We start from the raw sequence: 72,089 nt of genomic DNA on the forward strand, positions 1-72,089 counted from the left end.
TGCGTGCACTGTTCACGCACTATTCATGCTTTTGTAGACGACCGTTGCGCTAGTTAGTCGTTGCTCCGCTAGTGCACCGGACAGTCCGGTGTCACACCGGACAGTCCGGTGAATTATAGCGGAGTGCGCTCTGAGAAACCCAAAGGTGAAGAGTTCAGAGTGTACGGTCCCTGGTGCACCGGACACTGTCTGGTGGCACACCGGACAGTCCGGTGCGCCAGACCAGGGTCCTCTTTGGTTTCTTTTGCTCCTTTCTTTTGAACCCTAACTTTGATCTTTTATTGGTTTGTGTTGAACCTTTATGCACCTGTAGAATATATAATCTAGAGCAAACTAGTTAGTCCAATATTTGTGTTGGGCATTCAACCACCAAAATCATTTATAGGAAAAGGTTTGATCCTATTTCCCTTTCAAAAGCGATGACCCAACCAACATTGCGACACATCTAGGGTTCACTCACAGCTAAGAGCCGACGAGGACGTAGGTGAGGAATCCTTGCAAAAAAGAAATCAATCGTCGAAATCGGAACACCGAGAAAGAAACATGCGAGATAGAAACACTGAGAAAGGGGACTAACCTCCCATTAGGGCACGCTCGTCACCGGCAGCAAAGCAGTTGAGGAGAATGACGACAAAGAGGTGATAGCTGTGTGATCTCATCCGCGGGGGCAAAGAAGATCAGGTGGGAGACGAGAGAGGTGGTCCGCGCGAGCTCGTTCGCCGAGTTGTGGCTGCGATAGTGAAAACCCTAGCATCATGTGTTGTGCACAAGAGTGAGAAATGAACCGGAGTCGAACCAGGCCGGCCAGGGAAGCGAAACCCTCCCAGCCAGGCCACAGAATCGTTTGTGACTCGCCTCAACTAGACTCCCAGGCTGGGCTAGGCAACTAAACACACCCATAGTATACGAAATGGATTGGGCCAAGCAACAAAACACACCCTATATGTCTCCGTGTGATGAAGAAACAACAACCCCACTGGTGCAACGCCATGCCTGCCTACGATGCGTCAAATCATGAGGAAATCTAAGGCTGGAGCAGTGGCGGCCGGCTGGGCTCCAGTCCTGTCTTGTCCCGACCACCACACACAGACACACCCTTGCCTTTGCCTGTAGTAGGGGTGCCCTGCCTTTCCATCGCATGCGAGGGAGAAGCAGATCGCCATGACAGCGACGCTTGGTCTCCCCTCCCCATCCGCTATCGCAGCCTTTGCCGGACACGCACGCATGGAAAGATCCATGCGCACGGCGGCGCTTTAGAATCATGCCGGCGCATCATCTCTGTCGTCGTCCTGCGACTGCGAGTCGATAATCACCACGATTAGACTCGTCAAAACCACCCACCCATCGTTTTCCATGTCATATGATAATAGTTGAACAAGAACAGTGAGAGCACGTTGCTATAAAAAATGTAGAAACCTCACTTTCCAAATAGCAGAATAGAACTGTATAATTTATTTATTAATTCAAAATCTCTACTAACTATTAAGCCAACAGTGTAGACTGCCCCCGCCTGGCTCCCCCTCCACGTAACAGTCTCTTGCTCCGCGTCCGCAACCCACGCTCCCTCTGCCCTCCGTGATGCTCGTGCCACGTCCGCGTCTACCGCGCACGCTCCCCCCTACCCCACATCCCCTCCTCCGTTCTTATCCTCATACCCCCACCTCCCTTCACTACCGCCCCTCGTCTGAGCTCCACCCCCACCGCCGCAGTGCCAATGTCGTAGTGGTGGGGCCGAGAAGCGTAGGGTGGCAGTGGCGGCACGTCGGTGGTGGTGAAGATGGAGAGCCCGGACTGGGCCGTCCGGGAGCCAGAGGCGGCAAGGGGGAAGGCCGGTCGCGGCAAGAACACTCGCTAGATCACGTGGGTGCTTCTACTCAAGGCGCACTGCACCACGGGAAAGCTCACGGGCGCCGCCTCTGCCACGCTGTCCCCGTCTACACTGAGTCCCCCCTCGCGTGATTTAACCCCTCGCCTCGCTCGCTGCCTCTGGTTCCCTACAACGCGCACACCAAATTCGTTCCTCGGTCGCTCTCCCTAGCCATGTCCTTCTCCCCCCACAGATCTCCACGGGACGTGAGGTTCATCAATTCGCCTTCTCTGGGGCTGCCGGATCTCCGCGGCGGCTAGGGATGGGCAACTGCTGCGTAACAACGAACGGAGCCACCGACGCCGGCGGCAAGAAGCCTAAGGAGCCGAAGTAGAAGAAGGGCAAGAAGCTGAACACCTTCTCGATCGAGTACAATGTCTCGGTGACGGTGAGCGCACCGAGGCTGGTGGTGCTGTGGGAGCCCACGGGGTGGGACATCGCGGAGCGGTACGAGCTTGGAGCAGAGCTCGGGCGCGGCGAGTTCGGGGTCACCTATCTCTGCACGGACCGCACCTCAGGGGAGGCGCTAGCCTGCAAGTCCATCTCCAAGAAGAAGCTCTGCACCCTCATCGACGTCGAGGACATGCGCTAGGAGGTGGAGATCATGGGGGTCATGGGTCGATCCATCACCGGCGCGCAAAACACAGAGACAAAATCTGCATCGCCCTCGCTCCCTAACCACATCAAGCCCGACTGCGAGGACGTCAACGAGGCCCGTGTGATGGCGACCTCCGTGGCTCCAATACACATCGGATGACAGGGCGGGCATTGAGGGGCTCCTGCTCGATGGGATGGACTACAAGGCCATTCTAGGGCAATGTTGCGAGATGACTGTCCGAGACATGCTGTTGCCGGTCGGCGGGGTCGCCGGATCGCTTCTCCTTGATGAGAAATTGTTTTTGCTTGTCTGGGACGACAAACACGCCACCATGATGTCATGGTGGGAGGAGGAGGAGCAGGATAGGGAGAAGCAAGACCCACAGGCGCTGGCTTTGACGAGAGCTAGGCATAACCATGGATGTCACATCGCTTGTGCAGGTATCTGACCATAATTTGCTCGATTTGGTTGTGCAACGAGATCATGCTTTGTGACCATGATCGTATTTTTTTCTTTTTTGTGCCTGTTTGATTTCTGGTCTCCTTTTGTTTTGTTTCTTAAATTAATAATCGTAGTGATCGCGAAGTAAGCAGGAAACTATATAAAAAGGATACATGTGTTGCAGGAATTGCATTGATCTGCTTAATCTTAGCAGAATATAAGAGGAATTCGTTCTTGATGATTTGATTTAGAGGTTGAAGAGTGGTGGAGGACCTTGGAAGCAACTCATGAGCCATGCATGAGCCATGGTTATTCTGGTTGGCTAGACTGATTGATGGTGATGAATTTCAATGAAAATTCTAGATCTTGTTAGCATCTCCGAACCTTGCTGCCTCCTGATGCGAAGAAATCACCCCAGGGAATAGATTTAGTTGAGAACCGGTCCTGTCGCCTTTATTATTCTGTTTTAGCTACACTTCAACAGCTCTGAAAACTGCTGCAAAAACTGGTGAATGCACATATTTTTTAGGTTGTTTTTACCTTTCTTATTCTTCATTTCTTTCTAATGTGCGGATAATTAAGTTTGTTGAGCTTCATGCTCATTTAAATGGTGGTGCCGAGTGTTTCTTAAATGTTAAAGAAAGTCCAATCGGTAATGGTTCTTGCAAAGAATTGCATGTTCCCAATTAGCGTATGTATTGTTATTAAATATGTGCAATTTTTTAGTGACTAGCAACTCATAAATGCTTATTAATTATAATCAAGATATTTCTCTTTGGACTTCTGTGGAAATCTCGAGGAACTTTTAGTCTAATAAACTACTGCTTTAGGTCATGCTTTCTCTTTTGCTATGGGAAAAACTGTTTGTGTATGTTGTTCACTTGCTACTTTGCTTACATATTGTGGAGGAGCTCCATTCCTGCCTTTGTTGTTTATAGTCCACTTGCTTATGTATTTTTTTGGATATCAAAGTTCATTTCTCTGTCTAACTGATTTTAAAGAAGTCGTGGTGGGTGTTACCTGGTCTTGTGGGTCTTGTGATGTTTTCTATCATTTTCTATTTATATGGACATTATTGCACTTAGACTCAAGTAGACAACTGTTGACAGGATCCTTGATATCAGGTATGCAGTGTAATTTAACAATAGACAAGTTGTACTGAACACTAATATGTGTTAGATATATAATGACTCATATTGCTATTGTGATTTTATAATCCTGTGCTCTAGCTTTTTCTTGGTGAATTATTGAATTAGCATGTGCATGGAGTCTTGTGCCAGGTAACTTGTCATGCTTTTCGCTATTGTCCATGCATACTCCATTTACAGGGCTCTTAGTGCCTACCTGTTTTTAGTACCTACTTGTGCTTACGGGTACCTAACTGGGGCAGGAATGAGCACTGAATCTGGGATTCTTGATTACACGCGGCATGTGTGTTGTTATATCTTTGAATGTCATGAAACCATATTTTCAGGCTCGCCTCCCATAACTCTTAATATTCTAACAAGCAGAATTCTTATTTTATGGCAGTCCTAATGGTCCATATAGTACATGCTTTAAACCACTTTCCCGACATGTGTGCCCAGCATTGCGCCTCAAATGATGTCTCTTGCTGTTGTTGATACACATTTCTTTAGTTATGGTGCTATTTTAAAAGGGGACACTGACATCTTTTACAATTTTTTCAAATTTGTATCCTAAAGATAATAAGGTTATGATTCTTTGTTTATATGCATACAATATCTTTGTGTGAGAAGTACTCATAAAAAGAGGTTACTTGCGTTACAATTAGCTATATTACATAAGAAGTTAAGTCTGTTCTCTTCACCTTTGTTCATTTGTATAACAATCTAGAGTATTGACTCCAAGCTAAAAAAATATTTTTTTTATTTTTGAGCTAACATTTTACCTACAAATTTGAACCATCGTTCTATATCCTCTAACAACTTATGATTATTGTTTCTGCAGTTGGCTCAAGCTATCGATAGATTGGAAGTTGGACAATCAGGTTTTGGAAGTTGAACAACCAGATTCTGACAAAAGTTTTGGAATGCAACAACAATCTGATGGTGATATTGACATTGATGAGAAGTTCTAGGAGCAAGATTTTGAAATTCCTAGCTGCCATCAATGTGGACTGCTAAAGCCTGATGTGAGATTCTCTTCATCCTGATGCTTCTAGGATTAATTTGTTCATGTATATAAGTATCCTCAGTTTCGTTGTAGGAGTTGCGGGATTGGTTCGACATGACATGCGTCTGTCTTGGCAAAGCATTCTCACGTCTGGCGCTGGAGGACCTATGGTGCGGACTAGGGGTGGGCGTTCGGGTTACCTTAAAATTTCGGGTCGGGTAATTCGGGTAATTTAAGTTTTGGTTTTTCATAATTGATACCCGTACAACGGGTTTTACAATACCCAAAAATTCGGGTACCTGGAATTTCGGGTTCAGGTATTCCTGAACTATCCTAACTATTGTGTCAGCTTGATAAACACATGCACCCTATTAAATTAGTATAAAAATATTGTTTGAATAACGATATACATGGACAAAATAAACACTAGCAATCTACAATCACAAGTCATGCACACTTACATATAATTATAGATACACAAATTAATAATTAACAATGACATGAGTATATGTCACATGAAAGTTCGGTTATTTCGGTTATTTCGGGTACCCGATTATGATACCCGAATTAACCGAAATAATTTTGGGTACCCGAATTACCTAAAATAATTTTGGGTTTTGCATGTTGCTACCCGAAATTTCGGAACGAAATCCAAAATTCAGGTTTCGGGGTATTTCAAATTTGGGTTCGGGTATTCCGGGTTTAGGTTTCGGGTATTCCGGGTTCGAGTGTCATGTCGCTCCTGGTGGGACGCCGCACGCTCACGCTTAAGGCTCTTCGAGATGCTTAACCTTGAGCCTAGGTTTGCTACATCCACACCCGACACCAAGGCATCAGCATGGTGGACGCCCTCCTTCCAATGACTCAGGTTTGCTGAGTCCACACCAGACATTGAGGTGACAGCGTGGTGGACACCTTCTTCTAGCGCCGCGTCGATGCCATGCTACGCTCTGTCGCCACGTTCGATGTGGGGGACTTGTGTGAGACCCATGTCCGCTACTGCTCCCACGACGTGCTAACCCTCACCGCTAGGAGGTGTGTTGGATCTTTTATTTATCAGAGTTGATGCCTGGAGGGTGTGGCGCCCCAGCCTCACACGCTCACATGTGTAGCACCATTAGGGCTTTTGTTTCAGCATGTAAATGTTTATTGGTAATTCTACTGCAATTGAAGATCTACATGACTTTTATCACAATGTGTTCTATGTCCTTATGTGATTCTCGATAGGAACGCTACTTCACTTATAATTACATGAGTGTGTAACGTCGCAACGCACGGGCACGACCTTATTAATTATTAAGGCTGCAATAGTAGTCTGTCATTCCCTGTTCTGCCCATTCCGTGTTCTGCCACCATTCCCTGTTCTGCCTTTCCGATTCTCTCCTCCCCGCGCATAGTCCATTCCTATGTTCTGCCACAATTCTATATCTATCATTCTCATTTCCCCTCCCCGCAAAGCTTATTCCTATTCCCCCGTACAGCCGACGTCTAGCTAAAATTAAAAAAATACACATGGCCCCAAGGAGATTCAAACTCACGACCTCTCAAGCAAATGCCAGCAGTAGTTACCGCTACACCACATACGTGTTTATGTCTACATCTATAACAGGAAACACATCTACTACATCTCTCCCCAAGCTCACTTGCTACCCTTGCACAATGCGTAGTAGTAGATAAGTATCATCAAAATTCTTGAATTATATTTTTGGATGGAGGGAGTAGTATTTAAAGAAGATCCTTATATGCAATTTCTTTTGTTTGAATAATGTTTTCAACTTAAATTCCTTTTTTGCATGTGTGACATTTATTCTCCGTAATATTTTTCCCATGGATCTGACTTGCGAGTCATTTTTATAAACACAATGCCAAACATGAATCCATGTTTCTTACTTGAAAACCCCGAACAAACACCATTAGCAGGAGGCACTCGCGTTGGGGCCGCTCATCGACGACGAGAAGAAACTTGGCGACTACCAGTTCGACCTCTAGAAACAGTCCTACGTGGCCGTATGTGTCGTTGTGTACGACAAGCTCCGGCGCAGCCGCTGCTTGGACGCGGTGCAGAGCAGTTGCTTCGCGCTATCCATCGTCAAGCAGGGGGACCTCATGGTCGTCGCCAACGTCGGTGACTCTTGGGTTGTTCTGGGCACCGCATTCGACGACGACGTCATCACGTCGTCCATCTCATAGTCCACCTGAAGCCCAACCTGCCACGTAAGTCGCTACTGACCGGCCATGAATTCTTGTGCGTTGGGATGATGGCCGTTGCTGACATTGTGTGAGTGTCGTTGAACATGATGTATGTAGAGGAGTAGCGCATCTGGTGGTGCAACGACCAGGGGTACTACCTTGCTGATGAGCCCAGGGTGCACTTCATTTTAGAGCCCAACCAAGAGTCATTAGTACTCGGTATGTCGCGCGCGTTCGACGACTACTATATCGAGGACCATGGCGTGTCACACCCGGTTTTAGAAGGCAAACCGAATGTGAACCATGTACGTGCCAGGATCAACGATTCACGTACACAGCAGTTACATAACTGGACATCATCACACAGTGCTCAAATATTAATATAAAAGGGGAATAATAGTCGATTACATCATATGTCTGAGACATCCACATAGTCTTTATATTAATCAAAGTGCGGAAAAGAAATGTAGATACACGCGGCCTTCATAGGCAGCCGACTGGGGGTTGCCGCTAACCCACGCCTAGAACTCGTCGTAATCTTGGAACTCCTGCAAGTCTCCTTCCACAGCTTCATCTTCTCCTGAGCAGTGGTTGCAATGCGGACAACCTGGGGGGTTTGGTGTGTAGAGCAAGGGTGAGTACACATCAACATACTCAGCAAGTGTCCTGTTTGGCTATAGTGGACTAGCTTTATGTGGGGATAAGTCAAGCAGTTGCTTTTAGTTGGTCAGATTATTGTTACTAGTAGAGAAAAGCCAAGTTTTAGAATTAACCCACGTTATTAACTCAAACGTACCCTTTCCAAACGGAAAGAATACCACTTACCATCACCAGAGTCAATACCAAAACCATCATTCTCATCACCACATGTAATCCGAACATCTCTGATCAAGTACCACTAATCACTGGAGCTCCCTTGGCCACTCATAACCATGAGCACGGCTGATATATCAGTTTCATAACACTCTGCAGAGGTTGCGCACTTTACCCACAAGCCATGATTCCCTCTTGCCTCGGGCCGATCAAACCCTTAAACACTACCAAGGTGAATAGGCAGGGTCTCACTATGTAGCCTTTACAAAGATTCCCTGAGGTTGTAGCCGCCCGTTAGGTTTCCTAAATATACCGCACTCCTCTCCAAGGGGCAAACCAACCTTGGCAGAGCGAGCCGCATACACCGAGCCCCATTGACGGCACGACGGCGAAGCGAACTACACCTCAGTTCCTCTAATTATTCAGCTAAGGGCGTCCCATTCCACCCTCATGGTTGCACTGTTTTCCCGGGCGGTCATCCAACGAACCAGTCCTTACGGAGAGGCACTCGACAAACAGCTCGAGTCCCCTTAAATGTCACAGTACCATCGTCATAATCAAAAGGGAAAACAGCGTATCATTGATAAATCTCATCATGTTCATTGATTAGAGTGGAGCAATAGCATAAAGCTAAACAATAATAATCCAACCCAAAAAGGTAAACAAGGACATGGATAACAAAATCTAGTCAATCCTTAGGGATAACTGTATAAATGCGGGAAGTGAATTATAGAATGTATAGGACAAAGATGGGTCAAGGGACACTTGCCTCCACCAACCAGCTGCTGCTCAGGGGCTTCTCCTGTGAGTTCCTCGGGCTCTTCAACCAGATCGTTCTCTATACGAGCGCAAACATACATACATCCACACATTTAATACAAAGGAACAGTACACCACACAATAGAATGTAATAAATAAACAGATGTTCCATGCGGGGCTCACAATTACGGTTAAGAGAGAAAGAGGAAATGACAGTCGAGTCTACGGTCGAGAAGCGATCGCGTTACACAATTATAAATTAAACTACTCGTTTAAACAGAAGGGTATTAATTTGGACACTGCGTTTAGCACAAAGTAAGGTCATGTTCTACGTTTAGTCATTATAAATAAATAAAGATGAATGAAAGGGAGTGGTCGCACGGTGAGAAGCGTGACACAGCATTTAAATGAAATTAAGAAATAAGCGACTCGCCGCGCGATAGAGCACGCAACGAGATTCTTGCATTAATTATAGATAAACGTTAAGCGTTGCGCGATAAAACGCACGACGGCTTACGTCAACAGAACTGCATTTAAGACGAATCGTCACGCGACGAAACGCGCGACGTAGCACTTTAATAAATATAAATTAAAAGAATCGTCGCGCGACGAAGCGCGCGACGCAACACATTAATAAAGACGAATTTAGAATGAACCGTCGCGCGGCGAAGCGCGCGACGCAGCACATCGACTAAACTAAAATTAAAATAGATTAAAACGAGGGTTAAATGCAGCGCGACTACGGTCGCACGCGTGAGAACACGCTGCGCGTGCCGAGGGCACGCGAACCGTGCAGGCGTGCGTGGTGCGAGGTCGCCGAGGCACGGGCTCGGGCAGGGGCGCGTGAGGGCACAGCTGGGGGCACGGCCGGGGACGCGCGGCCGAGGGCGCGCGGCCGAGGCACGGTGGGGCATGGCCAGGGCGAAGGGCGCAGGGCACGGGGGCGGGGCGCAGCCGAGAGAGCGGCGCGGGGGCGAGGCTCGTAGGGGAGCTGGGGAGGGCGTGCAGGGAGGCCGCGGCAGGGGCGGGCTCGCCGGGGCAAGGGAGGGGAGGGGCTCGCTGGGGGAGCGGGCTCGGCAAGGGCGGGGCTCACCGGGGGAGCAGGGGAGGGGTCGCGGCGGGGCGAGGGCTCGCCGGGGCGGGGCTCGCAAGGGCCGGGGAGGGCGCGCGGGGAGGGGCGCGCGGGCAGGGGCTCACCAGGGAGGGGCCACGCGGGCAGGGGCGAGGCCGAGGGGCGGCGCGGGCGCGGGGGCGCGGCCGAGGGGCGGCACGGGCGTGGGCAGGGAGGCCGCGCGGGGAAGAAGAAGGGGAGGGGAGAGAGAGAGAAGGGGAGGGGAGGGGAAACTCACCTTGGGGATCCAAACTCCGGCGATCACCGTCTCCAAACCCTAGGGCTCCACAGGGAGAGAGAGAGGTGGAAGAGAGAGAGGGAGGTTACTGCGCGGGAGAAAATCAAATGAGAGAAAGGGATCAGGGGGAGGGGGCGCGCGCACATGGGAGGGCAGGGGGCGCCAGGGGCGCGTGGGCCAGACTAGGCCGGGCTGGGCCACACCGCGGATCAAAACTCACGACACGCACGACTACCAATCGGAATCCGATTGCGAACCAAAATCCAAAACGGAACGAGACGAACACGCAACTAACCACGACATCAGACAAATAAATATGCTTCAGCATGATGCAACACCCATGATACTTAGGTTTTGTTTACACATCACACGGACACCCATCACTATATTGCTTTGAAACTGGGAAGAAGGAGCGAAACGGGAAAAGAAAGAGAGATTAACGCCTGAATTTGGTGAGTAAAAAGAAGAAAAAATTCTACCCCCAAATTCAAGGCGTTACAAACCTATCCCCCTTAAAAGAATCTCGCCCTCGAGATTCAAGGTTGGCCAGCAAAGAGTTCAGGGTACTTAGCCATCAGATCATCTTCACGCTCCCAGGTTGCTTCCTCCTCAGAGTGGTGACTCCATCTGACTTTGTACATTCTGATAGTCTTCCTCCGGGTGACTCTGTCTGCAGTCTCAAGAATCTGCGCTAGCTTCTCTATGTAGGTCAAGTCCTCTTGGACCTCCAGACCTTCCACTGGCAACTGCTCTTCTGGCGCACGCAGACACTTCTTCAACTGAGACACATGAAAGACATCATGCACGGCAGACAAATTTTCTGGCAAACTGAGCTGATAGGCCACTTCTCCACGCCTTGCGAGAATCTGATACGGGCCAACATAGCGGGGTGCTAGCTTGCCTTTGACTCCAAATCTTCTGACTCCTTTGATCGGTGGCACTTTCAGATAGACAAAATCTCCAACTTCGAAACTCAGCTCTCTTCTTCTTGTGTCTGCATAGCTTCGCTGCCTTGATTGCGCTATCTTCAGATTCTCCCGAACCATCTTGATGTTCTCTTCGACTTCGAGCAGAATGTCTGGCCCGAACACTTGCTTTCTCCAGGCTGATCCCATTGCAGTGGAGTACTACAACTCCTCCCATAGAGCACCTGAAATGGTGACATCTTCAAGCTAGCCTGGTAACTGTTGTTATAGGAGAACTCTGCATAAGGCAACCTCTTATCCCATCTGGACTGATCTTGCAACGCACAAGCTCTCAACATGTCTTCAAGGATTTGATTGGTTCTTTCAGTTTGACCGATGGCCTGAACCGCCTGAGTCTGCATGAGGAACATCTGCTCGATGGTCATCGGGGGCGGGGGTGGCAGCTGTTGCTGCTGGGGTGGCTCATCCTGCGGTGCTGCATGCTCCTGCTGAGCACGCCTTCCTCCTCTGCGCCTGTTTTCTGACATCTGCCGAATGCAATCACACATCAGAACTGACCTTGCAAATCTTGCAGCATTAGAAAAGAGTATAGAATCCTCCACAACACTGAACAGATGAACATCTTCACTGATCTCCAACACAGACCAACACAGCTTCTCAGATAAAGAGGAAAGTGGAATGAAAGGCTTCCCAACTAAATAACTAACTTCATTAACATATAACAGGTAAACCAAAATGCGGGGGATACCCACACTCTGGTGACAGTCATTACAAAGATCTAAATCCAACATAGTTCATCATGACAAACATAAATGCACAGGATAAGCAAACTACCCTGTCTAACTAAGACTAACTAAAAGCGAGACTAACGCTAAGACTATAGCTTCTATGTAAATATTTTCGTATTAATTACAAGATCCGACTCTGACAGTCTATGGTTCTAAATTTATCTTGGTCCTGCAGTCGGGGTTCCCGTAAGACTGGTGTCCACGCCGAGGTGAGCGGTACCGGTGCTAAGTCCCGACGGGAGTGGGGGAGCCATCCTCCAGGTGACGATGCTCCACGCACTCAGCCCGCAGCTGGGCGATCTCAGCACGAGCCCTACTCAGCTCGTCTAATGCATGGTCCAGCTCCGTGTTTAGCACGGCGGCTAGGTTGATTGTGCTGCTCAACCTAGGATTGTCCTCACCAACAGGTGAGACAATCACGCCTCCTGTGCTGCCAGATGGACGACGGGGGTAATACTTCAGGTTGAGACCATCGGCTACCTCGCCGAGCACTGAGCAGTAGTGCGAAAGCGCACGTCATGCGACATCTTGCATGGCCGCCTCAGCCGAGTCCCGCTCAGAGATGGAATAGTGCTCTGAGCAGATCTCAGCACCCCGGAGACTGTTCTCTGGACGGCGCACCAAGCAGGTCGCCTCCTAGCAGTCCGGGTAGACCCCGCGATGGTGCTGGAAGACCACACAGCGATACTCGATGGACCAAGTATGACGGTCGAGTGCCAGGCATAGCAGGGTGTCGAGCGCGTCGTGGAAGTGACACCCGCGAGCAGTGTCACGAGTGATGGGTCGAGCAACCCATCCTTCCAACTCCTGGTCGGCGGAAAGGTCAGTGTCGTGGCTCGAGCTGCTGTTGCCACCTCCATCGTCTGGGTCTCCTCCAGCAGCTACTCCAGCGGCTGGGGCGCTCAGTGGTGGTGCAAGGGGCGCCTCCAGCGAAAGCACAGGGGAGCAGCTCCTCACATACTCTATCTCCTGCTAGAGCGAGAAAGAAGAGCCCTGCTACTCCTGCTCCTGTCGTCGATGCTCCTGCTCCTCGTGCAGACGGTGGTGCAGCCTCTCCAAGTGGCTGGACTGACCGGTCACCGGACGACGAAGCAGACGCTCCGCGAGACGAGAGGGTAAGAAGGGGATGACAGACTTCCGTGCAGTGTGTCTAAGACGAGCCATCTACAAAAGACACCGTAAGCACAAGAGTGAGAACAGAACTAATATGACCAGCAAGTAAACCATGAATAAATGAGGAATTAGAATAAACAAAAAGATTTTTAGCAAGGTATAATATATAGTAGAACATAGGTTTGGTCGATATGACCAACTTTTGAAGGGATACCAAAGTCAAGGTGAGAATAGGGGTCTATAATCCTTAAAACGACCATTCTACTCTAGGTTAGCGGTCCTACAGTCAGCACGGCTTTGATACCACCTATGTCACACTCGGTTTTAGAAGGCAAACCGAATGCGAACCATGTATGTGCCAGAATCAGCGATTCACGTACACAGCAGTTACATAACTGAACATCATCACACAGTGCTCAAATATTAATATAAAAGGGGAATAATAGTCGATTACATCATATGTCTGAGACATCCACATAGTCTTTACATTAATCAAAGTGTGGAAAAGAAACGTAGATACACGCGGCCTTCACAGGCAGCCGACTGGGGGTTGCCGCTAACCCACGCCTAGAACTCGTCGTAATCTTGGAACTCCTGCAAGTCTCCTTCCACGGCTTCATCTTCTCCTGAGCAGTGGTTGCAATGCGGACAACCTGGGGGGTTTGGTGTGTAGAACAAGGGTGAGTACTATCACACCTGGTTTTGAAGGTAAACCAGATGCGAACCATGTACGTGCCAGGATCAGTAATTCACGTACATAGCGATTACATAAATGACTCATCATAGCACAATGCTTCGAATTACAATAAAGAGTAAGTAATAATATTACAGACTAGAGCCATTTACATAATATAAATCAAAGTACACAAAATCGAAACGTAGCCAACATAAACGACCCACCACAGGCAGCTGACTGGGGGAGGTCGCTAGCCTAATCCTCGAACTCGTCGAAGTCCTGAAACTCCTAGAGATCCACTTCGATGCCTTCTCCTTCACCTGAGCATAGATTGCACCAAAGGCAACCTGGTGTTTTGTGAAAGCAAGGGTGAGTACACATCAACGTACTCAACAAATGTCCCGTTTGGCTGTAGTGGACTAGCTTTATGTGGGGTGAAGTCAAGCAGTTGCTTTTAGTTGGTCAGGTTATTATTACTAGTAGAGAGTCGGGTATTAACATTAACCCAAGTTGTTAACCCAAAAGTACCCTTTCCAAACGGAAAGAATACCACTTACCATTACCATAGTCATAACCAAAACCCTCCTCCTCATCATCATCTGTAAACCAACCATCTCTGATCAATTATCTCTAATCAAAGTGCCTCTAATCAAAGTGCCTCTAATCAATGTGCCTCTAATCAATGTGCCTCTAATCAATGGAGCTCCCTTGGCCGCTCATAACCGTGAGCATTAACCCAGGTTATTAACCCAAAGTACCCTTTCCAAACGGAAAGAATACCACTTACCATTACCATAAGCATAATCATAACCATCCTCCTCATCATCATCTGTAAACAAACCATCCCTGATCAAGTATCTCTAATCAATGGAGCTCCCTTGGCCGCTCATAACCGCGAGCATGGCTGATATATCAGATTCATAACACTTTGCAGAGGTTGCGCACTTTACCCACAAGCCGTGATTCCCTCTTGCCTCAGGCCGATCAAACCCTTAAACACTACCAAGGTGAATAGACAGGGTCTCACTACGTAGCCTTTACAAAGATTCCCTGGGGCTGTAGCCGCTCGTTAGGTTTCCTAAATGCACTGCACTCCTCCACAAGGGGCGAACCAACCTTGGCAGAGCGAGCCGCATACACCGAGCCCCATTAACGGCACGACGGCGAAGCGAATTACACCCCAGTTCCTCTAATTATTCAGCTAAGGGCATCCCATTCCACCCTCATGGTTGCACTGTTTTCCCAGGCGGTCATCCAACGAACAGGTCCTTACGGAGAGTCACTCGAGAAACAGCTCGAGTCCCCTAAAGTATCACCAGTCCGACATCATGATCATAATGACAACATTGTATCATAAGTGTTCACATCATGTTCATTGATTAGAGTAAAGCAATAGCATGAATCTAACCATAGAAGCCCAAAAGGTAATCAAGGACCAGGTACATAGAAAGCTAGTCAATCCTTAGGTTGTTCATAGTATGCGGGACAGCGAATTATAAAGTAAATGGGACATAATGGGTCAGAGGACACTTGCCTTCACCAAACAGATGCTCAGGGTCTTCGATCTCGTAGAACTCGAAGAGCTTGATCTCGGAACCAGTGGTTCACCAAATCTTGATCGTCGATTCCTCGAAGCTCAGGGACAGATCGCAATCTATTCGCAACGCGTAGCGAATACAAACAGGAACAAACAAACAAACATATGTATGCATAAGAACATTACACCATACAAGATAAAATGTAATAAAACATGCAATACGAAAAGGAACGCGTTACTACGGTCATGCGAGGAAAAAGAAACGCGACAGTCGAAGCTATGGTCGAGATGTTATCGCGTTTACGCTAAACAAGTATTGACTATAACATTTAGTTCGACATGATTATATTAATCTACCTTTATTAAATGTAGATTAAAACTACTACTTTGTGCCGACTGAAATACTATTTTAATAGTTAATGATTACCCAAACAGCTAATTAACTGACCTGAGACATAACCGCTTAATCTCGCGCGTAGGCAACGCGCGATACGCGCGAATGGCGCGCGGCAAGACACACGACACACGTGAATGGCGCACGACAATGCATGCGAGCAACACGCGAACACAGCGCGACGATAAGCTAGAATCGCTAACCGATCCCGCATCCCTATTAATAGAGTGTTAATTACAACATTTACATCGACATAATCACATTCACGGGTATTTATACGAGGACAGGTTAGAGCTATACCTAAATTAGAATGTTATTTTATTAATCGTTGGACAAACAAATAATCAATTAAATAGCTAAATCATGTGATGCGACCGAATACTATTATTAACGTGTACTTGACATGATTACTAAGTTACCACAAGTAGAGCAGGATCAAAATGTATTTGCGATGCACACACATTGAATACGTACTAGTTCATAGTTCAAAACGATAGTTTCTCATGCGGCCACAACCACCTCACTCACGAACTGGACGATTGCTTCTTCTTCTCGTTCTCTACTGCGCACATGAGGACCAACACGACGGAAGGAGTTCGGTGAGGGTGGCCTTTCGGTCAATCACGACGGCTGGGTGCCGGCCAGGGCCCGCTGGGAGCACACCGCAGGCTGGCCATGCAGGCTGCTGCGCAGGGCAAGCTGTGGGTTGCTGCGCTAGGGCCACGAGCCGCGCCACGGGCCGAGCCGGGGCTAGCTACCGCGCATGCCACACAGGCTGGCCGATGAGCCGCCACGCTGGCTACGCGGGCTGGCCGCGGGCCACCACGCCGTCAACTGCGCTGGACCGCCACGCGCTGGCTAGCCGCGCGCTGCCGCGATGCCGCACCGCCGGGGGCGCGCCTCCGCGCCGCTGAGCCAAGACCGTGCCGGAGCCGCGCTCGCGCCGAGGCAGCGCCCGCACCCGCGCCGGGGCCACACCTGCGCCGAGGCAGCGCACCCGCGCCGGGGCCACGCGCCCGCGCCAGGGCCGCGCCCGCGCCGAGGCAGCGCACCCGCCCCGGAGCCACGCGCCCGCACCAGGGCCGCGCCCGCGCCGGGGCCACGCCCACGTCGGGGCCGTGTGCCCGCGCCAGGGCCGCGCCCGCGCTGTAACACCCTGAATTTGGGGGTATATAATTTCTTTCCTAATATCCATCAAATTCAGGTGTTACCCTCCTCTTTACATGCTTTTCTTCTCTTTTTCTAAATAATGGAGAGTTATTTTCTTACACACACACACACACACACATATATATATATATATATGAGATTTTGGCGTAGTAAAATAAAATCTTGGAGAAGCTTTGATTGTTGCATTCAAGTCGTTGCATAGTGTTTTTGAGTGTAAAGGTTTTTCAAACTATATCGAACTATCTTGATCTTGTTTCTGGAGACTTTCGGGAACCTTCGAAACGTTTCTTCGAGTATTAAAACATTTCTTTGAGTTTTGCTAATATTAATTTAATACCTAAAATTTAGTATTTGCGAAAACAACAAAATCTTAGAAACTCGATAATATATATATATATATGTTCCTCTCGCCGAGCCCGTTCTAGATCTCGTGTCCTTTTCGCGGGATCATTAAAATATCTTTCCTCGCAAACGACATGCTACTCGCGTCGGCTATCCCCGTCTATCCCTGTCTACCCCTCCGACGTCTATCTCATCGCCTTGGACCCGCGGGTCAGCTCTGACCGTCTTCCTCTAATTTTATCCAACCCTATCTACCACTCGTTTGACTCAGTCTCCATCTTACACTGTCTCGCGCAATTTGTCGTGCTCGCAACCGCCTCTCTCTCGGTCGCGACACAATTGAGGATGAATTTGGCAACCTCCTCCCGCGTTCTCTTTTATATAACCACCCTGACGTCACATAGCCTCTCGTCTCCCTCCTCAAATCCAAATTGCGCAGAAGCTGATGTCCCTGCACATGGCGGTTCTAGGTGAGCCCTCTCATTCTCTCTCTCCCAGCCTTTCTTCTTCCTGTTGTAGTGTGCTCTGTAGCGTTGCAAGCGGTCCCCGGCGACGCTGGCGGTCGAGTCCCTCCCAGCGCGTGCAACAGGTTGAACTGGTGCCCATCCCGATCTCCGGTGTGCGCTCGTCGCGCACCTCCCCCTACGTGCGCAGCATAGGCCCAGGCTGAATTGGCCTCCTCGCGAGCGCACCCTGGCCGCAGCGGCGCTGCTGCAGCTCTATCCTGGAACGTCCTGCTCCGTCCCTCTCCTTCCAGCACCCATGGCCGGCCTTGCCCCCAGCCGACCCCAGGCCCCTGCAGGCACGACCAGGCTCGGTAGCTCCTGGTCGCGACTCCCTGCCCCCGCGCCAGTAGCTCCTGCGCGCGGCAGCCGGCCCAGCCCCTGCTCCGTTGCCCATCGCGGCGGCCTGAAGGCCTGCCAGCGTGGTGCGCGCGGCGGTCTGCCCCGGCCAGGCCAGCCGAGCCCCTGCCCAGGTGTGGAGACTGCCATGGCCGATCCCCTCTTCTCTCTTCTCTCCCATGGATGATTCCCTCTCCTTCCTTCTCCCCATGTCGTTCTCTGTTTTTCCCAAGGTGGAAGAAGGCAGAAGAAACCGTTCCCCTGGGTGTGCGTGCGTGGTGAGAGGTTGGAGAAAGGGAGCAGCCACACTAGACCCCACTCCCTTTCATCCTATGTGGTTGTGTCCCATGTGGCCCTTCGTGTGGCTTCGGTTCGACCAACCAAATCGTGCCACATCACCTATAATCCGCAAAATGTTATTTATTCAGTATATGTTGCGTTATAAATACGTTTTGGACCATTCTAGTTACGCTAATTCCTTAACAACGTCGTCTGCGTATTAAAATATTATTTTGTCATATCGCTTATTCTAATTAGTTATTTAATCTATTGTCTATTTGATGATTATTAAAGTAGTGTTGCAATTAAAATTAATCTATACTATTACTTTGCGATTTTAAAATACATGTTAATATTATTATATCAATTCAAATGTTTCTGAATAAGTACTTACTTAGTATAGACGCGATATCTGCAATGCTCGCGTGTCGCGTGTGTCCACACGACGTTCGTGCGTGCTGTTCACGTGCCGTCGTTCGCGCGAGTCGCGATTCACGTGATTTAATAAAATTGTTTATTAGCTATGAATTGCTAGCTATTCCATATATAATGCGCCATAAACCCGTTTCTATTCGTTTCAGTCGCTTTAACTTCGTAACCTCGTCGCCAACTTGTTAGTAACATTATTTCGTCGCGAGGCGTGTTCTAATTAATTAGTTGATTATTTATTTATCCGAGTTATTAAAGTAGTAGTTTACTTAAACTAATTTATAGTTTTAGACACGCTTTGTTTATATCTGTTAATAGGATATATCTACACAAATGTTTTTGAATTAATGCTTATTTAGTATAAAACACGACATCTGATAGCGATTCTCGGGTGTTGCCGCGTGCTGAATCACGTGCCTTCCGTGCGTCGCGTTATTTTACGTGTAGTTCGTGCGATGTTGCGTGTGCTTTTTCACACGCGTCGTCTGGGCGCTAAGTCGCATTTGTCGCGCGTCGTCACGCATCATTCGCGTGTGTCGCGCACAATACCGTGTGTCGTTCGCGTGTATCGCACGCCGTCCGCGCATATTAGTTAATCGTTTCATTATAATCGTTTACTTATAATCACTCTTGTTAGTTAATTAATTATTAGTTTAATCGTCCACCATTAAAACAGTAATTTAGTCAAAACTGAATTGTAGTTGTTAATTTACATTTGATAAATGTCAATCAATACAATTATGCCGAACTAACATTCTAACAATACTTGTTTAGTGTAATCGCGTTATTTGTTAGCGATCATCGCGCGTCGTCGCACTGTCTGCGCGCTATTCGCGCGTGATGTGCTGCTGGTGGCGTGCTGATTCGCGCGTCATTTGCGTCGTTCGCGCGCGCTGTTTCGTGTGTTGTCAGCGTGTTATGTCGCGTGTGTCTGCGCATCATTTGCACGCTGTCGTGTTAGGTTCACCGTCGTCACATTGTCTGTCTTGTGAGTTCCTCGGGCTCTTCAACCAGATCGTTCTCTATACGAGCGCAAACATATATACATCCACACATTTAATACAAAGGAACAGTACACCATACAATAGAATGCAATAAATAAATAGATGTTCCACGCGGGGCTCGCAATTACGGTTAAGAGAGAAAGAGGAAATGACAGTCGAGTCTATGGTCGAGAAGCGATCGCGTTACACAATTATAAATTAAACTACTCGTTTAAACAAAAGAGTATTAATTTGGACACTGTGTTTAGCATAAAGTAAGGTCATGTTCTACGTTTAGTCGTTATAAATAAATAAAGATGAATGAAAGGGAGTGGTCGCACGGCGAGACGCGCGACACAACATTTAAATGAAATTAAGAAATAAGCGACTCGTCGCGCGATAGAGCGCGCAACGAGATTCTTGCATTAAGTATAGATAAACGTTAAGCGTTGCGCGATGAAACGCACGACGACTTATGTCAACAGAACCGCATTTAAGACGAATCATCGCACGACGAAGCGCGCGACGCAGCACTTCAATAAATATAAATTAAAAGAATCGTCGCGCGACGAAGCGCGTGACGCAGCACATTAATAAAGACGAATTTAGAATGAACCGTCGAGCGGCAAAGCACGCGACGCAGCACATCGACTAAACTAAAATTAAAATAGATTAAAACGAGGGTTAAACGCAGCGCGACTACGGTCGCACGCGCGAAAGCACGCTGCGCATGCCGAGGGCACGCGAACCGTGCAGGCGCGTGTGGCGCAGGGCCGTCGGGGCACGGGCTCGGGCAGGGGCGCGCGAGGGCGCAACCAGGGGCACGGCCGGGGACGCGTGGCCGAGGGCGCGACCGAGGACGCACGACCGAGGCATGGCCAGGGCGCAGTGCGCGGGGCACGGGAGCGGGGCGCGGCCGAGAGAGCGGCGCGGGGGCAGGGCTCGCCGGGGAACAGGGGAGGGCGCGCGGGGAGGCCACGACGGGGGGGGGGGGCTCGCCGGGGCAGGGGAGGGGCTCGCCTGGGCGGGGCTCGCCAGGGGAGCGGGCTCGCCGGGGGCGGGGCTCGCCGGGGGAGCAGGGGAGGGCATGGGCAGGGGAGGGCCGCCGGGGAGGGGCCGCGGCGGGGCTCGCCGGGCCAGGGAGGGCGCGCGAGGAGGGGCGCGGGGGCAGGGGCTCGCCGGGGAGGGGCCGAGCCGCCGGGGAGGGGCGAGGCCGAGGGGCGGCGCGGGCGTGGCCGCGGAACGGCGCGGGGGCGCGGCCGAGGGGCAGCGCGGGCAGGGAGGCCGCGCGGGGAAGAAGAAGGGGAGGGGGAGAGAGAGAGAGAAGGGGAGGGGAGGGGAAACTCACCTCGGGGATCCAAACTCCGGCAATCACCGTCTCCAAACCCTAGGGCTCCACGGGGAGAGAGAGAGAGAGGTGGAAGAGGGAGAGGGAGATTACTGTGCGGGAGAAAATCAAATGAGAGAAAGGGATCAGGGGAGGGGGCGCGCACACATGGGAGGGCAGGGGGCGCCAGGGGCGCGTGGGCCGGACTGGGCCACACCGCGGATCAAAACTCACGACACGCACGACCACCAATCGGAATCCGATCGCGAACCGAAATCCGAAACGGAACGAGACGAACACGCGACTAACCACGACATTAGACAAAGAAATATGCTTCAGCATGATGCAACACCCATGATACTTAGGTTTTGTTTACACATCACACGGACACCCGTCACTATATTGCTTTGAAATTGGGAAGAAGGAGCGAAACGTAAAAAGAAAGAGAGAGTAACACCTGAATTTGGTGAGTAAAAAGAAGAAAAAATTCTACCCCAAATTCAGGGCGTTACATGGCGTCATCTTTGCGCCGGAGGTGACGCAGAGGAAGACCGATAATAATGACTAGTTCGTCATTCTCGCCACCGTTGGGGTAGTTTTTTGTCGGCTTGCCTTTAATTCTCTTCGCAAACACACACTTGCCTTTTGTTTAAGCAAAAGCGTATGGTGGTACGTGTCTGATGACTAACGATGTACGATGGAATTTCTTATGCAATGTGTGGAACGTGCTCTACAATGATGAGACCATGCAAATCGTGACATATATCGAAGTCTGCATGATACTGATGGTTGCAATGTAGTGGTGAAACAGATGATTAAAATAACAAAATTTATGTATTGCCATAATTACAAATTAATTATAAAACATTTTCTCATAATGGTATAACACATATTTTATATATAAGTTATCGTACTATACCGGTATTATATATTCCCGTTACAACGCACGTGCACTCAGCCAGTATTAATGAAGAGATGCGTCAAATAGAAAAAATAAAATAAAATAGGATTAAAAATAACTGGTTGTCAGAATAAATAGAATAAAAATATATTTTTACTTTAAAATAATTAATGATATGGTATGGTATGGCATGGTAGATCGATCGGAGCGGAGCAGAGCAAAGCAAGAAAGAAAAGAAATGCACCACGTCCTGTGCATCTCAATGAACGTGTCAGCAACATCAAAGTATTGTTTTACTGTCAAAAAAATAAAATAAAATCACATATGCTTAGTGCGAAAACAACAACAATAACAATAATAATATCAGTAATAACTAGGTGCGTGCCCGTGCGTTGCAACGGGAGTACGCTGGATGAGCACGATACATATCTGATCGGATCTTATATTTCCTTGTGGGTCTGGAGAAAGTTTGCTCGGAAGCCCATCTAGTTAGGTGTCCGTGCGTTGCAATGCAATACAAAATATTGGACAAAATGTCTGGTTATCTATGTGTTCAATAGTATATCCGAAAGAGAAGCATAAAAAAGCACATAAGTGAGAGAGTGAAATAGAGACAGATGCAAGTGCACCGTACAAAAAAGCATACATGTGTACAATGGCCATGATACAAATAATAGCTTGCAAGTTTATAAAAAAATAGAATACAACAGAATTGGACATTAGCATACACCGTTTTAATAGTTGCACATATAAATACAATCTTCCAGCGAATTTAAGTTGAGTTGCTAGTGTTGTGTGTGTGTGTGTGTGTGTGTGTGTGTATATATATATATATATAAGGAGCTAACGGACGACTATATAGCACACACAAGCTGTCAGCTAGCGCCTCCAGCCCATCCATCGGACCAGATGCAGGTGGACCAACCGCTCCCCGCTGCGGCCGCACACGGCCCCGCGGACGCCAAGGTGAGCGGGTTTCCCCCTTTTCCGCCGCTGGCGTGTGGCTCCGGCGTCCCGGAGCGGTCGCGCAGGCCTACTGGATCTCTCCGCTCCGGCCCCATCGTCGTGCTTGGTGGTTCACTGGTTCCCTCGTTTGACAGTCCGTAGATCTACAGTGTGCGAGGCGAGGCTAGGTCTAGCTACGTGCCCCTGCTGCGCGATTTTCTCGTGGGAGAAGGAGCGTTGCTTACCGGGGAGGAGACGCACTGCCTTCCTGGTCCGTGCGTGCGCACTATACAAACTTGTCGCCGCCCCATGCTTTCTCCATACCGGGTTGTGCGCGTGGAGCGGAATCGCGGCGGGGGTGGCGGGCGTGCGCGTGATCCGCGGGCGTGGAGCGGAATCGCGGTCGGGGGTGGCAGGCGTGCGCGTGATCCGCGGACGGGAGGGAAATAGGGGCGGGGGCAGTCTACACTCTACTCTTAATAGTTAGTAGAGAAGTAGTATAAATTTTGCAGGTTACATGGTAGATGTATTAAGATCGAACACAATAATCAGTTCAAATAAAGCACAAATTATTGTAAAAGTTTGCAACATATTTGAACAACTATTCAATTTAAACAATATTATCTAATGAAGCGGGAGAACAGTGAAGAAAAGAAGGGATTAGATGAAGAATGAGCCAAAAGCGAATAAACTAACTGCAAAAAATTGCAAAAAAGTAACTGGTGCCGCCATCCGTGGGGATCGAACGAACCCACGGCCAAGTGGTTAAAAGCCACACGCTCTACCACTGACTAGGACGGCGTTACGTGTTTGATAAAAAATTATCTTCTTTTTATTTCTTTAAACGCCACAATTAACTGCGCATCAAAACTACTGGTTTTCCATTGAGAAATTTAAAACAGCTATCAAGCTCCAATTGTAAACATAGAACGCTCAACGAAGCAGTTTACATAGGCAAGGAAACTCAAAACCAGTAAATGACAAAGAACTTGTTCATATCTACAGACAAACAAACATAGAGAATGGTCTTGTAAATCTGGATACTACATTTTTGCCCCCGAGTGTAACAGAAAACTGAGGTGTCTAGGTGTTACACTTCCACTTGGATGTTGGCAGCAGTTCAGGTAGTGGCACCAATGGCAGCCATCGTTCCCGTTCTTCCCTTTGAAAAGCATCACCAGTGAAATCACAAACCTGTGGCCCAAGAGTTAGTTTGATCAGGTCTCAAAGAATCAATAGAATCGTTGGTTGTTGAAGACTCCCCTGAAAGTACGATCTCTATGTCACCCTGATGTGGAAGCTGGTTTGCCAGGACGCCAGAAACTCTTTGTAGCCACAAGAAATTGTTGTTTCACGACGACAGTTTCATAGTGTCTGGACTTCAGGATTGGGCGTATCTTCTTTATCATCTCTAACGTGTCTTTCAACACAAATCATCTTCCAGGTCTCAGTATTCTATCGATTTCAACCACCACGTCGATGAGGTCACACCTGAATAAAAGACACAAATATCACCTCAAGTTTCTGACAGAATGGGCGCACAAACTTATAAAGGTGTGAGAATGCACCTGTTTGTAAGATTTCCAATGAGATTTCTCATGTGGAGAAGATCATAGGTACGAGGGTAGGTGTTGAAAGATTCGCACCAGTCATGAGAGCTCCAATCAAACCTCTGTTGAAAATAAGTGGCAAGGTATCTGGTTGACCAATTGGCACAGCATTCATAACCCATAAAGGTTGATCAATGAGTGCTGCGGCAAACCTGGTTCAACAAAAGAAGCTTGATTAGCATTCCCATCATGAAATGAAGTCTCCAATTAGTTTAATACCAAGTGATTGTTAACCAGATTGGCATAAACAAAAATCAGTGAGGTCTTTGGTACAAGTGTAACAGTGAGTTTCTGGGGTCTCTGCCTTACTGACTTTGCGGTAAGCCATAAAGTAATAGGATAAAAAAATGGAGTAACCACTTAGGGCATTGCTGAAACAACTATAATTATATTCAAGGCTTCAGGGTATGATTCAGTATAAGTTATCCTAATTTCACTAAGAAAACAATCAGATTGAAAGGCAGCACCCTGCTTTATCAACATATGCTCGGCAGAGCTGCCAACCATTAAAAAAAGGAGACTGGAGTACAAAAAATCCATGTTAAATCATCCGTTTATAACCCCTTGTGCTCCAGATGTATCAGAAACAATTGAAAGATATGGCGAGGTGCTCTACAAGCATTAATATTCATGTCATACAAATTGACTTTAACTATATAAGAGAAGAAGCATTAGAAATTTGCCTTAACTTACCCTCCAAACCCAGCATTCATGTCCATTACATTGCGAATGCTTGACCAATTAAATGGGAAGTCACTGAAATATACTTCTGAAATGAGTTGTTTCCAATACTTTGTATCAGCTTCAAACTTCTCTTTGTTAGAAGCAGAATCATCAGGTACACTTGCATAGCTAACATCAAGTCTTTCAGGCCATGGATCAGGCCAATTATATCTTTCATCTGAAGTGGTAATGTCAGTTGTGAAAAGACAACTATCAAGAGGAGCATACCTGCAAAAGAAAAAAACAAGGGCAATGGTATACATGACATTAGATAGAAAGATTGAATAGCACACATCATGTTAACACTATTTATCAGTGAACCAGTAAAGTTATAATCAGAAATACGCATTTGGAGGTGACAAGACAAGTTTAATAAGTTGTGACCTACCAAGGAAAGCGTGATCCATCTCTCTCAGAGCATAGAGGGGGCTCATTGGTCTTTCTTTCAGCATAGCAAGAATTCGATACTAGCTTTTGATATATAACAACTCCAATTCCATTGACATCTTGAGACTTTACCACTGTTCTCCAGCTGATTGATTTAGTCAGAGTAACCATTGCTGCACAAGCAGAAACAGACATTTCAATTAGCATGGAAAAATATTCACCAAATGACAAAATTTAGATGAAATCTCTAGGATGTTGAATATTCTCGATAGAATATATGGCAACCCACGAACCATTCCAGTCATCTTGGTCTCTTTGCTCTTGACGGTAGACAGGGGTTGCAGATGATGAGGACATCACTATGAGTACGACTACACCAACAGCACCTCAACATCAAGCGCCACTTCCTTCATTAGCTGGGCCAATCACTCGGGCCCGTGTCAGAGATCTTAACTTCGTCATTGTACTAAAGAATGAGGGCCCAGAAGAATAGACGACCAGCCCAACTATGGCCCATAGTGGACGACCTAGGGTTGGCCGCCCCTAGGGGCTGCGCCCCCTCTATATTTAAACAGGAGCTGCGCCTCCTTTGTTCTTCGAGTTTTGTTTTACATTAGCTTTAGCTACTCTCGAACACGTGCAAATCTGCGCTGTCTTCGTGTATTCAGAACTCCACTCTCGAGTAATAGATTAGATTGCTCGCATCTTTTTCTTGTTCGTTCTTCGATTGCGCACAGGAAACGATCTTCGTGATCAGGCCGATCTCGCACCAGCAAGGTCGGTAACCACAGGGAGTTGGTTCAGCAATTGCATTGGCGCCTCAGGCTTGCTCGTCGTAGTCGGATCGCAAGGGTCATCTTCCGCCAAATCGGAATTATCTCTACTCGCCGAAAGATCGGGCACCTCAGCTATATCAATTGGTATCAGATTTCCAGGTTGATCGGTGAGTTTATCGAGTGTTTTTTTTCTCCTACAGTCCACAAAACCACATAAAAATTCAAGTTAGACCTTATACCAGCACCCTTTTGAGCCTCGCACCTTCTTTCATTAATCTGCATTGTTGAATTTGTGTGCTTTCGCGTCATTTGTTGCTGGTCGCATTGTGTTTTTTCTCACCATCCTTCTTCTTCCTTGTTTTTCTCCTTCGGTTACATCAAACCCTAGCACGTCGCAACCATCTTCCTTGTTTTTCTCATTCAGTTACATCAAACCCTAGCATGCCGCAACCATCTTCCTTGTTTCTCTCCTTCGGTTACATCAAACCGAGTCAACGCCACAAACCGAGTCAACGCCGCTTCCTTGTTTTTCTCCTTCGGTTACGTCAAAAAACAGAAACAAAAAAAAGAAGAAGAAGAAAAAGAAAGAGAAAGGATAGAACCAGAGAACAAACAAAAAAATAGGGAAAGGAAACAAAGCGGTTGTCTCATCTCGGTCGTTTTAACCATAACTTGAGGTACCTTCCTTAAACCGGGCATAACTTTTCGCTCGGTTGTCCAAAAAATCTGAAATTTTTACAGGAGCTTGTTGACACCATCCTGAGGACGACCAAACTCACCTTCGGTCTGTTTGGGTTTCGATAAAATTGTCAAAAAAATTCAGGAAAATAAAGAAAAAAATTCGTCAAAGTTCTCGCACACTTTTCAGAGAACTTCCTGATTTTCTGTAGACCACATCTGAACTCTGTTTTAGGTGAAACTTCGTGTAGCTCCTATTTTGTTGCTTCTTGTGCTGAGAAAAATATCAAAAAAAATCGTACAAAAAAGAAAAACAAAATCACATGTGATTCCTACTAGTGCCTTTTTGGCATCGCTAGTACAATATTTACGGTACTGCCATTCTGCTAGTTCCATCCGTCCTTTGCACCTGTGGCCAGCAATATAATTTCGTATTTTGCACTATAATTCAACTTTGCATTATTGTTTGATCGTGCTAATCCTTGACTTGAGTGCAGCCTACCCAGAACTCCACATATTTCTACGACGAGCAGGTTTCTGTTTCTCCACGCAATCGCTCATCTAATCTTTCACCGGTTCCACCTGTTGATTGCAGTTCACCACTGTGGCTTGGTAAGAACGTATAAGAACTTGATAACAGCATTCCATTGAGCGAGCAAGTTGTCACCACCATTCCCCTGTTGTCGTCGGTTTTTTTCTCCTTTTGGTGTTTTGGTGTTTGCGCTAACTATGGCAGGAGCACACAACATGGTGGATGCCCAGTTGCAGGAAGTAAGGGGACAAGTTGATGGACTTGATGCTGACATTAGGACGATGCATGAAAGGCTTGATTCAACGGTCACTTCGACGACCGAGCGTTTCAACCAACTTGACCTTGCTCAAACGGCGACTCGCACCACACTCGACACCATCCTGGCACGCCTTGATGCGTTGACCACAAAGATGGAGCAGGAATACAGCGGTGACACTGAGCAGGACGATGGAGATCGCCGTGGTTGTGCACGCCGTGTGGTTCGTCATCCCCCTAATGACTTATTTTCTAAGATTAAATTTAAAATTCCATCTTTTAATGATAAATATGATCCTGCTGCATATCTTGATTGGGAATTGGAGGTAGAACAGAAATTTTCATGCATGATATTCCTGCTAATAGCCAAGTGAAGGTTGCCATTAGTGAATTTACTGTTTTTGCTTTAATTTGGTGGCGTGAGTATAAACAAAAACTTCCCATTAACAGTGTCACTACTTGGACCCAATTAAAAACTGTCATGCGCCATAGATTTGTTCCTTCCTATTATGCTGTGATTTGCTTAAAAAATGCAACGTTTTCAACAAGGTTCACAATCTGTTGAGGAATATTACCAGGAGTTACAAAAGGGTATGCTTCGTTGTGGTTTGGTTGAGTCGGATGACGCTGCTATGGCGTGTTTTTGTGGTGTTTGAACAGGGAAATTCAGGATATACTTGATTATAAGGATTATTTTGATATAACCACATTGTTTGAATATGCTTGCAAAGCTAAACGTGAAGTGCAGGGACGACGATCAAAGACATATACTAACTCTTTTGCAGGCCGGGGTCCGACACACAGCTCAACTCCTTCCAGCCCTGCACCTTCTACGCCTAGCACTACACTGCGCACAGGGACGACCAAGCCAGCGGCGCCCCCTGCCAAAGGCGCCGCTTCTTCCACAGGACGTACACGGGATATTCAGTGCCATCGTTGCAGAGGGTTTGGGCACATGATTCGGGACTGTCCAAACAAGCATACCTTGCTTATACGTGACAATGGTGAGTACTCTTCAGCCAGTGATTCTGAGGAAACTAGTCATGCTATGATTGCCACTAACCATGCAGAAAATGAGGAAGTCCACGTTGATCCCATCGACGCCGATAGGTATGAGAGTCTTGTTGTGCAGCGTGTTCTCAGCACACGAGTTGCCCAGGCCAAAACAAATCAGCGACACACTCTATTCCATACCAAGGGCGTTGTGCACGAACGGTCGATTCGCATCATCATCGATAGTGGCAGCTGCAACAATTTGGCAAGTACAACGTTGGTAGAGAAATTATCCTTGCCCACTCGCACACACCCACATCCGTATCACATTCAATGGCTTAATGATGGTGGTAAAATAAAGGTAACACGTTCGGTACGTGTCCCCTTTTCGCTAGGTTCTTATTCTGATTACGTTGATTGCGATGTCATTCCTATGGAAGCATGCTCTTTGTTATTGGGTTGACCTTGGCAATATGATACTGATAGTTTACATCATGGTCGTTCAAATCATTATTCTTTCATGTTTAAAGGCCAGAAAATAATTATACATCCAATGACCCCTGACCAAATTTTGAAAGATGACCTTACTAGGGCTGCTAAAACTGCACAACAAGTCAAATCGACATCAGCCGCACCTATTAAATCTGAAATCAAGTTGCACTCTCCTGTTTTACTTGCTACACGTGCTGATTTTGATGATCTCCATGAAGCTCATATGCCCTGTTATGCACTTGTATGCTCGCGCATGCTTGTTCCGCTTGATGATGCACCGTCTTTGGATATACCCCCTGCTGTTGTTAACCTTTTGCAGGAGTATGCTGATGTTTTTCCTACGGACTTACCACCGGGTCTTCCTCCCCTCCGTGGCATTGAGCATCAGATCGATCTCATCCCCAGCGCTTCTCTTCCGAACCGTGCCCTGTACCGTACAAATCCAGATGAGACGAAGGAGATCCAGCGCCAGGTGCAGACGCTGCTTGATAAAGGTTACATTTGTGAGTCTCTTAGCCCTTGCTCGGTTCCTGTTTTACTCGTTCCAAAGAAAGATGGGTCATGGCGTATGTGCGTAGATTATCGTGCTATTAATAACATCACAGTTCGTTATCGATATCCTATTCCACGCCTTGATGATATGTTAGATGAGTTTAGTGGTGCCGTTATTTTCTCTAAGGTTGATTTGCGTAGCGGTTACCATCAGATTAGAATGAAACTCGGTGATGAATAGAAAACGGCTTTTAAAACGAAATTTGGTTTATATGAATGGTTGGTTATGCCATTTGGATTGACTAATGCTCCCAGCACCTTTATGCGTTTAATGAACGAAGTTCTACGGGCCTTCATAGGTTTGTTTGTTGTTGTTTATTTCGATGATATCCTTATTTACAGCAAGTCTATAGAGGAGCATTTAGAACATTTGCGTGCTGTTTTTGATACTTTGTGTGCTGCTCACTTGTTTGGTAACATGGAAAAGTGCACATTTTGCACGCAACGTGTCTCGTTTCTTGGTTATGTGGTTACTCCGCAGGGCATTGAGGTGGATAGCAGCAAGATTGCTGCCATTCGGGAGTGGCCTACACCGACGACGGTCACACAAATTCGGAGTTTTCTTGGACTTGCCGGCTTCTACCGCAGATTTGTTCGTGATTTTAGCTCCATTGCAGCGCCTCTACATGAGCTTACAAAGAAAGATGTGCCGTTTGCTTGGAGTGATTCGCAGGAGGTAGCGTTCAGCACTTTGAAAGATAAGTTAACCCAAGCTCCCCTCTTACAATTGCCTGATTTTAATAAAGTTTTTGAGCTTGAATGCGATGCTAGCGGTATTGGGCTAGGTGCTGTTTTGTTACAAGAAGGAAAACCAGTTGCTTATTTTAGTGAAAAATTAAGCGGTGCTAGTCTGAAATATTCTACTTATGATAAGGAGCTTTACGCTTTAGTGCGCACTTTGCATACATGGCAACACTATCTTTGGCATCGTGAGTTCATAATTCATTCTGATCATGAGGCTTTAAAACATATTCGTACCCAAACAAATCTGAACCGTCGTCATGCTAAATGGGTCGAATTCATTGAGTCCTTTCCTTACATTATTAGACACAAGAACGGGAAGGACAATGTTATTGCTGATGCTTTGTCTCGTCGCTATACCATGCTGTCACAGTTAGATTTTAAAATCTTTGGTTTGCACACTGTGAAGGATCAATATGTTGACGATGCTGATTTTAAAGATGCTTTCGGCCATTGTATTAATGGGATACCATGGGGCAAATTTCACATACAGGATGGGTTCCTGTTTCGCGCTAACAAGTTGTGTGTTCCAGCTAGCTCGGTTCGTCTTTTGTTGTTATAGGAAGCGCATGGAGGCGGTCTCATGGGGCATTTTGGCGTCTACAAGACGCATGAGGTGTTGGCTGCCCACTTCTTTTGGCCTCGGATGCGCGCTGATGTTGAGCGCCTTGTTGCACGCTGCACTACTTGTCAGAAAGCTAAGTCACGGTTGAACAATCATGGTTTGTATATGCCTTTGCCTGTCCCTTCTTCTCCTTGGCTTGATATTTCTATGGACTTTGTTTTGGTCTTGCCTAGAACTAAGAAGAGGAGGGATAGTATTTTTGTGGTTGTTGATAGATTCTCTAAAATGGCTCACTTTATACCTTGTCATAAAACTGATGATGCTAGCATTGTTGCTGAATTGTTCTTTAGAGAAATTATTCGTTTACATGGTATTCCAAAAACAATTGTCTCTAATCGCGATGCTAAGTTTTTAAGCCATTTTTGGAGATCTCTTTGGAATAAATTAGGAACTAAATTGTTGTTTAGCACTACTTGTCACCCTCAGACTGATGGACAAACTGAGGTAGTAAATAGAACTTTATCTACCATGCTTAGGGTTGTTTTAGACAAGAATTTGAGACGTTGGGAGGATTGCTTGCCTCAAGTTGAATTTGCTTACAATCATGCCATGCATTCTTCTACAAAGATGTGCCCTTTCGAGATTGTTTATGGTTACATCCCTAGGGCACCTATTGATTTGATTTCACTTAATGCTGCGAACGCCCCACATGTAGATGCTGCTGCACATGTTGAACAAATGATTACCATACATGAACAAACGAAACAGAACATTGCTGCTACTAATGCAAAAAATCAGGTTGCTGGTAGTAAAGGAAGAAAACTTGTTACTTTTGAGCCAGGTGATATGGTTTGGTTGCACTTGAGAAAGGATCGGTTTCCTACTTTGCGCCGTTCTAAATTAATGCCTCGTGCTGCTGGTCCTTTTAAGGTGCTAACAAAGATTAATGATAATGCTTATATCCTTGACCTGCCTGCGGAATTTGGTGTTTTCACTAGTTTTAATGTTGCAGATTTAAAACCATATATGGCCGAGGATGAGGAGTTGCCATCGAGGACGACTTCACTTCAAGAAGGGGAGGATGATGAGGACATCACTATGAGTACGACTACACCAGCAGCACCTCAATATCAAGCGTCACTTCCTTCATTAGCTGGGCCAATCACTCGGGCCCGTGCCAGAGATCTTAACTTCGTCATTGTACTAAAGAATGAGGGCACAGAAGAATAGACGACCAGCCCAACTGTGGCCCATAGTGGACGACCTAGGGTTGGCCGCCCCTAGGGGCTGCGCCCCCTCTCTATTTAAACAGGAGCTGCGCCTCCTTTGTTCTTCGAGTTTTGTTTTACATTAGCTTTAGCTACTCTCGAACACGTGCAAATCTACGCTGTCTTCGTGTATTCAGAACTCCACCCTCGAGTAATAGATTAGATTGCTTGCATCTTTTTCTTGTTCGTTCTTCGATTGCGCACATGAAACGATCTTCGTGATCAGGCCGATCTTGCATCAGCAAGGTCGGTAACCACAGGGAGTTGGTTCAGCGATTGCATTGGCGCCTCGGGCTTGCTCGTCGTAGTCGGATCGCAAGGGTCATCTTCCGCCAAATCGGAATTATCTCTACTCGCCGAAAGATCGGGCACCTCAGCTATATCAGCAGACCAAATGAAATATCCTCCAGGCCTCAGTACTCTATTAAGCTCCAACAATGGTTTTCCACCTGCCATTCAAAGTGGAAGATTAATTAAACAAAAAATCAAGGAAAATAAGGATGCATTATTTTGGCTTTTATGAATATTGTGAAGAAATAGAATACTTGCCATTTGCATACCAATGGACCCTGCACCTTGCACAGTGTACAACATCGAACACATTATCAGGAAACAGAAGCTTTTGTGTTCCAATTACTGCTATAAATGCTGGAATTCCACGCTCTAGGGCAAACTGTATCTGAGCCTCATGCTCGTCTTTTGGGGCAAATGACATAGTAATGGCATTCCTGTCAAGCAGGTATCCACCAAAGCTGGCAACACCACATCCAACATCCAAGACAGTTCTTGTGCGCCTTCCCCATTGTATGGTTGGCATAATCTAAAGATGAAATTATCAACATTAGGTCACAAGGAAATAACAAAACAGCAAGTTGTTACAAAACTTATCTACTCGAGTATAGAATGACTAAACCCCAGCATACGAGATTATATTTAGCAACTCAAGCAAGGCCTTTATGTTCAAACCTGACCAGCAAAGACTCAAATGACATTGAACAAACTGAGCAGCGAGCAAGGCTGTGAAATTTATCAAAGGAAACACACAATAGAAACATCTCAATTCACACGATGCGTGCAACTCACTTGTCTATCAAAGTACTTAACAAAATTCCTCTGCAGAGTTAAGCTGTCCCAACAAACTGAATGTTTACCTGTTCAACAAACTGAATGTATCTTCCCACGCCATCTTTGAATTGAGTTCCACCTCCAGGAAAAACAAGATAATCACCAAATCTTGTAACCCAGTTCTGATCTTTCTTATACTCCACCAGCTTTGGGTGAGGGACGTTGTTGTACCAAATCCTGGCGCGAATCGCGGCGCCCGTGGATCACGCGTTTGCGGTTGGCGGCGGGATGGAGGCGGGATGGCGCGAATCGCGTGCGGTGTATAGGTGTGCGGGCGGGGTTTTCGGCGACCTTTGCGGCGGGGGTGGGCGGAGGGCGAGCGTAGGCGTGCGGCGCAACGCGGCCGCGACGAAGACGGAGGTCGGGTGGGGCCGCGACGAAAACGGTTGCCGGGGGGATGGAGGCGGGATGGCGCGAATTGCGGGCGTTCGGGGCGTGCGGGTGTGGTTGTCGGCGAGCTTTGCGGAGGGGGCGGGGCGAGGCGAGGTTATCCGGGGCGAGGCGAGGTTATCCGGGGTGGGGGCGGTCTACAGACGGGTCTTAATGTAGTACAGATTTTCATAATTATAAGCCGCCTGCGCTGCGCCGCCGGTTGCCCCCTCACTTCGCGTGCTCCATTCCCATCTCCCCCCTCCCTGCGCGCAGCCGCACACCACCAACACCTTTCACCAGACGCCGCCGCCGCCACCCCCCATCCCTGTCCCGTCCCGCGCGCGGCCGCCACATCCGTCCGGGCATCCTCGTCTCCCCAGCCCCGCTGCCGCAGGTGAGCTACGCCTCCTCCTCGCTTTCTCCTCCTTTTCCTTCCTTCCTGTGCTGGCGCCTCCTCCTCTCTTTATCGCTGGATTCGGCGCTGAAAATTCGATGGAGGGAAACGCCTTGGCTCTAGGGATGCCCGCGGATGCTACTTGTGCGTGCATGCGTTGCAACTCTGGCACCGATTCCGTTCCTTCCTTGCGGCGGCGGCGGAAAAACAGGAGCTTCTCCATCCTTCCCTTCGTTCGTGCTCTTCTTCTTGTTATTCCGTTTATCGGTCTGGCGCAGAAAGAAACAAGAGATGAGGTCTAGTCTGCTACCGGAGTCCCCGTACGTACCCAGTGCTCCGCGGCTTCGGCAGGGGTGCTGCTGGCTGCAGACGCTGATCTGTATCCACCGGTCACCGCCGTTCGTGTTTCTCCATGTAAACGGTGGAGGATTTTGTGTCTGTTGGCTGCTGCTTCCAATGCGCTCCACGAGAGACGAGACCCTCTCTGCCAGTTCCCTCGTGTTTCAAAACAGAGCTCGAGTTCAAATTGCTTATTTAGTTTCTTTTTTCTCTTCTTACTTATTGACAACTTGTTCACAGGGTTCATCAGCAGAAGCTGCTTGCACCGCCGCCGCCGCCCTCTTCCTGTTCTACTGGTACGCTCGCTCACTTGCATCGGTTTCTTCTCTTCCCACGCTTCTATTCAGAGCATAACAGTTGCTAATCCCCTTGTTGCGCTAGCTTAATCTTAGATTTTGCTTCGGGTTCGGCTAAATTTCGTCGGATGGATATCGATGCCAGCGCCAGCGTCATGTGCCAGCTGCTGAGCCCCGAGGGAGACCCTCTAGGCTCTGCGCTCTATCTGCCCCAGAACGTCGGGCCCCCGCAGCTCCAGGAGATTGTCAATCAGCTCCTCCACAATGTATTACTGTGCTCTAATTGTTTTCTTTCCCATCTATCCAATTCTTTCATCTTATCTTGCTTCCCTCAACCTTACCTTTCCATCCTCCTATTGTTAACTCACTCGTGCATTCTATTCATTCAGGAGGAGAAGTTGCCCTATGCATTCTACGTTGGAGACGAGGAGCTCTCTGTCCACCTGGGTGCTTACATGCGGCAGAAGAACGGTGAGATGAGATCACTCAGCAGTTCATCTACTGCGCTGCGCATTTCCCTTTCGTCTCCTGATTTTTGATGAAAGGTGAACCGTGTCGTCTGTGCTGCCATCTAATTCCTATTTCCATCTCTTTCTTTTTTTTTCCTTCTTAAACTCTAGCCAATGTTGAGGTTACTCTGCGCATAGTATGCCAACCACAAGCACTTTTCCGGATCAGGCCGGTCAACCGATGCTCTGCCACGATTGCTGGTATGTCTAGCGACCTGTTGTTCTGTTAATTATCCCTCCTAGCTATTATTTTGGCGCCCAATTATTCATTTGCTTGTCACATCCAGTTAATTCAATAATATCTTGTTCTACTCTTACATTTCTTTTGGGCGTTTTTGGTTGCCGACCACAACATGCCACAGCTCGGCCTTGCCCTAACCTTTGGCATGTTTAGCCACCACTTAGTGGAAACTTTGGCATCTTTTGTGTGTTTTTAGCTGCCACTCCTTCCCAAAAGTTTGGTGCAGAATTTAAGCGCCGCAACTTGCAATAGGTTGGGCGAGCTGCATTTTAATTTTGGCCGGTTGCTGCATGCAACCAAACAATATGTTTCTCCTTGAATGGTCTATTCACAATCTTCTCTTTCTGCAGGCCACACGGAAGCTGTAATTGCTGTTTCTTTTAGCCCTGATGGAAAGAGTTTGGCGAGCGGTTCAGGTGACACCACTGTTCGCTTTTGGGACCTGAGTACACAGACTCCACTGTTCACATGCAAAGGTGAATGCTCAGTACCCTATCCTTGTTTACCAGTGATTTTACTGCAATGCTGTTCATTCCTTAAATTCTGGTCCTTGAGTAGGTTGCATATACCCATATTGGCCAATTTAATCTTAGTTGCACGCCAAACCACTAAGATGAATGATGTACCAAAGACACCAGTGTATCAATAGTACCAAAAGATAGTTAGGGAAGCAGGGAGTGAGTCCTGAAACAGTAGAGTATGTCTACGAAGTCATGACATCACAACCTAATATACACAGATTTTTAGATGTTTGGGCCATAGTGTGCGTAATACGCCTTGTCCTCCTAATCTCCTATCGATCATAGATTGTTGTATGCAGATGATACACAAGGTTATGAGCTCCAACCCAGTGAGAAATAGTCCGTCTTAGTTGAGGAGGGATGAGGCAAGCTAGACTAGTTCTAACTGTTGCTCTCTTTGCTCAGTTGAATTGAACTCCTTTGGGTTCGGTTTGTTGGATCTTGGAATGATACTTTGTGGTGTGTCTAACCTGAATTAAACGCTGATCTACCATCTCTTTTATACTCCAAAGAAGTTGCAAGTTTACATTTATATGTTATTTGCGGGCCCTGCTTGTCATTGGGCCAACCGTCTCTGTCCCATGCTTCGTAATCATGTAGCATGTGTCAGTGTAATCATACCCCTTGAAATGACCAACCGAGGACCGATCCAGAGTGTGGGCGTTGTATTAATGGTGCTCAGTACGGTTTGTCATACCCTTTATTACAGGAAAATACACTTGTACTGTAAAGCCATGGCTATAGGGTTTTTCCCCATCTCTTAGAGAAAGCAAGATCGTCTAACCCGATATGGTCATAAATGCATGAGTACACTTTCTCAGAAATGCCAGGTATGCTTGCCTCTTAGTGTGTTATCAGGGCGGAGGCGTGTCTGTAATGTCACGTATCACATTTAAAGTGATACAAGCGCTTGGTGACGATCATTCCTTTCCAAGGTGACTGTCATACCTACGCCTGTGAACACCGAGGTCTGAACCAACTAGTCTATGGTGCTTAGCGACCAATATAGCCTCTTCTATTTTTTACATTTCATGGTACACTTCGTGTGGCATGCATGACTACATGGCCGATACTCGCTCTGTGTGTCGGTCTCGAGTGCTCTGCGGCCTAAGTCTTGTGCTAGTTCACTAAGTCAGGCCCGCAATGTTGCCTCCAACACATTTAATAGGTTGTGCCTGAGACTTGTCCATTAATCTATTGCTAAGGATAACCTCTAGGGCCTTATCTCGGAGCCGTACCGCCTCTGGTGGACCTGCGACATCCTTTTGCTTCGAGATAAGATTAGTCTTAGGGTGTGTATGGTTTGGTTTTGGCTTTTGCCCCCCAAAAGCCAAACCAAAGGGCTGAATCTGGAAAGTAGCTTTTTCTAAAAGCCGATTTTCTTGGTAGTGCAAAACTGAAAGCACCTTTGGACCTGCTTTTAGCGGCTTTCAGGTGGAACTGTGAAAATATATATGGAAGAATTTTTAGCGGCTTTCAGTGGTTTCCACCAACGTTTTTTTAGCTTTTTAGCAGTTCACAGCCACAACAGTTTTTTCACAGCCACAGTCCAACCAAACAGACCCTTAGCTACTCCGAGCTTTCAAATCCCTCGGGGGGCCCCTAGGCCCTAGATGATATAGGTCCTAATCGGCGTCAAAGTATAAGGTCGGAAACTTAAGTGTCCAGAGCAGCTAAATGTAGCATGTGCTCAGGGGCCAGTCTGTCCTGAGAACCCATCGTACTGCCACGAGGCCTTACACCGACTAGTGCCCCTAGGCGCGAGGAGCCTCAGGAGCTTATACCGCCAAGTGCCTCGGGGCATGAGGGGCCCCGAGGGCTTACGTTTGTGTGTCTCGGGATGTGTTGTTCTGAGGATTTTCGAGTGGTATAATTTGACATTGTGCCATGCCCCTATCTAGACGGACCAAGGGAGGTCCCCATATCACAGTAGGTCCTAATATCAGTCTCCTGTGTCGGGATCTTTGTGGGCTTCCTCAGGTGCTGATGATGACCTTGGAACTAGCATCTATATATAATTAGCAAATTAAATGGACAAAGAGAGGATGACTACAATATATTGGTTCGATGATCCTTCTATGCACTTTTGCTGGACAAACATATGAATTGAAACCGTTGAATCTTTGAATGATGCCATATTACAGTTTCTTTTAATGGCATAGTGGTTTTTCCGATCTATAATATTGTGCAGGTTCAAACCTATCCCTCGCAATGAACATTGAACACACTATTAGGGATGAAAGTAGGTATCCGGATTATTAGGACAAATTTAATACTTTAAAATAGATATGTATGAAATTTGATGCTAATATTTTCTTATGTTATCAAGCACATTATTATAAATAAGAATAAAATAATGCTTAAAATGTTTTATACATTATTTGCTCCCTACAACAAAAAATGTAAAAAAATATCTGTAACCGAATTGTATCCGAATTTTATATCTAACATTTGAGAAGATATATGATAAATTCGAAATTTGCCTTTTATGAATCTTTACAAGCTCATTGCTCGAAATAAGAATATGAATTTGAATAGCGCATTGTATATCATATTTATTCACAATCAAAGAAAAAGACCAAAAAAATGATATCCGAGTAAGTATCTGTTTTCATCCCTACACACTATGTGAGCCATTTTTAGGCCTATCTGACTTTATGGCATTTGAACCCATTAGGAAGGCTATCATATTTGTGCAATCTTTGTTGCACTTCTGTGCATTGCACTTCTCATATGCTGTTTCTAACCTTTCATTTTCCAGGACACAAAAATTGGGTTCTCTGTATTGCATGGTCACCTGATGGAAAACATCTTGTTAGTGGTAGCAAGTCGGGAGAACTTATATTATGGGACCCAAAAACTGGGAACCAATTGGGCACTCCACTTATGGTACAATCATGCATTGTTCAATTTTTGAGTTCTAGGCCCGCTGAACAACGAATTTAGAAATACGGTAGCTTTTCTTTTCTGTATTGTTAGGCTAGACTGCCCTGTGCTGTGACCCACAATTTGAAATAGATGATAACCAAAGAGAACTATCACAAACTTCTATTCTTTGCATCTTTCAGATGTTTCTTTTTACAATGTCCACCACTCATTTAGTGTGCCTTGTGTTACAAAATAGGGACACAGGAAATGGATTACTGCTGTATCATGGGAGCCAGTTCATTTGCAGTCTCCGTGCCGCCGCTTTGTAAGTGCAAGCAAGGACGGTGATGCTCGCATTTGGGACATCACCACAAGGAAATGTGTTATTTCCCTTACAGGTCACACTAGTTCAGTGACCTGTGTCAAGTGGGGTGGAGATGGTTTGATTTATACTGGGTAAGACATGAATGATCGGCTCTTTCCTTTTCGGAAAAATATTATAGCTTTGGCCTCTTGTATTCTGCACTTTTCATTTACTACCATGGGAAATATAAGTGCTCTTGAACATTGATGTTTACTAACAAATCCAGTGATGCTATCATGGTTCAAGCTGTATGTAGACTAGTCTTATACAGAGTATGATAAAAAATAGACCTGCTTATCTATTAAATGTAAAAACTTTGCTTCTTATCTTTTCACTAGTAGGATCAAGTTGTGTCTTCATCATAGATTCATCGCAAATTCTTCCGTGTTCCCCTTTTTGTATGAATATAAGATGAAGGCTGCCCGAGTGCGAATTCTTGATGTTTTTCTTTTGAGGATTGTGGAAAAAGAATATGATTCTGAGTCAACAAAATCAAGGTCCCTCCTGGTCTCAGATAATTCTTAGATTTACTATTGTAACTATTACCTAATGGAGTAACAAGTTGAAATTGTCTGTCTACCAGAAAATAAAAGGTTCATTCATTTACATATGTTTTCTCCTTTTTGAAGTTCCTGTGCTCCTTGATACTTTATCCAACTCAGATATCTACAGACATATGATAAATAATTTTTAGCTGACCATAAGAACTTCAATTATCATTGCAAATGATGTGCAATAAGAAAGCTCACTCTTATGGATTTTTTCACTTCCAAGTTATATTTTCCCAAATATCAGTCTAAACACAATTCTTCTTTCGCTGTAGTTCCCAAGATTGTTTAATCAAAGTATGGGAAACTTCTCAGGGAAAGTTGGTCAAAACATTGAAGGTATGCATCAATCCACAATATCTGCATACTTATGCTCTGATGCTCATGTGCCTGGATACTCAAATATTGTCCTGTTTAATTTAGAGTTTATAACTGTTGTTATGGTCGCTAGATCGGTGAGAGATTGGAGAGGGGTATCGATGGGTAGGAACGTCGGTCGGGAGCCTCTGCCCATGGCCGAGCAAGAGGAGGGTTTCTCCCTTCTAATTCTTGCCTACTTTATTTCTCATCCATTGATTACATAAATAGGCCGGCTGGTCGCCCTTGTCTAGCTAGAGATCCTTATCTCCTTAAAACTCTCCTAAAAACTCTCAACAAACTAACTGATAACCTTATTAGATAATCTCAACTAATCTCCTAAATAATTTCAACTAATCTTCTAATCTTATCTCTAACTATCCTTATCCAATCCCCCTTGGAGGGCCCGTGGTTGTTGCTGCCGCAGCCCCTCCGTGGGCCTCTTTAAGCCCTGACACTACACCCCTCCTAGACAACCAACTCGTCCTCGAGCTGCAGCATGATGGGTGCTCAAAGACCGAGTCTACTTGACCCAAAACCAGACACCTAGAAGACAAGCCTTTTACATCTCGACTTATCTTATTATTCCGAATCTGAATTTTTTTTGACCCCATAAGATAAAGCGGACACCCTCTGCGCCTTGGAGTTGCACGGGTGCAGCCACCTGGATCCCATGGACGCCATCTGGACGAAAGGGGAGCACATAGACGGGCACCTGGAATAGGTCGCAACAATAACCAACGGAGGCACCCTCGTGGCGGCCAGTAGCGGAATATGGTGGCGCTAAACAGTGCGCCCTTGCCGATGACGAGAGGAGTGCCTTCCCTACCGCCGCTGTCGTAGAGTTGAAGTTCGTCGCCCGCGGGACACGTACTGTGCTCGCACTTGGAGATTGTGGCCCGGTGCCTCTGCTGATGGCCAACCGACAGGGCGAGGTTGCGCCCTCGTGTGCCGAGGTCAACCGTCACCAAGGCTGCCTCGAGCATCTGTCGACGCATCTCTCGCACTCTCCGTCGTGCAAGGAAGCCACGAGCAGCAACCTGTATGCCCACAACCGACGACGTCTGGAGCCGTGCGGACAACGCCAGCTGCTGCTGCTCATGTTGCACAGATGCCTTGATTTGCAGCAGCCCCTGCTCAACCATTCGGAGCGAGGCTTGCATCTTTGCGGGATCAACCTTTATGTTGGTCCACAAGTCCCCCATTGATGGAGCTGGTGATTGTTGAGCCGTGACTGTCCCTAGTGGCGTCGCCCATGGGGATGGAGACACCATCAACGAAGATGATGTGACAATTTGGCGTTGTCCTTGGAGATGGGCACGCCGGCGTCCAGGATGTGGTGACAAAATTGGCAGGTGATGCGTCCCATGGAGATGGGGACACCGGTTGCCAGGATGGTGTGACAAAGGTGGCATGCGGCACAACCCATGGAGATGGGGACGCCGGTTGCCAGGACAGCGTGACGAAGGTGACATGCGGCGCAGTCCATGGAGATGGGGATGCCGGTTGCCAGGACGATGCCACGAAATTGGCAGCAGAAGCCATTGGATCGGATCGAAACCCAAGCTAGCTGATACCAGATGTTATGGTCGCTAGATCGGTGAGGGATTGGACAGGGTTATCGATGGGCAGGAACGTCGGCCGGGGGCCTCTGCCTACGGCCGAGTAAGAGGAGGTTTTCTCCCTTCTAATTCTTGCTTGCTTTATTTCTCATCCATTGATTACATAAATAGGCCGACTGACCGTCCCTATCTAGCTAGAGATCGTTATCTCCTTAAAACTCTCCTAAAAACTCTCAACAAATTACTAACTGATAACCTTCCTAGATAATCTCAACTAATAATCTCAATTAATTTTCTAATCTTATCTCTAACTATTCTTATCTAATCCCCCTTGGAGGGCCCATGGCTGTTGCTGTCGCAGCCCCTCCGTGGGCCTCCTTAGGCCTTGACCTGACAACTGTAGTTTACTTAATCGTATTCTGAAGTTTTAATCTTACTATAGAATCATTGGTGTTTTCATTTCATTTTGAAAAGGTAATTGTTCTTACATATTCAGGGTCATGGGCACTGGGTGAATTCGCTTGCTTTGAGCACGGAATATGTTCTCCGTACTGGAGCATATGACCACACTGGCAAGACATTTTCGACTGCAGAGGAAATGAAAGAGGTATATTGATGGCACTTTGTTTTGTTGTCTATCCTAATAGCAAATTAGTTTTGGCTCAAGATTACATATAATATATGTTGGCCTTTTTTTTTATATAAATGTTATGTTTTGGAATGTTTTTCCTCCTCACCTGAGAACCTTTTGTATTTAGGCTGCTCTTGCGAGATACAAGAAGATGAGGGGTAATGCTCCGGAGAGACTAGTTTCTGGTTCTGATGATTTTACAATGTTTCTTTGGGAACCAACAATTAGTAAACAACCTAAAGCTCGCATGACTGGTCATCAGAAGGTATTGCCTCCAGACAAAAATGTTTCTTTTCTTAGGCTGTGTAACTAATTAATTGTTTGGTTATATGCAACTGTAGGTGATGATTTGTTTGTTTCTTTTTGCAGCTTGTAAACCATGTTTACTTTTCCCCTGATGGACAATGGTTGGCAAGTGCATCCTTTGATAAATCTGTCAAGTTGTGGAATGGTATCACAGGTAAATTTGTTGCAGCATTCAGAGGGCACGTTGCAGATGTCTACCAGATCAGGTGAGTTTTGTTGTTGTTGTTGTTGTTGTTGTTGAAGGAAAAGGATGATGACAGCACATTATTTCTCTGTAGCTGGTCTGCCGACAGTAGGCTTCTACTAAGTGGAAGCAAGGATTCCACTCTAAAGGTTGTCCACTTGACTTAAGCTGTACTGTTGTGTTGTTCATTGGACAGCACTTACTCTGTCATATATATATGTATATAAAAGAAAAACTTTGTACTTTTGCCGATTCACCAAATGAATGCATTTCAGATCTGGGATATTCGAACACACAAGTTGAAAATGGACTTGCCGGGCCACGCGGATGAGGTGTACACCGTGGATTGGAGCCCTGACGGTGAAAAGGTGGCGTCTGGTGGCAAGGATCGGGTCCTCAAGCTATGGATGAACTGATTGATTATTATATATCTATGCTTGGGCGAATTATATATTGTAGTGATGATAATTTTGAAGGTATACTGAGATCAATTAATTGTACAAGATCCATGCTTGGCTCAAAACTGGAAGAAGCTAGCTGGAAATCATGAGTTCAGTTGGTGGTGCTCTTCTTCTTCTTCTTGTTCTTCTTCTTGAGGTCCGTGGCATAGTAGTTGCATGTGATGAAGACGCCTCCCTTGAAGCACTCTGCTCGTGCGCATCCCACCTTGGTGCTCCTCTTGCCGACCATGAGCGCGAAGTGGCCGCACTCCTTGTACGCCCTGCCGCCTGTGCACTGCTCCGTGTCCCTGTCGTAGATGGACTCCTCCTTGCCCCACCAGAAGACGGCCTCCTTGGCGGTGGCGTTCCAGTCGTCGTGGCTCCTGAACAGGCTCTCGCCGTACTTGTGGCCGCTGTGGACGAGCTCGCAGTCCTTGCGCATGCGGTTGGACCAGCGCCGCGCCTGCCGCGCCAGCTTCCTGTCCCACTTCATGGGCGGCACGCCGTAGCGCGCGCGGAGCTCGTTGTGGGCGTCCACGAACTCCCGGGCGATGCCCTTGTACCACCCCGTGCCGTTGGTCGGTGACACGATGCCCTTCTCCTTGGCGTACTTGAGCAGCTCCTGCTGGGCAGCCTTCTCCGCCGCGACCGCCTTCTCCATCTCCTGCTCCTTCTCCTTCTCCTTCTCGCCGGCCTCTTCCGACGACGACGACGAAGTAGATTCTCCGCTGCTACTGTCGGTCTCAGTCTCACTCTCAGACGGAGACGACTGGTGCAGCAGAGACGACGACGAGGAGGCCAGGGCGCCCGAGGAGGGGACGTTGGAGAGGACGACGGCGACGACGAGGAGCAGCAGTACTGCTATGCTGCTGCTGGGCGCCATGCTGGCTAGCTATGGTTCAAGATCGAGCTAGGCACGCCGACGCCGGCCCTCCTCTCTTGCCAACGTCGTCAGTGTTGGGAAGGAGGGTAAGGGCTGCCGGCAGGGGCCTTTTATGCATGCATGCCAACAGCTAGCTAGCGGTCCTCCATTCTTGGCTCTGCTCCAACGCACGCATGCATGGCCTTTTTTCGCGCGGTTTCGCTGGTTCGTTGGACGGTTCGTCTTCATCGATTGTCCTGTTGCTTCAATCATCGTAGCTAGGTGTCTATATATAGCTGCTACCTTGCTTCTCTAGCTTTATATATATATATATATATATATATATATATATATATATATATATATAGGAGCCCTGTGCTTCCAATAACTAAAGGAAGCCCAGGCCAGACAGTGCAATCCGGTCGAACCGGATCAGGTACAGACGTCTATAAAAGAAAATCCATAGTGCTAGGGATCAGTTTTTCACGCCCCATCTCGATTCATTAGCGACGACGGTTGCCCGATAGTGCGCGCGGCGGTGGCTGCGGCTCCCCAACCTCGACATGCGGTGGCGGCGGTTCCCAGGCCGGCGGTGGCGGCCCCCGATCCAGAGGGCGAGCGGCGGCAGCGCCCTTGTGCGGTGGCGGCGGTTCCCAGGCCGGCGGTCCTCGATCCAGAGGGCGAGCGACGGTGGCGGCGGTTCCCAGGCCGGTGGCCGCAACTCCATTACCTCGACGCGCGGCGGCGGAGGTTCCTCGATCCGCAGCGGGGCCCTTGTGCGGGCAAGCGGCGGCATCCCCGAAGCTCCGAGGAGGCGGCACTTCCAAGGCCGGCGAGCAAGTGACGCCCGTCGACGTGCGAGTAGCGACGGCGACGCATGAGGCGCGATGTTCGAGCGAGCGACGTCACGGAAGGCGCGAGATGCGCGCAGCGATGATCACGCATGACATCCTCCGATCCGGCACAGTTTTCTTTTCGATTATTGCGTTTTATGCCTACCACATGTACTATTTACGCTAAAAACTGTATGATTTTATGCTTGAACACGGAGTTCGTATATCAGTTTACTGTATGCACATTGGAAAGACAATTCCTTAATTTATGTTGTTCGTAATTTGCGCGCATGCAATGGAAACTCCCACGATTTTGCCATAATTTTTGGATATGTATAAAAATAGAAACTGAATGCATGCGGCTGCCATGTTTTTAGGATCTGTCATAAAAATAGGATCGTAATAACAACCTATTAGAGCTATCAACCTCTCATTGACTCGGTATTTACGCTTATAATTAAGGGATTTTATGCTCAAAACTTAAGGTTTTTACGCTTCACCCGGATATGCGTCCACCAGTAAACAACATGCCCGTTTTTTTACGCAGTGTAAGGAATTGCATAAATACCTACACCGTGTCGTATACATTATAAACTAGTTCTAATGCGTTTAGCTGCATGACTGTTGGAGGGATCATATATTTATGAAGGAAATAAAACATTAAATGCGATTTTTTGTTTTTATGCATGCAATTCATTTCCTTTTATTGCATATTCTTTCCATCATAAATTCATGTGCATGCAGCTGGTAACAGATTTTTACGCAGTATACCCAATTGCATAATTATCTACACAGTGTAGCATATTTAGTATCACTATATGTCATAAAATAATAATTACGAGTCTAGCTGCATTGCTGTTGCAGCGATCCTAAATTTATGGAGGAAATAAAGCATTTAAAATAGAAACCGTCACACATATCTTTCCTAAATTTACGTGCATACAAGGGAACGTGTTTGACTCATGCATGCATTTTGCCATAATTTTTGGATCTGTATAACCGCATGCATGTGGCTTCCATGTTTTTTGGATCTGCCATAAAAATAGGATCGTAATAACAACCTACTAGAGCTATCAACCTCTCACATTGGCTCGGTATATACGCTTATAATTGAGGGATTTTATGCTCAAAACTTAAGGTTATTACGCTCCAACCCAGAGGTGCGTCCACCAGTGAACAACATGCCAGATTTTTTACGCAGTGTAACGAATTGCATAAATACCTACACCATGTAGTATAATTTGTATCAGTATATATCATAAACTAGATTTAATGTGTTTAGCTGCATGGCTGTTGGAGAGATCTTATATTTATGAAGGAAATAAAACATTAAATACGATTTTTTATTTCTATGCGTGTAATTCATTTCCTTTCATTGTACATTATTTTCATCATAAATTCGTGTGCATGCAGGTGGTAACAGATTTTTACGCAGTATATCGAATTGCATAATTATTTACACAGTGTAGCATATTTAGTCTCAGTATATGTCATAAAATGGTTCTTACGCGTCAAACTGCATGGCTGTTGCAGCGATCCTAAATTTATGGAGGAAATAAAGGATTTAAAAATAGAAACTGCCGCACATATCTTTCCTAAATTTATGCGCATGCATTGGATCGTGTTTGACTTATGCATGCATTCCTTTTTTTGCTAACAGACGTGGGGCAGGTGGCGCACCCGACAGCCTGGTTGGGCGCGCTGGTTGAACCAGTTTGCAGGGGTGGTCGGCCTGGGCTTCCTTTAACTATTGGAAGTCTAGGACTCCCGTTATACCTGCCCTATATATATATATACTGTATTTATATATTACATATGGATGCATTCAATATAGAGAATGCACCCAGGCCGAACCTACGCGTCAGGAGCACCTGGTTCGAGCCAACCGCCCCACTCAGGCCGAACCGACGCGCAGGCCCTGACAACTTCAGTCTGCACCAAGCCCAGCAGTTGCGATCATTGTTTTGTTTAACAGATTTTTGGACATAGTTATATAGAAGTTGCAATCACACCATACCAGCAGTTGCAATTACACCAGACAGCGGTTGCAATCATTGTTTGTTTAACATATTTTTGGACATAGTTATATAGAAGTTGCAATCACACCAGACCAGCAGTTGCAATTACACCAGACAACAGTTGCAATCATTGTTTGTTTAACAGATTTTTTGGACATAGTTATATAGAAGTTGCAATCACACCAGACCAACAGTTGCATTACACCAGACCAGCAGTTGCAATCATATTTTTTTAACAAAATTTCCCAGAGTTATTCAGTACTTGCAATCACATCAGAGCAACTCAGCAGTTGCATCCACACCACACCAGCAGTTGCAATTACAACACACCAGCAGTTGCAATTATTTTGTTTACATTTTTTAACAGATATTTGGATAGAATTATACAGCAGTTGCAATCACACCTAATGCGGGGTTGCAATCACACCACACCAGCATTTGGAATGATTTTTGTTTAACAGGTTTTTTATAATCAGACCAAAAAATGCTAGAGGATCGCCCCCTCCAGCCACGACAATCTCCAAGGATTTAGGGGAGGAGCATCGAGGCGATTCAAGGTGCGACAGCGACGGTGGGGCCATGGATCTATGTTAGAGGATCGGAGGAAGGAGGAGTCGGCGGGTCAGGGAGGCGCGGCGGCGGGGGACAGGGAGGCGCGCTGACAGAGAGGTGCGCGGCGGCGCGGGGACAGGGAGGCGCGAGGCGGCGGCGGGGGACAGGGAGTCTTGGGTCTGTGCATGCACAAACTAAAATGCATCCATGTGTATTTTAGTGCCATATATATATATATATATATATATATATATATATATAAAAGAGCGCTGGGCTTTCAATAACTAGAGGAAGCCTATGTCGGACGGTGCAATCCGGTCGAGCCGGACCAGGTCCGGACGTCTATAAAACAAGACCCGAAGTGCTAGGGTTCAGTTTTTCACGCTCCACCCCGATTCATTAGCGACGGCGCGTGCGACGACGGCGGTTGCCCGAAAGCGTGCATGGCGGTGGACTCCCAGCCGGTGGCCGCGGCTCCCTGACCTCGACGCGCGGTGGCGGCGGTTCTCAGGTCTACGACGGCGGCTCCCCGATCCAGAGGGCGGGCGACAGCGGGACCCTTGTGTGGGCAAGCGACGGCATCCCCGTGGCCCCGAGGCGGCGACACTTCCAAGGCCAATGAGCAAGCGGCGCCCCTCGACGTGCGAGTAGCGACGATGACGCATGAGGCGCGAGGTTCGAGCGAGCGGCGTCACGGAAGGCGCGAGGTGCGCGTAACGATGATCGCGCATGACATCCTCCAATCCGGCGTAGTTTGGGCGGCCCGAGTGACGACCTACATTTGTGTTTGTGTCATCGACGACGTCCTCCGGCCACTACCTCATTCGATTCATGTTTTCTTTTCGATTATCGTGTTTTATGCATACCACATGTATTATTTACGTTAAAAATTGTACGATTTTATACTTGAACACGGAGTTCGTATATCAGTTTGCTGCATGTATATTTTTTGCATGCACATTGGAAAGGCAATTCCTTGATTTATGTTGTTCGTAATTATCATAAAAAATCAAATCAAATCACTTATGTTCGTAAATGCCAGATTTTTACGTCTGTCATAAAACCGTCTCCAATTTTTGCTGGCGTTCTTAGTTGAACCGATATATTATGCTACACGGTGTAAGTATTTATACGACGTTGTATAAGAATTTATGCTCTATGTGACTCATGTCATCCAATTTTTTTCGCGCATGAACTGGAAAGGAAAATATAACCCAAAATTTGTGCGCATGCAATGGAAAATCCCACTTTTCGCCATAATTTTTGGATCTGTATAAAAATAGAAACCGCATGCATGCGGCTCCCATGTTTTTCGAATCTGCCATAAAAATAGGATCGTAATAACAACCTACTAGAGCTATCAACCTCTCACGTTGGCTTGGTATTTACGCTTATAATTGGGGGATTTTATGCTCAAAACTTAAGGTTTTTACGCTCCAACCTGGAGATGCGTCCACCAGTGAACAACATGCCAGATTTTTTACACAGTGTACCAAATTGCATAAATAACTACACCCTGTAGTATAATTAGTATCATTATATATCATAAACTAGTTGTAATATGTTTAGCTGCATGACTGTTGGAGGGGTTCTATATTTATGAAGGAAATAAAATATTAAATACGATTTCTATGCATGCAATTCATTTCTTTTCATTGCACATTCTTTCTATTATAAATTTGTGCGCATGCAGCTGGTAACAAATTTTTACGCAGTATATCGAATTGCATAATTATCTACACAGTGTGGCATATTTAGTATCAGTATATATCATAAAATGATCCTTACGCATCTAGCTGCATGGCTGTTGCAGCGATCCTAAATTTTTGGAGGAAAAAAATTTAAAAATAGAAACCGCAACACATATCTTTCCTAAATTTACGCGCATGCAAGGGAACGTGTTTGACTTATGCATGCATTCCTCTTTTGCGCGCATAGACGTGGGGCGGGTGGCGCACCCGACAGCCTGGTTGAGTCGGCATGCTGGGTTGAACCAGGTTGTAGGGGTGGTCGGCCTGGGCTTCCTTTAACTATTGGAAGCCCAGGGCTCCCATTATACATGCCCTATATATAGGCAATTGCTTGTAACTAATTCAATTGTAAGAGAGTTCCAGTGGGCCTCCATGCCAGCCTCTATGCCGATTGTCGCAAGCTAGCACTCGGCAAAAGGGAACTTCTTTGTCGAGTGCCTGCCTGCCTCGCACTCGAAAAAGGAAACTTCTTTGCCGAGCGCCAGGACCATAGCGCTCGGTAAAGAAGTTTTACCGGTTCCCAGGCGTGCTTTCTTTGCTGAGTGCTATGGTTATTGCACTCGGCACATACACTCTTTGTTGAGCTGAGTCAGTGGCGGACGCAGAACAGAAATTCATGGGGGGCCAAGAAGACTACAAAACAAAATCAAGCAAAATCGTAAAAAGCTAATAGATATATCTCTAATTTTAAATAAGAAAACTATATGAACAAAAGAAGTAGATATACCTCTAATTTTTGCTAACCGAATCAAAACCATGTGTACCTTGTCGAATGTCGATCTCTTTAAATGGTGGGGGCGTCGAGAAAGGGGCGGCGTCAGGCGATGTCATTGGCTAAGAGCTAGGACTCACTGGTTCGAAAAGCTCGCCGCCCGCCGACGACAACAAGCGAACAAGAGCATCGAGAAGGGGGGCGATATCGCACGCTGGGAAGGGGCGGCGGCGGGCGGCATCAGGAAAGGGGCATTGGGGCGGACTGGCTTAGGCGGCGTTAGAAAGAATGTGACCGAGCAGATAGATATTGTAAGAGTGAATGGATCAACAATGTTTCGTATTGATCTCAAGTGTAATATTTATACACATACAAGTAATGACTAATACAATGTACGAGCGTTGCAAGAGCGAACGCAGCGAACGGGCGACACAATCCTCTTAATTAAATCGTGGACGACATGAGCCCGGATGATGCTGTCATGGACATTAGATTGTTAACAGATGCGACGACTAGTCCGAGGACTAGAACGGGAGTCGAGAGTACTGAACCGATCCAACAAGGAGATTCAGGACAGGACTGTTTTAGCCCACTAATATATTCAATTTTTTCTATAAATAAACATATGTATAAAAGGTTAAGTATTTGAGGGGGCCATGGCCCACTTTGTCTCTCCCCCTCTTAGTTCGCCAATGAACTGAGTGTAACACTCGACAAAGTGACCAAAGACCCCCATTTTTATTTGGTTTTATTATTACATCCAAACAAATAAAAGATATATCACATATACATCATAGAGTTCACAAATCATCGCATACATCATCGAGATCACATATCTCACAAAGACCACAAATCTCACAAGTTTTTCACAAACATCACTAAGTTCAGACCAAGTATCACCAACATCAACAAGTTTCACAAACATAAGTATTACCAACACTCACAAACATGAGTATCACAAGTTTCACAAACATAGGTTTCACAAATCACCACTATGTTTAGAAGATCAGCAAGGTGGACGGTTGGACTGGTTCGACGAAAGGCTGGGCGAACCATGAGGGTTGTTTGATGCTACCAATTAATTCTGCACATAGAAGAGATTGCATGTGTAAGACCAGATAAATATATATCATACACGACTAAAATTTCGATACTCACAGGAGTAGAGAACTAAGCAGGGTTAGCTGCAGGGAACAACGGAGGTGGTCGAGCAAAACCCGATACGGCGCCAAGGCTCTACATGTAATGAAACATCTCCGCAATCCTCTACTGATGACCCAAGCGAGCCGTCTGTGTGGCCATCATCCTTGTTTCCACTTGTTGCTTCCTCTCTTAAGGCGCCTCCAAGAAAAGAAGGAAGAGTCTACACCAACAAGTAGACTCCCAATCGACGCCTCCAAGCTCGACAATGAGGAGATGGCTCTTATCATCAAGAGCTTCCGACAAATCCTCAAGCAAAGGAAGGGGAAGGACTCCAAACCCTGTTCTAAGAGGGTCTACTACAAGTGTGGTAAGTTCGGTCATTTTATTGCTAAATGTCCATATACAAGTGATAGTGACAGGGACGACGACAAGAAAGGGAAGAAGAAGATGGAAAAGAAAAGATACTACAACAAGAAGGGTGGAGAGGCGCACATGGGGCGGGAATGGGACTCCGACGAGAGCTCCTCCGACGCCGCCAACATCGCCGTCAACAAAGGCCTTCTCTTCCCCAACGTCGGCCACAACCACAAATGCCTCATGGCTAAGGATAGCAAGAAGAAGAAGGTACATTCTAGAGATACCCCAAATACACTACTTCCGATGATGAGGGTAGCTCTAGTGATGATAATGATGATTTAACTTCTATTTTTGCAAACTTACCAAAGAGCAAAAAAAGAAAATCAATGAATTGATAGAAACTATTAACGAGAAGGATGATATCTTAGAATGCCAAGAGGACTTGCTCATTAAGAAAAACAAAAAGTTTGTTAAGCTAAAAGATGCTTATGCTCTTGAAGTAGAAAAATGTGAAAACTTGTCTAAAGAGCTAGATATTTGCAATGATTCAATTTCTTGTCTTAGAACTGAAAATACTAGTTTAATTGCTAAGATTGAAGAATTGAATGCTTGCAATGTTTCTACATCTACTGTTGAGCATGTCACTATTTGTACTAGATGTAGAGATGTTAATATTGATGCTATGAATGATCACCTTGCTATGATTAAAGACCAAAATGATCACATAGCTAAATTAAATGCTAAAATTATCGAGCATGAACTAGAGAATGAAAAATTTAAATTTGCTCGTAGTGTGCTTTATAATGGGAGACACCCTGGCATAAGGATGACATTGGCTTCCAACAAGGAGGCCAAAGCAACATCAAACTTAATGCCCCTAAGAACAAGCTTTCTAACTTTGTTAAGGGCAAGGCTCCTATGGGTCAGGATAGAGAAGGTCATTCTATACCCTGAGAACTATCCTGAGCACAAATTTAGAATAATTCATGCTAGAAAATCTCATTATGTTTCTCACCATGCTTATATGTATAGTAATGAGGCTTCTAGCTCTAGGCATACAACTCATATCAAAATGCCTAAAAAGAAGATTGTAATGCATCAAATGCACATAGTATTTCATTTAAGACTTTTGATGCATCTTTTGTGCTGACTAACAAATCAGGCAAGGTAGTTTCCAAATATGTTGGGGGCAAACACAAGAGTCCCAATACTTGTGTTTGGGTACCCAAGGTGCTTGTTTCTAATGTGAAAGGACCCAAGACCATTTGGGTATCTAAGAACAAGGCTTAAATTTGTTTTGTAGGTTTATGCATCTGGCGGGACAAGTTGGATAATTGATAGCGGGTGCACAAACCAAATGACAGGGGAGAAAAGGATGTTCTCCTCATATGAGAAAAACGATGATCCCTAAAGAGCAATCACATCCGAGGATGGAAATCAAGGATTGGTCAAAGGTTTGGGTAAAATTGCTATATCTCCTGACCATTCTATTTGTAATGTTTTTCTTGTAGATTCCTTAGATTACAACTTGCTTTCTGTTTCTCAATTATGTAAAACGGGCTACAACTGTCTATTTACTGATGTTGGGGTTACCGTCTTAAGAAGAAGTGATGATTCGATAGCTTTTAAGGGAGTGTTAGATGGTCAGCTATATTTAGTTGATTTTAATGATAACCATGCTGAACTAGACACTTGCTTAATTGCTAAGACCAATATGGGATGGCTTTGGCATCGCCGACTTGCTCATGTTGGGATGAAGAATCTTAACAAGCTTCTAAAGGGAGAGCACATTTTAGGACTAACAAATGTTCATTTTGAGAAAGACAGGATTTGTAGCACATGTCAAGCAGGGAAGCAGGTTGGAGTTCATCATCCACACAAGAACATCATGACGACCGAGAGGCCGCTTGAGCTACTCCACGTGGATCTATTCAGCTTGATTGCTTACATAAGCATCGACGGGAGTAAGTACTGTCTTGTAATTGTGGATGATTATTCTCATTTCACTTGGGTATTCTTTTTGCAGGAAAAATCTCAAACCTAAGAGACCTTAAAGAGATTCTTGAGACAGGCTCAAAATGAGTTCGGATTGAGAATCAAGAAGATTAGAAGCGACAATGGAACAGAGTTCAAAAATTCTCAAATTGAAGGATTTCTTGAGGAGGGCATCAAGCATGAGTTTCTTCCTACACACCTCAACAAAACGGTGTAGTGGAGAGAAAGAATATAACTCTATTGGACATGGAGAGGACCATGCTTGATGAGTACAAGACACCAGATTGGTTTTGGGCGGAGGCAATTAACACCGCCTGCTACTCCATCAATCGTCTATACCTTCACCGAATCCTCAAGAAAACATCGTATGAACCCCTCACTGGTAAAAATCCCAATGTTTCTTATTTTAGAGTTTTTTGGAGCAAATGCTTTATTCTTATTAAGAGAGGAAGAAATTCTAAATTTGCTCCTAAAGTAGTAGAAGACTTTTTACTTGGTTATGAATCAAACACAAGGGCATATAGGGTCTTCAACAAGTCCACTAGATTAGTTGAAGTTTCTTGTGACATTGTGTTTGATGAGACTAATGGCTCCCAAGTAGAGCTAATTGATCTTGATGAATTAGATGATGAAGAGGCTCCGTGCGTTGTGCTAAGGAACATGTCCATTGGGGATGTTTGTCCAAAAGAATCCGAAGAGCCTTCACAAGCACAAGGTCAACCATCATCTTCCATACAAGCATCTCTACAAACTCAAGATGAGGGAATGGCTTAAGAGGAAGAGGATCAAGATCAAGATGATGAGTCATCTTGTGAAGAGTTTAGTAGGATTATGGTACAGAAATTCAAGATGTCTATGATGGGGGAGTTGAAGTATTTTCTTGGATTCCAAATCAAGCAACTCCAAGAGGGAACCTTCATCTGCCAAACTAAGTACATTCAAGATATACTCAAAAAGTTTGGAAAGAATGCCAAACCCATCAATACACCCATGGGAACAAATGGGCATCTCGACTTCGACACGGGAGGTAAATCTGTAGATCAAAAGGTATACCGGTCGATGATAGGTTAAACGGTCCATATATTGCAACCACTTTTAAAGGTTGTGGCAATAAATAACATCTAATGCAACAAAAATAGTGTTGTTGCAATATCTATCGTGGCATTAGGGTGATTTTTTAGTAGTGGTTCTTTACTCTGTTTATGTGCTTCACGACCAGATATTATGCTTTCAGTATGCATGTGTGCAAGGTTATAGGCCAATCCTAAGGAAATTCACCTTAGGTTCGTGAAAAGAATCTTGAGATATTTAGTTTGTACTCCTAAGTTTGGGCTTTGGTACCCCAAGGGATCTACCTTTGATCTAATTGGGTTTTCTGATGCCGATTATGCTGAATGTAAAAGTGATAGGAAGAACACATCAGGGACTTGTCAGTTTCTAGGAAGATCCTTGGTGTCTTGGGCTTCAAAGAAATAAAATTCAGTACCTCTATCAACCACCGGAGCCGAGTATAATGCTGTAGGACAGTGTTGTGCACAATTACTCTGGATGAGGCAAACCCTTAGGGACTATGGCTACAAGTTGAGCAAAGTCCCTCTCCTATGTGATAATGAGAGTGCAATCCGCATGGCGGATAATCCTGTTGAACACAGCCGCACTAAGCACATAGACATCCGGTATCACTTTTTGAGAGATCACCAACAAGGGCGATATTGAAATTGCTTATGTTAGCACCCACAACCAATTAGCCGATATCTTCACCAAGCCCTTGGATGAAAAGACTTTTATCAAGCTTAGGAATGAACTCAATATCCTCGATTCTCGGAACTTTGATTGAAATTTTGCACACATTGCTCATTTATATACCCTTGATCATGTCTCTTTCATTTGGTGCAAATGCATATTTCTTATTCTTCTTGTACCAAGGCTAAGTCTAATGTGTTTCCGAGTGTATTTCTATCCTTAGTCTTAGATTGAAAGGGAAATGGAGTAATCGACAAAGGCGAGGCTTCCACTACGACTCTGTCGGTATCATCTATCCTTTGCCTCACTCATGAATTTATATTCCTATATTTTTGTAAAGGCCTCTAGTTCTCTTTGTTTTTGGCGCTTAATGCCAAAGGGGGAGAGAGTAATAGGCCCAAAACAAAAGGACCGCACCACCACCCTATTTTCTAAAAACTATTTCATAAAGGGGGAGAAATTAATAGGCATTTTCAAAAACCCTCTTGACAGTTAAGAGAAGAACTTTTTCAGGGGAGCTTTTATTTAGCCAAAAGAAAAGCATTTGAAACAGGAGGAGAATTTTCAAAAACTTGAAAATGCTTTTAGAAATCATATTCTTATACCATTGACTAAATGCAAAAGAATTTAAAAAGACTTTTCAAAAATTTGCAAAAACAAGTTAAGTGGTGCAAGTGTGGTCTGAAGTGTTAAATATATCAAAACAACCATATATGTGTTTATTTCAAAGTAACTTATGCACATCTGTCGAATGCAAACTAGTTACATTTCTACACTTTGTATTGCTTTGGTTTGTGTTGGCATCAATCACCAAAAAGGGGGAGATTGAAAGCGAAATGGGCTCAACCATTTCATATAATCGATTTTGGTGTTTGACGACCATCACAAACCATATGGACTAACTAGTTTACCTAGTAGATATTTTTCTCAGGTGCATAAAGTTCACATAATCATACAAAGAAAACGACCTTGGGGAAATTCTACACAGCTGGAGCAAAACAGAATTGGTGCTGCCTGTGGCGCACCGGACACTGTCCGGTGCCTAGGCTGGAGCCCTTCGCGAACTGGCCGCTCTCGAGTTTTCTCAGCGCTCGTCCACTAAAAATCATCGGACTGTCCGATGTACCACCGGACTGTTCGGAGAAACAACGGAGCAACGGACAACTTCGCCCAACGGCCGATGTACCACCAGTCAGTCTTGAAAGGGAATTAGGCTTACACCTTTTCCTAATTGATTTTGGTGGTTGAATTGCCCAACACAAATAATTGGACTAACTAGTTTGCTCTAGTCTATAAGTTCTACAGGTGCCAAAGGTTCACAATAAGCCAATAAAAAGACCATGAAAGGGTTCAAACAAAGAGAGCTAAAGACATCCCAAAAGGCACTCTGGTCTGGCGCACCGGACATTGTCCGGTGCACCAGGGCACTCGACGCTGAACTCGCTACCTTCGGGAAAATTAGAGGGCGCTCCACTATAATTCACCGGACTATCCGGTGAAGCACCGGACAGTGTCTGGTGCCACACCGGACTGTCCGGTGTGCCAGCGGAGCAACGACTACTTCGCGCGCAACGGTCGACTGCAACCGCATTCAATGCGCTACAGTGCACGCCAGAGTTAGAGCACGCGTAGTTGGCACACCGGACAGTCTACAGGACCTGTCCGGTGCACCACCGGACAGCCCAGAGGCCCCATAAGACAGAGCTCCAACGGTCGAACCCCAACGGTCTGCTGACGTGGCTGGCGCACCGGACAGTGTCCGGTGGCGCACCGGACTGTCCGGTGCGCCATGCGACATCAGCTTTCCAACGGCCATTTTTGGTGGTTGGGGCTATAAATACCCCAACCACCCCACATTCAATGGCATCCAAGTTTTCCACCTTCAACACATTACAAAAGCTATAACATTCAATTCTAGACACAACCAAAGAGATCAAATCCTCTCCCAAGTCCGGAATCACTCCAAATCAAATAGTGACTAGAGAGAGTGACATTTGTGTTCATTTGAGCTCTTGCGCTTGGATCGCTTCTTTTCTTTCTCATTCTTCTTGTGATCAAAATCATTTGTAATCGAGGCAAGAGACACCAATTGTGTGGTGGTCCTTGCGGGAACTTTGTGTTCCGATTGATTGAGAAGAGAAGCTTACTCGATCTAAGTGACCGTTTGAGAGAGGGAAAGGGTTGAAAGAGACCCGGTCTTTGTGACCACCTCAACGGGGAGTAGGTTTGCAAGAACCGAACGTTGGTAAAACAAATCATCATGTCTCACTCTTTAGTCGCTCACGATTTGTTTTTCGCCCTCTCTCGGATTCGTTCTTATTTCTAACGCTAACCCGGCTTGTAGTTGTGCTTAAATTTATAAATTTCAGATTCGCCCTATTCACCCCCTCTAGGCGACTTTCAATTGGTATCAGAGCCCGGTGCTTCATTAGAGCCTAATCGCTCAAAGTGATGTCGGGAGCATCCGCCAAGAGGGATCTCGGGACCGGCGACAAGTCCGCAAGCTCGGGAAGAACACACTCAAGGGAGTCCGCCCACAAGCACAAGGAGGAATCCTCTTCCTCCATCAAGTCTCATCGAATGGGTGACAAGAAGAAGAAGATGAGGAGAGGTTTTGGCACCCGGTTCGTGTGGTGTCGTGGCCGTCGGAGGAGCGTTGGAGCCTGGCGGAAGGACAGCTGTCGGGGCTGTTGAGTCCTTGCTGACGTCCTCTTGCTTCTGTAAGGGGGCTGAGAGCCGCCGTCGTCATTGAGCGTGCGGGGCGCCATCATTACTTTGTCTGGCGGAGCGAGCCAGATGGGACGCCGGTCTTGTTTCCCGTAGCATGAGTCAGCTCGGGGTAGGGTAATGATGGCGCCTCCTGTTGACGTGGTCGGTCCACACCCTAGGTTGGGCGATGTGGAGGCTCCTCCAAGGTCGAGGTTGAGTCTGTCTTTCGTGGCCGAGGTCGAGTCCGAGCCCCCGGGTCGGGCGAGGCGGAGACCGTCGGCTGAAGCCAGGGCTGAGTCTGAGCCCTGGGGTCGGGCGAAGCGGAGTTTGTCATCTTCTGGGGCTGAGCCCGAGTCCAAGCCCTGGGGTCGGGCGGATCGGAGTTCGCCGTCTTCCGGGGCTGAGCCCGAGTCCGAGCCCTGGGTCGGGCGGAGCGGAGTTCGCCGTCTTCCGGGGCTGAGCCCGAGTCCAAGCCCTGGGTCGGGCGGAGCGGAGTTTCCTATGGTGCCTGAGGCCAGGCCTGACTGCCTGTCACCCTCACTCTGTCGAGTGGCACAGCAGTCGGCGCGGCGCAGGCAGCGCTGTCCTTCTGTCAGGCCGGTCAGTGGAGCGACGAAGTGACTGCGGTCACTTCGGCTCTGTCGACTGGAGGATGCGCGTCAGGATAAAGGTGTCAGGCCACCTTTGCATTTAAATGCCCTTGCGATTTGGTCGGTTGGCGTGGCGATTTGGCCAGGGTTGCTTCTTGGCGAAGACTGGGCCTCGGGCGAGCTGGAAGTATGTTCGTCGCTGGAGGGGGCCTCGGGCGAGACGGAGATCCTCCGGGGTCGGCTGCCCTTGCCCGAGGCTAGGCTCGAGCGAGGCGTGATCGAGTCCCTCGAATGGACCGATCCCTGACTTAATCGCACCCATCAGGCCTTTGCAGCTTTGTGCTGATGGGGGTTACCAGCTGAGAATTAGGAGCCTTGAGGGTACCCCTAATTATGGTCCCCGACAGTAGCCCCCGAGCCTCGAAGGGAGTGTTAATACTCGCTTGGAGGCTTTTGTCGCACTTTTCTGCAAGGGGACCAGCCTTTCTCGGTTGCGTTTTGTTCCGGTGGGTGCGCGCGAGCGCACCCGCCGGGTGTAGCCCCCGAGGCCTCGGAGGAGTGGTTTGACTCCTCCGAGGTCTTAATGCCTTGCGCAATGCTTCGGCTGGTCTGGTCGTTCCCTCATGCGAGCTGGCCGTAGCCCGGGTGCACGGTCGGGTCCCAAGTTCTCGGGCTGGTATGTTGACGCTGTCAACGGTTTGGCCGGAGCCGGGTTTGCGAGAGCAGTCCCCGAGTCTCTGCACAGGGCGAGAGGACGGTCAGGGTCAGACTCGACTTTTTTACATACGCCCCTGCGTCGCCTTTCTGCAAGGAGGGGGGAGAGCGCCATGTTGCCCTCGGAGGGCGTCGAACATGGTGTCTCTAGTGAGCTGCCGGCGGGTAATCCGAGTGGACGCCCGTGCCCCATTTGCTAGGGGTCAGCTAGGGGCCCAGAGGCGCGCCCAAAAGTACCTGCGGGTGATCTGCCGGACCCGGTCCCCTGTCGACGGGGTCCGAGGGCTCGATGCCTCCCTCTAATGGGATTCCGTTACAAGATCGTTCCCGCTGGTTTCGGAAATGTCCTAGGGTACCTCGGGAGCGTAGCCTGAGCCTTGGTTATGTATCGAACGTACCCAGGGTCATCCCTCGCTCTATGTCTGAGGCGACTGTGAACCCTTCGAGGGCCAGCCTTCGAACCCCTGATCAGTAGTGGGCGCGGAGCCCGAGTGGCCTGAGGCAGCCGTTGAACCCTTCTGAGGGGCCGGCCTTCGAACCTCTGACTAGTAGTGGGTGTGGAGCCCACGCGCTCTGAGGCGGCTGTTGAACCCCTCCGAGGGGCCAGCCTTCGAACCTCTGATCAATAGGGAGGCTCGGAGACTGTTTCCTTCACGGAGAAGGAACCTTTTCGGGGTATCCCCCTTTCCCGGTCCCTGTTGTAAGAGAGAGAAAGAGGAAAAAAGGAAAAGGATACGAAATCGAATGACGTGGCGTACCTTTTTTGACGCGGTCATTATGGCGAAGGCGAAGCGTCGCTCGCTTCCCCTGCCAGAGGCGCCGCCTTTCCCACCGCGGAGTTAATGCAACGGGGCGTGCGGTTCGCGGGGCAGCCGTTGCGCGTGCGTGAGCCGTTCGAGGAACGGCCGTTTCGCTTTGGGTTTTTGAATCCCGCGGTGGGTCCGGGCGAAACGTTGAACGGGTCTCGTCTTGGTCTTTATATACTCGGAGGAGGGTCTGGCGACGGTTCTTTGCTCCGCTTCTCGCCTCCCCCTTAGGTTTTCGCAACCCGAGAGGTTTAGCCAGAGAAAAGGAAACCGCTTACCCAGTCCTTTCCGCCGCCACCCCTTTTGCTTGGTGATGGCCGACCGGGTGACCATCATCTCGCCGCGCGATCCATGGCCTTTCTCCACGGTCACGGCGGGTGATCTGGAGGATCTTGTTGCTGAGGGTTTACTTCGCCCTCTCTCTGATGAGAGGCGGACGGAGTGGATTCCCCCTGTGAGCGGAGCCGCTCCGTCCCCGCCGCCGGGGTACGTCGTGAGCTTCGTCTCCTTCCACGAGCGGGGATTCGGTGTGCCGACGAGCCGCTTTATGCGGGCGATCCTGCACAACTATGGGGTGGAGTTGCACAACCTCAGCCCCAACTCCATCTCGCAAGCCACCATCTTCGTAGCGGTGTGCGAAGGGTATTTGGGGATCGCCCCCCACTAGGACTTGTGGACTCATCTCTTTTCCGCGGAGCTTTTTGCTTCGCCGATGGGGGAGAGAAAGGTCCGCGCGGCAGTGCCGGCCGGCGGCTGCATCCTCCAGCTGAGGCAGTCGCGGGCGTCGCTGTACATTCCCGCCATCCTTGCGTCCTCGAATAAAGGGTGGCAGCGCCGGTGGTTCTACCTCCGGAACGACAGCGAGATGCTCCCGCCGTTTTCCCAGCGAGTGGTCACCGTCGCCGCCGATGCTTGGCGCCACGGGACCCCGCACGACAGACAGAAGAACCTCGAGCCCCTTCTCAAGGCCCTGGAGGCGCTGCGGAAAGGGGGACTCACCGCCGCGGGAGTGATTGCCGCCATCCACCGCCGGAGGGTGCTTCCCTTGGCGGAGCGGCGGTTGCCGCTTTGGGAGATGACGCCGGAGGCTGACTTGGAGGGCTCGCGGATGTCCTCGGATCCTCTTCCCATCGACGTTCTCCACGGGCGGGTGGCCGTCGCGTTGGGAAAACCGGACGCTAGCACCTTCTCCCAGCCCTTGATGCGCCCCGACCAAGGGTGCGTGACCCTGGTGAGTGTCCGCTCCTTCCTTCTCCTTGCGTCGGGTTGCCCCTGGTTCTTACGGTCGGGATTTCCGTCCGTCTCCAGGAGGTAGGGTGGCACAAGCCTTCCCGGCCACAGGTCCTGGAGGATGCGGTGGACCGAGCAGTGCGGCGGGTTGCCGCGGAGGAGAAGAAGAAAAAGAAGGACGCGGAGAAGGCCCGGGCTCGCGAGCGGATGTGGGCCCGAGACGCCTTGGAAAAGCTCTGTCGTCGGCAGGAGAGGGAGGGGCTCCTGAGGGAGCCGTCGCCGGAGACGCCTGACGACGACGATGATGAAGATGATGACGAGGATGACGACATGGCTGCCCGCCTCGGCTTCAGCCCGGGCTTGGGGCTGGGCCAGGAGTCGTCAAGCCAGCCCCCGAGTGGGCTGGCGCCGTCAGTCCCCGTAGTCGGGACGCCGAGGTCCCGGCCCGAAGAGCGGGGGCAGACCGAGAGGGTACTTGACCCCTCGGCTGGGGAAGTTGAGGTGACCCCGGGGAGTCAGGCCGAGGCGTCTGTTCCCCGAGAGCCGTCGCCCACGCCAGCAGCGCAGGAGAGCGACCCTCAGGTCGCCGTGGCAGCGCCTAGGCAGTCCGTCTCCCGGGCGTCCAAGGTGCCCAAGGCGAGGGTGGTGCCGAAGCTGGCGGCGAGGCGGACCTCGGCGGGGCCTTTGGGGGTCGAGATCCGAGAGACCTCTCCTCAGGCACGGTTGATCATGGCCCGGAGCGGGTAAGTATCTTGGAACGTCTTTGTCCTGGCTTCTCATTCGTATGTCCCGACCGCGACCTTTCTTTCCTCCTCAGCAAGCGAAGCCATGGCCTAACCGATTTGGCTCTTCGGAAGGCCCTTAAGACGGCGCCGGCTTCCGCAGCCGGTGCCGCGCCGGGCCTCGCTGTTCAGCTGACCTTCTCGCAAGGCGCTCCACAGCGGGGGGCTCAGGCGGCACCAGTCGCTGTGGAGCGAGTTCCCGAGGCCGGCTCTTCTGCCGAGGCGGCCATCGTGCTGGAGGAGGCGGCTGGCGCAGACGTGGCCTCGGGCCCACCGGACATGCCGCCGGTGCTGGCACCTGTTGCTGCTGAAGCCGCTGCCGTCCCAGTCGGGGAGCGACCTGTTGCTGCCGACGCTGAGATGGCCGAGGCGTCGGCGCTCGGTGCCTCGGAGGAGGGGGGCGTGGAAACGCGATCCGTCCCGCCGAGCGGCAGCCTTGTCCCTGCGTGGTGGAGCTCCAAGGGGCGGCGCCAGTTGCTCCGGTTCTGGACCCGTGAGGCCTCGGATCCCTTCTTCGTTCTTGACGATGAGCGAGAGGAGCAGTCTTGGGACGAGCTCCGCGAGTGTGCCGAAGCAACGGTGGGGTCGCTCCGGTCGTCGCTGGAGGTCTTCTGCAGGGACGTCCCCAAAATCCTCCAGGTAATGGTTTTAGGCATACCTTTTTTTGTGACCAAGGCGTCTTTTGTGACGCCCCGCTTCCTTCCCTCAGGATCTGACGGATCTGAGCGCCGCCAAGTCGTCGTTCATCCGCCACGAGGTCGACATCTGGGCTCGCTGCGATCCCTGAGGACCTTGCTCGCCAGGGCCACTACGCGCCTCTCTCAGCAGGGCGCCGAGGTGGCGGACCTTCGGTTGCTCTGCGCCGATCTGAGAGCCGAGGCGGCAGCGGCACGCGCAGAGGTGCAATGACGGCAGTCGGAGTTCGACCAGGTCGCCAATGAGCGAGACCAATCTCGGGGCCGGGCTGCCGAGGCCGAAAGCCGGGCTGGAGCCCTTGCAGCAGACCTAGCCGCAGCCTAGGCCGCAGCCTCGGAGCAGCGTGCCCGAGCCGGAGGTATGTCCCGGCCATTTTCGGTTTTCGTTTCATCTTGTTTCCTCCGCTTGTGTTTGAGGCCTTCACTTGATGAGTCCACCAGGGCGCTTGCCGGGGCGGCCGAGCAGAGGGAGGCCGACCATGCAGCCATGTCCGAGGCCGTCTCGGACTTCTGCCGGGTCTTTGGCTTCGGTGACGTCCCCTCAGGGAGTTCCCCTCAAAGTCGCCTGCAGGCCTTGGGTGATCACGTGCGCGGCAGACTCCGCGAGGCGCTACACCACGGCGTCAGGCGGGCCTTCGCCGTGCTTGCTTCCCACTACGTCGTGGATCTGGAGCGGGTCTGTCACACCCGGACTTTAAGGAACAAAGCCAGGTGCATCTCATACATGCGCCAAGAAGACAACATATATAATAACAGAGTGTATAGAGATAAATGTCATAAAACATCAGAGTAATTATTACATAGCGGAAGACTTATTACATAATAAAAGAATAAATGTAAAACGAACTAAGGATCGTCGGCGCCAATGTCAACTGAGAAACGCCACCTAGATCAGATCATACTCCTCGCCTTGTGGCTCCTCCTGAACCACCTGTTCTTCTCCTGTGGGGGGGGTGAGACAGCAAGAGTGAGCTCACATACGTTCATCGCTCAACAAGTTGTGGGGAATAATGTGGCATGAACTCACCAAAGGTGGGAGTTCATGAAGTGTAAGGCTGATCAATGAAATAAAGGCTGAAGCTGAGCATTGCTTTTATAAGTTGGTCAAAATTTTATTAGCAGTTACTAAGTGTAAGTGAATACCAAACCATAGTAATAATAAATAAAAGTAATAATAAAATAATCCCAAATGCAATGATATGACAAATTAAGTTTAAGTTCCATAAATTAATCATGTGAGTGTCCGAGCCGCTTATGACCGTGAGCACGACTAGTATACCCGTTTTACACTCTGCAGAGGTTGCGCATCTTTACCCACAAGTCGTGTTACCCAATTGCCACGGAGTTGATCAGACTCCATACACCTCTACCAAGGAAGCGAGGCAGGGTACCACTACGAGGCCTTTACAAAGTTCCACTAGCTTCAGACTACCCACTACAGTTTATAGGAAGCTCCAGTGCAGGGTTCTTGTCTGACCGCCATCGCAGCAAAATCAACCCAAGGACCTCCCTACACTGACCACTCCCCTACTGCCCTTGCCCCTTTCGGGTAAGGTAGCCCTCCACTAGCTTTCCTAGTTAATCAGCCAAGGGCGTCCCATTAAACCCTTGTGGTAGCACTGTTTTCCCGGGTGGTTCTCCATGTTCCCATTAACATAATGATCTTAACATGAACATTAAATAATGAACAGATAATAACAAGTATAAAAATGAGTGATGAATATCTCTATACCCAAATCCACATAAAGCAATAGCATGAACTACCCAAAACTTTAGTAGTAAAACCAGTGGTGAAACAAGCTATAAAGATAGTCAAATCTAGGGTATCCTATTGGGTCCCATCAAAATTAACCTATGTAGATCATTATGAATAATAAGAACATGAATGGGTAAAAGAAGTGATCAAGGGCACAACTTGCCTTCCACGAGCTCCTGCTCAGCAGTCTCTACCAGCTGAACCTCAGAATCCACTGTAGCTTGCTCGTCTACTCGCATCAATACAATACATACATAGTATAGCATAAATTAACATCACACCAAACATGTGAATAAAATACACAGTAATATTCTAGACATTAAAATAGGATCACAGGAACTGGAATCATTAAATTTGGAGGTTTAGATTTTAAGTTATGGATTTTCTAATGTTTTATGTGCTTAATACAAGATTAAGTACTAGAATAATTCTGATGTGCTTTTCATGCCAAAACAGTGGCACAAATAGATAGACAATAATTTTATGAAAATTTAGGAACTGGAATGGTCTAATTTGGAGTAAAAATGAATTTTATATGCAATAAACAAGTTTTAGGAATTCTTTTTATATTAAAAATCAATTTCTGTATTTATTTACCTATTTTATATGTTCTCTGGACTGGGCGCATTAATACCAAATAGTGCAGGGGCTAAACCATAGTTTTTCCAAAGACTCAGTGAATATGACTCTGGACCGCGGGTTGATTCGTATAAAGCGCGAGGTCTCTTTAGCAAAGTGCACCCACGAAGGGGTACGCAGAGATCCTGGCCTTTGGATGACGATCCATCGGCCGAGATTAGATCACTTAGTTGAGCCAACCAGTGAGCACGCGAAGGCCGCTGGATTAAAATCGTACGGCTAGCAACACTCGCCGCGATGATTGAATATCTACCACTGGATCTCTTACCAACGGTTGGGATCACAAGCACCAAAGGGGTATTCTAGCTCTAATCGTAGCCACACATCCGAGATGGACGGCCCAGAGGGCGTCTTCCCCCTGGTCACGAGCGAGGGCGGCGCACAGAGAGTACGCGGCGGCGCCCATGGCCGGGAATGGCCCAATCCGTTCTCCGGTGACCAAACTCGCGACATGATGAGCTGCTACACGAAGCGGAGGGCATGGCGAACACAGGGGAGTCAAACATACCATGAATTGTGGCACAGGTTGACATGGCCACGGTGCGCGGCGGAGTTGCGGCGGCGGCGAAGTTCGACGACAAATTCCGGGCGCTCGGATCGATCCCTGGGCATGATTCTTTCACGCACACGATCGACGAACGTGGACGAACACCCACGACCCAATACCAGCCACCAATCATCGGTGCAGGTGCGAGGCGGAGGCGCGATGGTGAGCCACACCGACGACGAATCGCTGATGACCTAGCTCCTCCCGCGCCAATGGATCTCGACGAATGCCTCCTCCACACCCTGGTCTACTTCCATGGCCAAGTTCTATGGGCTGTGTTTGCTCTCAGCCGCGATTAGTGTGCGGCGGCGCTGGTTCTCTTTCTTGCGGCAAACGGTGTGCACACGGCGGCGCCACACGATGCGGGGTCTGGGCAACTCGAGTTACAGCGACCGGTTGGGGAAGGAGGGCCGCACCCACGTTTTTGTACCCTGGGAACGGTCCATGGTTGTTGTACGGTGCCCGAGATGCGCGCGGAGCTCGCGGCGTCCGGTTAGGCATGCTGATACCGCGAGGAAGAAGGGGCTCTGCCAGGTTGGGCCCGTCTGTCAGCCGCGCAGTGAAGCTAGTGCGTGCAATCTTCATGGCTGGGCCGCGAGGAGAGGAAAGTTCATGCGTGGGCCGCACGCGGGGAGAAGCAAGTTGGACCAAATTGCTTGCCACGACCCAATCAGGTTAGAATTCCTTTCTCTTTTTTTTCTCTGATTTTCTTCTCTTATTTTCAATTCCCAATTTTGAATTTCAGGTATGACTTTGAATTTTGTACTCAATTTTAAAGATAGATTCTTGAAAGTAGCCTAGAGGGGGGTGAATAGGCTAATCTGAAAATTTTCACAACAAACTTCGAAAGATTGTTAGATACACAGTTCGACTGGTGCAGACCGGTTCAACAGCTACGTACGCAAGTTGAACCACTCTGAACCAATCCAACTGTTTTAAAAACTTTAGACTAAAATCTACTCGAAAAGTATTTCGCAAGTTCTTGAGAGAAGTAAGATATAGCTAAGTGAGGATGAAAAGATGAATATGTAAAGGCTATTTTACTTCTAGATAAACTCTACGGAGAAATCTTTATGTCAATCTTGCAAGTAAAAATATCTCAAGTTGAAACAAGCAAGAACACAAGACACAAGATTTAATCCGAGGTTCGGCCACACCACAAAGGTGTCCTACTCCCCGTTGAGGAGCCCACAAAGGGCCGGGTCTTTTTCAACCCTAATCCTCCAAAAGCCGACCACAAAGGTCAAGGCAATCTCTTCTTATCTTAGCTCAAAGAGCGGGTGATACAAACTTCTTAGGGTCGTCCACAAATTTGGAGACTCCCAAGCAACCTCAAAGATCTTGAAACCTAGGGTTTCAAGAACACCAAGAAAGCACAAGAGGGGTTTGCACAAGCTCAAGTCTTTGAAAGAGAGATGGGAGAGGAAAACCAAATCGTGAGCACAAGCACAAACCTCACACCCAAGAGCTCCTCCAACAAGGTTGAATCTTGAGGAAGATTTAAGTGTGAGAGAGATGAAGAGATTAGTGCTTTGTCTCAAGTTAGGTGAGCAATAAATGAGTGAGTGTTCAGCCGTATTAAAGAAGAGAGAGAGGGAGGGGTCTATTTATAGCCACGGCTCAAAAACTAGCCGTTTGACCAAAAACCCCGTTGAAAACCGGTTGAACCGCCCCCTAGGGCGGTTGAACCGCCCCCTGACAGGTCAGCAGACTGTCTGCCAGTCTGACTGCCAGACTGACTGGCAGACTGACCTGCAGGCGGGTCAGACAGGCCAGGAGCGGTTGAACTGCCCCCTAGGGCGGTTGAACCGCCCCCTGACACCCCTGGCGACCTGACTGCCAGTCTGACCGGCAGACTGCAGATCAGAGGTCAGAGGGTCAGAGACCAGTTGAGCTGCCCCCCAGGACCAGTTCAGATGGTCTAGACCAGAGAGTTTTGGAGAGAAAACCCCAGCTCAGCTGCCCGGGGGCAAGTTCAGCTGGGTATGGTCAAAGAGGTCCACAGCTGAAGTTGAAGTTCAGCTGGAGTTGAAAAAGTTCAACTCAGCTGAAGTCCAGCTCAGTTGAAAAGCTCAGCTGCATCTGAAGAAGCTCATCACAGCTGAAGTTAAGTTCAGCTGGAAAGCTCAGCTGCAGTTGAAGAAGTTCAGCTGTTTTTCAGCAAGAACACTCTAGGTTTCTCAACCCAAACCATGGTCAGCCAAATAATGTTAACGTGATTTTTGGTTTTCAAAAATAGCTTTTGAATTAGAGGACTTGAGCTATAGCAAACACCTGTACCTGTGCGGAAAAGAACAAGGAAGAATTACATCATGCAACACAAGATTTTACATAAATTTTATACGTCCGTTGCATGAAGTCCTTGGTGCTTCCTTAAGTTCCTGTTTCCTTCTAATCAAACACTGAGAACAAAAACTGTTAGTACCCTTATTTGTTTTGTCATTAAATCACCAAAACTCTCACTTGGGGTTGATTGCACTTACAATCTCCCCCTTTTTGGTGATTGATGCCAAAACAATTAAGGTCAAAAGATATATATTTGCAATAGAAAATTTCTTTTGAATGATTGTATGTAGATGGCTCCCCCTAAATGTGTGCACGATTGTGAATCCAACGCCTTGACATAATATGTCATGTGAGCAACACATTTAGAGATAGTGACAAAAACCATGCTAAATACAATCATCCGAGGGGTGCAAAAGTGTCATAACAGGAGTTGTGATGCACATGACTATAAACACATTATTTTTACTTCATAGCAGAGTAGACATTACAAACTGATAGGACAAAAGATGATGGCCAGAAGACCATCATATTTCTTTGAATAACAATCCAACAGTTTTATTTCATACAAAGGTAAAAAAAGGATACAAGCCACTGTTAGAAATATGCCCTAGAGATAATCATAGAGATGAGCATATTTCTTTGTATCCATGATATATATATTGCTTAATTGAATATCCATGGAAGGCACCTTGTATTGATTAGCAATTATGTGAATTGTTTGTGAGATTCTTTACTTATATGGTTATTCTAAATGATGTCCCTAGTCAGAGTCGATGACTAGCACATGTATTAGTTGATGACTACATTTCACAAGTCATGAACATGGAGATGTTAAACTAATAATGTGGGCGCATGTATGACATGAGGCTGGACCGACCCAACGTGAGATATTGTAATATAGTTCTCTTCTTGCAACATGAATACTGTATCCTTAGACCTGAGATTGTCGCATGTTCTCAAGATGTGAATTGACTTACTTAGGGACTATCAAACGCTATCCCGTAACTGGGTAGTTATAAAGGTAGTTTTGGGTTTGTCAGGAAGCATGCTATGAGGCATGGTCAGTCAAGATGGAATTTGTCCCTCTCTTTGTGAGAGAGATATCTCTGGGCCCCTCGAGTGATTGGATCAAGAAATGCATGGCCGTGCTAGGGTTAAGAGTTAACCATTGAAAGGATTCCAATTCACAGTATCGAGAAAGAGAGGTCAGCTTAGAGCCAGACCAAATATCGTGAGACAAAGGGAACAGCATGTACTTAATGTCGCAATGGTTCGTCTGATATGATCTTTACGTACACATAGGAGTTGACATGTCTTGCTAGAGGCCGCTGTCAATTATTGGGCCAAGTAAGAGTACTCGGGCTATGTCTATTTGTACGTGAACCTATAGGGTCACACACTTAAGGGGAAGGAAGCCTAATTCGGATTAGATCCGAAATTAGACTGGGCTTTAGGGTTAATGATGGGCCTCGGCGTCAGAAGCCCACCATAACGCCTATATAATGAGGGGCGGGGGCGCGGTTAAGGATAACCTAATTCGCCACCAGCGAACTAACAGCCGCCGCCCACCTCTCGCCCTCGCCAAGCCGCCGTCGCGAACCTAGCAGTTCGGTACGCGGCGCTTCCTCCCTGTACGTGTGGATACCTCGGAGGTGCTGCATCTGGAGCACTTGGACGGACCGTGCGAGGACGTGAAGGACGCCGGCGACTGCACGGCACTGCTCGACGCGTTCGTCTACATCGAGACGTCTTCCGCTGCTCTGCGTGTCTAGTGGTAATTCCATGACCTATAACCGCAGTAGTTCTTGGTATTATGGGGATGAAAATTTTTGTTTTGCGCTAGCGTAGCCTCCCCGTAATCCTACAGTGGTATCAGAGCCAGGTTCTGCGTAAGTTTTAGGTCTGGATCTAGGTTCATGTGATGGATCTACTTGATGCACGGTTTGATTAGATCAATTGGTAATAAAGGGTTGAAGTAGATTACATCGGATATGACTGGAGAGATCAGTTCGTCCTTCTCTGTTGTATGCGCGACTTGCCCCTACCGGCTAGAATCACCATCGGGGCTAACTGCGTACACAACCAGCAGATTGACGCAACAGATCGACGTCATGAGTGTAATCTTCTTCGGGTCGAAAGTCTCGGATTTGGGTTGATTTGATCAACCGCATGAGATTTCCAGTGGAATTTCCATACATACGATGCATGGAATCATGTGAGGTTTTCAGGACCGCCGTGGCTATCTGCTGTAGTGGCGAACGTATAGAAACGTGTTTGTCTAACCTGTTTTTGCAGGACATGTGATCGGTATGGCTATTATGTGTATGTGATGCATGTTAACAAATTATTCATGACCTGCGTGTCGTGACCAGGGCAATACGGCTGGAGCCACATGTATTGTCCAAATTTAATGTAATGACCTGCGTGTCAACATGTGATGATCCAAAGCGTATATGTAATTTGTTTACCAGCATACGTTAGATAGGTCTTGAAGGACTCATCACCTGGAGGATGGCATACCTATATCATGGAGATGGAGATCATCGTGATGGACAGATTATTGGAGATGGAGATCACCATGTGAAAACAAGCCATACCGAATCACAATTGTTGTGTGAATGCCATTCTTATTGTTCTACTTGTTTATATTGCATATATGTCCTTGCGTGCGATGTTATAAGTAGGACGATCCCTCATAAATGTTTAAGCTTTAATGCCTCTCCAAACCTTGCACTATCATAAGTCTTGTACAATTGGTGGTGGGTCTATGAAATTAGGGTGCCACCAGTTTTCCTTGACTAGATAGGTTTGTATCAGATACGAACTGCAGAAAGGGTTGGTTAACTTAAACAAAGTCAGCTTAATGGTTAAGGACTTTGAGGCATAAGGTTGGGAGCCGAGACATAGAGATGTCACCCAACAACAGGAGTCATATATATGATATGATTAGCAAGGAGTTGCTTACCGATCTACCTTGTCTTCTAGCGGTGATGCTAAAGCTCACTAGTAGACTTGTTAGTTGTGGGTTCTGAATCACTAAGTATCAATCGAGGGATATTGATTTTAGTGGGAGTAGACTATTAAATGTTTAATATGATTTACTCTGTCATGGATATCTTTGTCTTAGTATTTTGCATTATTTTGTTGTAGATGGCACCTAGCACACCAACATTTACTTTGCGATCAATTCTTGAAAAGGATAAGTTAAATGGAACAAACTATACGGATTGGATCCGTAACCTGAGAATTGTTCTCAGGGCTAAAAAAAAGGAAGACGTTCTAGACACCCCACTGCCAGAGGATCCTGGTGAAAATGCAACTGCTGCAGCTAAAACCGCTTACAAGAAAGCAATGGATGCTAATCTTGAAGTGAGTTGCCTAATGCTTGCTTGCATGGAGCCTGAGCTCCAGATGCAGTTTGAGACAAACCATGAGGTGTACGATATGATCGTGGCGCTCAAGGATATGTTCCAGACTCAGGCTAGGACTGAAAGGTTCAATGTGTCCAAAGCCTTTCTGGAATGCAAGCTAGCAGAAGGCGCAGCAGTTGGGCCACATGTAATCAAAATGGTTGGTTACAGTCAGAGGTTGGAGAAGCTAGGCTTCCCAATAAGCCAAGAGTTGGCCACTGACTTCATTTTAGCATCTCTTCCCCCCAGCTATGGAAACTTCATCACGAACTACCATATGCATGGGGCGGAGAGGGGCCTCAATGAACTATGTGGCATGCTGAAAACAGCAGAGGGGGACATAAAGAAAAGCGCTGGCAGCAGCGGCCATGTGATGGCGGTCCAAAACAAACCCAACTTTAAGAAGAAGGGTAAGTCTCAAAAGAAGAAGGGCAAGGCAAAGGATACAGTATCCAAGCCAAATCAAAAGCCCAAGGCTGGACCAGCTGCAGATGCAGAGTGCTTTTATTGCAAAGAACTTGGTCACTG

At 47.5% G+C, this 72,089-nt stretch overlaps 3 protein-coding genes across 4 annotated transcripts; 1 reads left to right on the forward strand and 2 right to left on the reverse strand.

Moving 5' to 3' along the window:
• Positions 1-24,070: 24,070 nt before the first annotated feature.
• LOC109939206 (probable methyltransferase PMT23) lies at positions 24,071-34,488 on the reverse strand. The gene is given in 10 exon segments (XM_023300431.1): positions 24,071-24,293; positions 24,371-24,458; positions 24,461-24,564; positions 25,106-25,363; positions 25,524-25,695; positions 25,816-25,867; positions 32,765-32,823; positions 32,924-33,194; positions 33,526-33,700; positions 34,169-34,488. Coding segments are annotated over 10 exon segments (1,707 nt in total). The 3' UTR covers positions 24,071-24,085.
• LOC100282591 (uncharacterized) lies at positions 33,848-43,568 on the forward strand. 2 transcript variants are annotated; one of them, XM_008649638.4, is made up of 14 exons: positions 33,848-34,265; positions 34,845-34,900; positions 34,997-35,166; positions 35,290-35,371; positions 35,521-35,610; positions 36,001-36,126; positions 38,933-39,060; positions 39,296-39,495; positions 40,227-40,290; positions 42,367-42,477; positions 42,629-42,766; positions 42,871-43,013; positions 43,086-43,140; positions 43,267-43,568. In XM_008649638.4, exons 3-14 carry the CDS (start codon positions 35,029-35,031, stop codon positions 43,405-43,407), a joined length of 1,416 nt encoding a protein of 471 aa, XP_008647860.2. In that variant the 5' UTR covers positions 33,848-34,265; positions 34,845-34,900; positions 34,997-35,028; the 3' UTR covers positions 43,408-43,568. The 2 variants fall into 2 exon arrangements, with proteins under 2 accessions (XP_008647860.2, NP_001278731.1); NM_001291802.1 differs by having other exon boundaries at positions 34,215-34,265; positions 34,986-35,166; positions 43,267-43,557.
• On the reverse strand, positions 43,394-44,570 carry LOC100502535 (secreted protein RBT4). Its single transcript, XM_008651878.4, has one exon. The coding sequence runs from the start codon at positions 44,312-44,314 to the stop codon at positions 43,544-43,546; it is 771 nt and encodes a 256-aa protein (XP_008650100.1). The 5' UTR covers positions 44,315-44,570; the 3' UTR covers positions 43,394-43,543.
• Between the last annotated feature and the right edge of the window lie 27,519 nt (positions 44,571-72,089).

The sequence above is a fragment of the Zea mays genome, chromosome 6 (genome assembly GCF_902167145.1).
Source record: "Zea mays cultivar B73 chromosome 6, Zm-B73-REFERENCE-NAM-5.0, whole genome shotgun sequence".
In the NCBI taxonomy this organism is placed as follows: Eukaryota; Viridiplantae; Streptophyta; class Magnoliopsida; order Poales; family Poaceae; genus Zea; species Zea mays.

What these genes read in the sequence shown, in the direction of transcription:
- LOC100282591 (XM_008649638.4), top strand. Translation starts at nt 35,029, where the DNA reads ATGGATATCGATGCCAGCGCCAGCGTCATGTGCCAGCTGCTGAGCCCC. An exon ending in AGTTGGTCAAAACATTGAAG is followed by an intron (nt 40,291 to 42,366) that starts GTATGCATCAAT and finishes TTACATATTCAG; the next exon opens with GGTCATGGGCACTGGGTGAA. An exon ending in GCAGATGTCTACCAGATCAG is followed by an intron (nt 43,014 to 43,085) that starts GTGAGTTTTGTT and finishes ATTTCTCTGTAG; the next exon opens with CTGGTCTGCCGACAGTAGGC.
- LOC100502535 (XM_008651878.4), bottom strand. Translation starts at nt 44,314, where the DNA reads ATGGCGCCCAGCAGCAGCATAGCAGTACTGCTGCTCCTCGTCGTCGCC.